Genomic DNA, 72,089 nt, shown 5'->3' with positions numbered 1-72,089 from the left:
GCCAATATTACAAGTATGCCCTTATTATCAAGAATGGGCCCACATGCATATTTAATACTCATAAACATGCATCTAAATATATTCATATATATATATATCATGCATGCCACATAGTCACACATTTAACCAATTAATCACACATATATCCAATTATGCCCTCCCGACATGCTAATCAAGGCACTAAATCCTATTAGCATTTTTGGGACGTTACAACTATCCCCTCCTTACTGAAATTTCATCCTCGAAATTTATTCAAACACTTTGGGATACAAATCCCGTGAATCCGGCTGTAATCACAGAGTCCAGTCATGTACCTTTTATCCTTTGTAATACTCCAATAAGAGTGATAATCTTATTCCATAAGACATTATCTTCTTATCATAATTCTATTAGCTTTTCCTTGCGCAACAACTCCCGCTGAAATCTTCGGTCTCCTCGCCTCATTAGCGGTAATGTCATACATTTCTTTCCTTGACATTGGCACCAGTAACATTCATAAGCCACCATCCATACTAGGGTAAGACTAATCTATAGGCTCCTGGCCTAGTCCTTGATAAGTTCTCAAAAGTCTTATTAAATCGGGAGTCAAAACTCTTTTTTTTTCTTCAAAATATCTTATCCTTTCTTGTCTACAATATTCGGAGAAATACAAAGTCTTCTGTCCTGGAACTTTGTGTTCCCATATTTGAAATTTGCGAACTCTTATGTACTTTCAGATAGGCAGACACTTCTCCCTTAATAATCCTAATGACTTCATTGGTTTCCCCGAACTAATACTGAACCACAATATTCTCTGTCTTTCATTTCATTACTTGGAACAAGTACTTTTTGCTCTCTTCCCTACTATATCTTATGCCAAGTCACCCTAGTCGTTGATCGACATCCACCACTGTGACGATTCAATCTAGGGACTGTACTTATCTCAATGCCCCAAACACTTGCACATTCGATGTATAATTCTCAAAATCAGAGTCACTCCTTCAAATTGTCAGTTTATCTGAAGGTAACCAATAATTATAATTCTCAATTTTATACTCTTTGTCTTCAACATCCTTTCCAAAACTTGGGAAATAAAGGATCTTAGTATGACACCATCGATCTTGGTGTCCCATGGAGACATACAGTCTCCCTTCACCCATACACATTATTATGATACCCGTTCACATGAACTGAGGTGTATTAACTCAATCTGTTGAGTCATAACCTTTCATGTCCAATTTTCTTACTTGCAGTCTAATGTGGTCCACTCTTACGGTCCATGTAATGCCCCAAATTTCCTAATAAGGTTTAGGACCTTGATTAGGAGGCCGGGAGGGCCATAATGGATTTATTATAATATTTAATGATTATATGCATGTTTACGTGAATTATATTATTATATGATGGTGAATGCATGCATATGGGTTTCTATGTTAATTATGAGGGTAATTTGGTAATTTGGCCACTGTGGGCGTAATTGTGTATTTTGGGTGCATGGTTGTGATTAATTAATATAGCCACATTATAAGGTGGATTGGTTCGAGCTAATCGACATGAGACGATCATGAGATGTAAGTGTTCGGTCTAGTCATAACGAGTTTAAGTTCGGGGCTCGGGGTGAGTCTCGGGGTGAATTTTATGATTAGAACATTACCGAGAATTAAAGGGTAATGGGATATGATTTATTGGTATTTGGGGATACTGAGTATAGCGGGAATTGGAGAGCGTTAATATAATTAACGAGATAGGCGGGAAAGGACGGTTTTACCCTCGGAAGCTTTTAGAGGGATTTATTTGGCTTAAGGGCATTATGGTCTTTTAACCCTAAGGATATATATGACATGAAGGCTGTAGAAAATACAGAACTAAAACAGAGCCATCCTCATCCTTTCTTCCTTTCTCTCCCGTACAAACTCTCCTCCATCTTTCTTCCAAATTTTGAGAGCCATCTTGGGGTTTTGAGCTAGGAAATCTAAAGTGGAAGCTAAGGAACTTGTTTCAGCCATCAAAGGGGATTCAAAACCGTGTTTGAGGTGAGTTCCAGTTATGAATTTAATGGTGTGCTCTGTTTTTAAGCTTTGGTTTTCAGCTTGTGAATCTCTTGTAGAAAGCTTGGATTAATAGAAGTTTGGGTGATGTTTTCTTTGGGTTTTGATGAGGGAGAGTGGTAGAGGATGTTTGGTGGTTGAATTGGGTGTTAGGTCATGATTTGAGACAGGTTTGAGGGGCTGGTTCTAAGGGAAAACACAAGGGAAAAATCTGGGGTGCGTGCTGGTTTTTGCCTGGTCTGGGCTGAGCGCCGCGGCGCAGCTGTGGTGCGCCGCGGCCCTTGGCGTTTGGCAGGGGGGGAGCCCTCTCTGTTTGAGGGCGCGCCACGGCGCAGTAGGGGAGGGCCGCGGCCCTTAAGGCCATTATGACCAAAAACATGTTTTTAGCTTGGGGATTCAAGCCATAGGCCTTGAGGTTGAACCTAGTACCCGGTTAAGTGGGGATTGATGTTCCGGAAGCTAGATATTGACTTGGGAACTTATGTTGACCATTTTTATTGATGATACCTTATATTTGGTTATGGCTAGGTGACTGCTAAATGACTAAAAGTTGATCGTTCTCAAGGATTGTTCTTTTAATCGTTCTAGCTCGACTTTGAGGTAAGAAAACTGCACCCTATGTATATGTGACATGCATGGCTATTATCGATGCATGTTGGTTGATTATTGAGTATGACATGCGTGGTTATTATTGATGCATGTCGGTTGATTATTATGTATGACATGCATGGCTACTCTTGATGCATGTCGGTTGACTATTAAACGTGACATGCATGGCTGTTATTGGTGCATGTTGGATTGCTGGATATATTGCATATGATGCATGAGAAACATGTGATTAGGACATGCTTTGTATACTGAGTATGATATCGTTCAGAGCTTGAGCCTCTGTGTTTATGCATGGTCCTAATTGTACTAATACCTGTTTAGTAAGCATGCTGAATACCTTGTTTATGGATATGGAACATGTGATACATGATTGGTGGCATGACTTACTTGTGTATGACACTGTCTAGTCAGGAACCGACTCTGAAGTCGAGAATCATGCATTGAGTGGCTCTATGACACTAATGCTAGACCGACCCTAAGGTCGATGATCATGCATTGCATGGCTCCATGGCATTAATGCTAGACCGACCCTAAGGTCGATGATCATGCATTGAATGGCTCCATGGCATTAATGCTAGACCGACCCTAAGGTCGATGATCATGCATTGAATAGCTCCATGGCATTAATGCGGGACCGACCCTAAGGTCGAAGAACTTATAAGCGCTTGCCTGGTCTATGACCAGATGTTTATAGCCAAGGTATATGACCCCGGTGACTGTTTGTCACATGGCTGGGGGACGCTGTCCTTAGTTACGACTCTAGAGTCGGGAGGATGGTTATGTTGGTGACCAATCACCATGCACCTATCCTGATCAAACTTATGAAGGAACAACTTATCAATTAAGCCCTGGTGACCCTATCGTCACATGGCTAGAGGGAGCTGTACCCACTTCTGTGACTTTTGGCAGTTGTCACCTATTTGTTTTGGACCGTTGGTCCTGAATGGCTATTATGATTACTGTTGATATTATATCATGTTATATTGTGTTTTCTTGCTGGGCTTCGGCTCATGGGTGCTATGTGGTGCAGGTAAAGGCAAAAGAAAGCTGGACCATCCTTGAGTTGGAGAGCTTAGGTGATGACGTGTACATATGCAGCTGCTTGTCCGCCACGGCCGAGGTTTAAAGTGGAACTAGGGTTAAACCCTGTTTTGCCGCATATAACGGCCTGTTGTAAATATTTTTCTGTAATAGACTCTGAAACTATATTTTTGGGATCCCAACGTATATATTAAACGTTTTAGTGAAACGTTACATCTTAACCAAAAATTTTAATCCCTAAACCGCTAATCATACTTAGTACACGGTTTTGGCCAAATAACTCGATTAGCGAGTTTAGCACTGTTTACAAGGCACATCGTAACGGTCCCTGGTGTTGGGGCGTTATACTTATGGTTTCATGTTTTGAGAAAAAACAATATCCATCATGTTGTCCTCCCGTATCCGTACACTGCATACATATTCTAATACCATAGGGTGCTAACCAATCCTTATTCTATCTTCTGAAGAAAAAAAATTGATACAAAACTATCCATTCAATCCATCTTTAGATTCTTGTGTCATCCCAATCTTGGGTGTAGCTATCTTCGAAGATGCTTCAATTAGTAACTGACGTGTCTTACTAGTCTCACTGTACTTCTCATCCTTCAGGCGTTCTTCAGTAATTTCTTTGTGGCTTCTGACTGAATTCCTTCATACATGATCCCATCACGTCTTATAACGTGATCTTAAGTACCCTTGGAGAAACCGAAGCTTTCACTTTTTGGAGCCTTACCTGAAACCCTGCTTCATCAGTCTTAGTATTATCAAAGTAGTAGTCATTCACATTCTGCTTCTACCTGGGAGTAGACTAATACATTCCTAACCAATATGGATGTGGCTCATCCATTCCGTTCTTATACTCTTTGCTTGTCAAACCTACCTGTGTCATTGAAGCATTGGTCGGTTAAAAAACTTCACTGATAATCCATCACGCCCTACTTGGTGCAAGGAATAATTCCTAGAATGTCTCTTTCCTTGATCCTCAGCTGGTAATAACCAGATCGAAGATCAATTCCTGAGAACATTGTCCTATCTTGCACTGGGCAATTGAATCATCCATCCTTAACAAGCGATGTTGATGTGTCCCATGACACAATGCTCCGCCTAATCCATCCTCAAATTAGATACTTCTTCAATTGAACCATTAATTCTTTCTGCTAAGCTAATATCATTCTTCATGATGTCCCTGATACCGAGTTTATCCATACCCAAAGCCCGTAGTGTACCCAACAATTCTATGTGCACCCATCTGAAACCTTACTAGCTAATCCAGTTTTCATTCAGTCTGACTGATATATTTCAAGTGGTACCTACCACAATATCTTGGCATCCCGTTGACGCAACTGGGTCCTCCCCTTTCAATTCCAGACATTACCACCATGTTTTATAATCCATGGTTGTCCCTTATTTAATAGATTAGCTCATATTCAGGCTCATTCAAAACTCTCATATGACAAGCTCAATCACTTTTACTGTAAACCTTTTACACTGGTATTCCAATTATTCTCTTGAAAGCTACCAACTCTTCCCTAACAAGCATTAATATCTCAAGCCCCATTGTTTAACAACCTTGAGGCATGCGCTTCATATCTAAATCTTTTTTTAGAGATATGCAGCACTGAATTCTTCCAGCTCATTATATAACAAAGAACGAGGACTAACTAGTCAATCTGTCGCCTCTGAGGTGTTAAGAAAAATAAATTTTGCATCAATGAAAATGGTAAGATAATACAACTTTATGCAGTAATATTACAAATATATAATGATTGATTAAATAAAATTACAACTCTATAGTTAAAAAAACAAATAAACAAAGAAAAGGAAGAAAGAAGAAGAAGAAGAGAATAGTGAAAATACAACTCTAAGCAAAAGATTACAAGTAAAGTAAAGGTGTTTGAAACAAAAGAAACAAAGATTACAACTTTAAACAAAAGTTACAAGTAAATAGAACAAGAGAATAAGAAGAAAAATAATAGTATAAAATGTAAGAACAGAAACAAAAGTAAACTCTCACTCACACAACCTAAGTGAAGAGTGTTGGGGATCACCAACTTGAACAAGGTTTAAAACCTTTGTCCAAAAGCTTATTTCCCTCTAACTCAAGCACTAAGGGATCTCTCTTAGATATTGGAAACGCTTTCTGGAATTATCAAGCCTTAAGGTGTTTCTAGCCAAGTGCTCTAATGGATAAAAATGTTGTGTCTTTCAAGTGAGCTATAGGCTCCTATTTATAGAGTTTAGAAACACCCTTTGAATTTCAAATTCCACCAACCCCATGGCTGTTACCAATGATTAATTGGATTATTATGGAATTAAAAATGAGATTTGGGAGTTATTTGAGTTTTTTGAGCCATTCAACAAAGATTGAAAAAACTGAAAAATTGGTCAGATTTACACCTGTGGCTGCGGCCAGGGACATCAGTGGCTGCGGCCACTGCTCTCTGTCCCACAGGCCGCGGGCACTGACCAATTTCAGCACTTGAAAATGTGCTATTTTTCAAAACAGTTCCAAACCCTCCCAAATAATTTTGTAACCTCAAAACACATTATTGAGGTTAAAATCATATCTCTAACAGCCATTTCACATATGGCTTTATGAAATTCATCTCAATATTGTGTAACACCAAATTTACACAATAAAGGGTAATATTTGGAAGTTACAAATTTGTAACACCAACTATGTTACATATTTGGATATATATCATATATCTAAATATTGTAACTCTCTATATTATGTTACAATATGTGGCACTCTTTGTCACATTTATTTAATCTAAAACATTATATTATAATATAATATAATATTACATTATATTATAAAATAATATAACATTCCCCCACTAGATTAAATAGTTATCTATTGTAACACTTATTTAATCAATCATTATATTTTAAAATATAACATATCCCCCACTTGATTAAATAAGAACTCTCTCTTATAGGAGTCATTTCATTAGTGCATAAAGTAAAATGTTTTTCAACTTGAACTTTACTATAGTGTAATTATCACAAAATTTGTCGAAAATTTGGTTGCACTAGGCATTGAACCATCTTTTCATGATAACACACACACATTTGCGATGTTCACTTGAGACCTCTATGTCTTGCTTTGCACCGTTAATGGCCATGTGCACTTTCCATTCATGTAAGTTCTTGAGAATACTCCCAATTCTCATGAGAGGCGGCACCAACCCTAGGTCCATATAGGTAGAATTCTTACGGTATTTTGTTACCAAAAATACTTGTCTTCACAAGACTGAATTCTATTAAAATACCTTTCGGTTTTAACCCTCAACTTCATAACTCACAAGTACTCAATATCTCAGATGGGACTTGCTTTGAGTACAACTAATATTCACTTGATTGACTTGTTGTTACCTATTGAACCTAACACTAGTTGAATAACTAGTGTTAAGTAGGTTACTATCAATCATGAATCTCTTTAGGGAGTTTAAGTATCATCCCTTGAGATGATGTAGCCACTAAATCCCTCGTTAGTGGCTTAGTGAAAGGATCCGCCAGATTTTAACTTGTTCTCACATAGGATATTAAGATGACTCTTCTTTGAATCAATTCTCTTACATATTCATGTCTTAGACTAATGTGTCTAGACTTCCCATTATACACTCCGATGTATGCTCTAGCCAATGTCGCTTGGCTATCACAATGTATCGATATAGTGGATACATTCTCTTTGATTAGAGGTATCTCTACCAACAGATCCCTTAACCATTTAGCCTCTTTGCCGGTAGCAGCTAGAGCTATAAACTCTGCTTCCATAGTGGAATGAGATATACAGGTTTGTTTCTTGGAACCCCAAGAAATTGCACCTCCACCAAGTGTAAATACCCAACCAGTTGTGTACAAGTTGTCCCCAATATTGGATATCCAATTTGCATATGTATATCCTTCTAAGTGTTTAACGCCCAAACATGACTTCCACTTAGCGGTGGTTGTAGTATAGATCGGGCGGTCGATTCCACAAGGAGGCAAAGAAATAAAGTTAATCAATAAATAAAGTTTAGAGATAAATAATGTGAGGAAAATAGAACAAGTGATATTTTTGTTGTTTTTGAAATTTAAAGATTAGAAATAAAGATAGAATAAAGTGTGATGTAACAATAGGTAACAAGTAGGAAGGATCAAGAGTCACCAATATGCATACTTATTTATTTGGACCTTTGATTCACAAAAGTTACACAAATGAGAAGTTCACATCCCAACTATTCATTTGGAAAATTTAACATTGAAGCACAAATATGTTTTACAAAAATGTATTCAAGTGATTATTATTCTTTACCATGGAAAGATGAGATAAATCTTTTGAGAAATCTAAAAATGACATTATACCATTGGCAATAATGCAATAAAAGATTGGACATAAAACCTAATATAAATATTAGTTTTACTATTTATAAAATACATAGAAAGAGCATGACTAATTCTATATAGATTTTAGCAAAAGTAAATATATATGAATGAGGTGGAGAAAATGATAAATATATTATCTATATTATTTTCACTAATTTGATAATACATAGAAAGTGCTTGATAAAATCTATATACTATTAGTAAATATAAATATAGATAACAAGATGAAGAAATAGAGATGAAGAAGTAGAGATGAAAGAAAATAAATCACTCAAATATATAAACTTTAAGCACATGGTGAATCAAAAATACCAAACAAAGTCATAGTGCATATAGGATCATCCTAACCTTCCCAAGAAGGTTAGCCTATTATGCTAGACATCCTCATGAAATTCTAGAGAGAAAATATGAGAGACGAGACTAAAATTTGGTAGAGTTTTGCTACTTAAAAATTTGTAACGCCCTGGATAGCCAAGACCGCTACACTGTGTGTTTATAAAAGTGAGAGACTTGCTAATCAAGCCGTTTACTCAAAATGTGTCATTAGCTAAAGTATTCTAGGGCTAAAAGAGATTTTGGCCACAAAAGAAACATTTTATAGATTATAAACCATTTACAGAAGAGATCCCCAAAAGTGCAACATTTAAAAGTCGGTTTACAAAACTCAACAGTTAAGAGTAATCATTAGCCATACTAAGGCAAAATACAAGGTTCTGGTCCTCTCGTCCCTGTAATCTCCTCAACCGTGGCGGCTGAGCGGCCTGACATGTACATCACCCTGCAGAGCTCTCCAATCATGGTTGGTCAATCTTGCCCTTGCCTTTACCTGCACCACGCAACACCCGTGAGCCAAGGCCTAGCAAGAAAACATCGTATACAATACAATCAATGATAACAGACAGTTAATTCATTAAGCATGTACTCTCATCCAATAATCCACATCAGTACCACTCAGCATATCTTTAGAGTCGTGGATGCAATCAAACACTTATAACATTCATATCACATAATAGTCATTACAATACTCAATTCACACAATAACTAGGGCCGACACCTCAGGCCGCACCCTCTGTTTAACCCACTGACTCCGGCCCGCTTAAACCGAGCTCAGTGCATAATAAGCTGTCCTCGGATACCAGTGTCCGAGCCGCGCCATTTGCGCAAGTTAACCGGGGCACGCTTAGGCCTTTGGTTCACAATTTACATGGCATAATACCATTCTTTCAGTCATATATATCAGGGAGCCCTTAGTCCCGTTCAAATATTTATCCGGGTGTAGTGTTCTTACCTTTGGCTTCTAGATGAACTAGTTACGGGCGATACTCCTTGAGCGCGATCCGATCCCCGAGCCCTAGCTTATCACCTAATCACACACATGATTGAAGATACCATTAACAATCTTAAATGAGTTCCTAAACCAAGTTCTAGTCCTCGGAACATTGAACTTCACCAAATATGGTAAAAGACTCAACCTCGAGCACCCTAGGTTAAATTCCCAAGCCTAAAATCTAAAAATCCCAAAATCCCTTAAGGGCCCCGGCATGGGCTATCCATGCCGCGACATGGCCCCAAACAGAACCCTCCATGGGCACAAAAACAGGTAAGGGCCGCAACATTCCTTAGGCCATGCCGCGGCCCGCCCTCCTTCCTCAGCACAACTCAACTTCCAAGGGTCGCGACTCACCAAGAACTATGTCGCGGCCCGACCCCTTCGAACCCAGAAAAACCACCATTTTTAACTCCCAAACCTCATGAAAACTCACTCAAAACCACCCCATATCCACAACTCAATTATCCAAAGACTTCCCACAAGATTCCAACAACTCAACCCAGCTGAATCCTAGGCTAGAAACCCATCAAAGACCCATTTCAATTACTGAAACTTCCTAACTTAAAAACACAGAACCCAGCCATGGAAACTCTAAAATTCAACCATCAAACTTTGAATTGAACCTTAACTCAGTTGTAGAATCGCTTCTCCAAGAGTTCCCTGACCTATCTTCAAAGTTTTAGCCTCAAATTCCACCTTAAATGCCAAAACCACAAATATTCAAAACCCAGCCATTTTCTCAAGATTCCTAACCACAGAAACGAAAATTCATTGCTTACCTTAGCTCTGTTTTAGTTCTTGATTGGTTCTTGAGCTAGACCTCTAATTCATCCCTTCAATTCCCCAAGCTTCAGCTGTTTTCCCTTGAAATTTCAGTAGTTTTTCTTCCTTAAGAGAGAGAAGAGAGAAAAGCTGAGAATGAGTCGGTTCTAACTTTGTGTCTACTGTTTTCTAAAATCCTCCCAAGTCTATCCTTAGGTTATTAGACTAATCCCAAAGGGGTGCCGGAAACGTCCCCGAGGGCAAAATGGTAAAATCCCCCAATAATCCCGCCTAGACATCCTAACCTCAAATATATCTCCAATTATTTATTTTCATCACCCGATAGACTAAATCACTACCCGATACCTAAAATACCCCTTGACTCGTCCAAAGTCAATTATAATGCCCCGTTGTGACTTTTCCCGCTATCTAGCCCTAGGATCACCTCGAGTCGCCGGTTGCTGATTTATCCACATAATAATGTGGTTCTCACACATATCTCATACATATATATCATATCATCATATAATTTCATCAATTATCATAAAATATCATTTAAGCACTATTAATCACATAATATCACATTCAAATAAATATGATTCACTTTAATCCCATTTATGCCCTCCCGGCACACTAATCAAGGCTCCTAAGCCTTATTAGCAATTTTGGGTCGTTACAAAATTACATACAAAATGTGAAATAAGAGTCCAATTTATAGAGGGAGAAAAGGACAAAAAAAAATTAAACAACAATTTGGGGTTTACAAAATAAATCTGAAATATTAATAATAAAATATGATTTTGAAAAATCAAATCTTATTATAAATATTAACCTAGTTATTTTGGTGTATGGTCAAAATGCTATTTTTCAAAAACACCAAAAAAGATAAGCTTTAAAGCTCAAAATGGCAATGTGCATGGCCCAAGGTGCATGAAAGGTTGGGCCAAAGGTGGTTGGTTGGGAGCTGGTCCATTGACCCAGCCGAGCCAATGAGGGCACGCCACATCAACAGGGGAGCTGAAGGAAGATGGCTGTTGGCGTTGGGCTTGCTACGGACTGGGCTTGTTGTGTTGGGTGAGGCATTGGCTGCTAGGGAGCATGGCTGAAGCTACGTTGGGCCTCAGCTTTGTTGGGCCATTGGAGGATGCAAGGAGGCTAACGTAGCTTTTTGTAGGGAGCTGCTGGAAGGCACAGATCAAAGGGCTGGGAAGGGAGCTGTTGGACAGGTGGCGCGTGGAGAGGTCGCCAGGTGGCGCGCCGGGGGAAAGGAGATTCAGTGGGCCTGAGTCTTTGGGCCGAATTCTAGGCCTATTTTTGGGCTTCAAGAATGCCACTTTTCTATTTATTTTCAGATTTATCTCTTATTTCTTCTTTCTTTTTCTCTATGCCAAAATGCACTTTAATTCCTACAAAATAACAATAAATTAAATTATAATCAAATATTTTCATTCATAAAATAAATTATATTAATTAAACTTAATTTAATTTGGCTATTAAAACTCAATAAATATGCACTTTTCACCACTAATCACTAAGATTGAAGGAAACGTGGAGTAGTGAAGGCTTAGTCCTTTGGTTTTCTTGCGATAACCTAGGACTCTTCCAATCGCCTTCCAATGATCCACACTTGGATTACTTGTAAACCTACTAAATTGTAACACCCTGGATAACCAAGACTGTTACACTGTGTGTTTAAAATAGTGCTTAACCTGCTAAGCAAGTCGTTTGAACTTAAATGTGTAATTAAAAACTAATTCAAGGTCAAGTAATAAAAGTTTTGGTCAACAAAATGATTATTTTTTATTAAAATATTAAGTTTGTACACGGAATCCCAAAAATTAGTTTACAGACTTGTAAAAGATAAACAAATACAATTTAGCCGTCTTAAGCGGCAAAAACAGGGTTTAACCCTAGTTCCTCCCAAGCTATCCCGACAGTGGCGATCGAGCAGACTGCATATGTACACACCACCTATGAAGCTCTCAAACTCATGGTTGGTTCAGCTATCAACTCTCTTATCTGCACCATGTAGCACTCGTAAGCCAATGCTCAGCAAGAAAACTTAAAACAACATGCACAACTAGGCAACGGTATAAAAGTAGTAAATATAAGTCACCAGATTCAACTGGCAATAGATTATATGCAACAATCTCAATAAAAGAACTCAACTTAATCAAACATATAAATCCACCTCATAAACCAATACAAATAGTTAAGCATGCACCACGCTTCTATTTATTGTATAATATCCAGGCCCGACACCCTTAGGCTAAGTCCATTGGCTTTATGGCCGACCCCGGCACTCTTAGGCCGGGCTGCATTCCGCACGCTTGCTATCGGCCCCCGGCACCCTTAGGCCGGCCTGTAAACAAATATAATAAGAGATGCACAATTCATAGCAAGTAATCAATGGCAGCGTATACAAGCATGCCCAATCAGTTATTCTCAACTACAGATATTTTCATGTTCATAACATATTCATACAAGGGTTTTAAGCCCTAACCACAACTTGGGTGCAGTTTTCTTACCTCAGGTCCCGAGCAACCAGCATACAGCAATCCCGAGCACGATCCCTAGTTCTAAGCCCTTGCAGCATAACCTAGTCACAATGCAATAATGGATAACCATAAGATCCTAATGTTGGGTTTTATGCCCTTATAAAACCATGTCGCACATGTAGCATAATTTCATATTATCAATAAAAGTAGTAGAAATAATTTAGTTTGACAACCGTGTTGTTTGCTTGTTTTATTACATGATTATTGAAATAATACAAACATTTATAAAATTTTGAACATATGGATAGTTACAATTATAGTGACTAAGTCATAGTTGATTATAGTTGTAATTATATGTTCAAAAGAACGAGTCATAAGATTAGATCAGTGCATTAGATTTTCATTGATTAGGCAATCTACGTTATGATCTACTTACACATTCGATGTGTGATATATTGTCCAAGGCATCGACCAAGTAGATAGGATCAGATGTATTTAGTTACATCAGACTAGGACCGATATTGATTATTAATTGATAAATAAGTATCGTTGTTATCGAATCTAATCAATGTCACAACGTTGACCATATGTTAAGTCGATCTTAATTCTGGGTGATAATATTCTACTAATTATATTATTTAAATCTTTTGACTTGTTCGTTACCAGCTTACCCTATGGTGTAGCCCATACTTACATCTTGGAGATTTAGTAGTGTAATTGAGTGGGAGTATTATTCATAGATATGAAATCTATAACTTCTATATGAGAAGTGAAAAGATGATTTACTTAATTGCTTTGTTCAAAAGGTTAAATGATTAAGATCTCATTTCTGTGATTAAGTTCACAGAAATATCATTTATAAGGAACTTAGTGGGAACTAAGGATAAAATACTGATGAGGGGTAAAATGGTAATTTGCACCCATCTCGTTAGTAAGTCATCGATAGAGGATTGATTGACTATAATGGTTATAACAATGGATAACGTATTTATGGTTTTGAAAATACGTTCTATGAATTAAAGAGTTCAATTCTGAGTCTATAGTGGAGTCACGAGGAATTATTCGTAAATAAATTCACAGTAACTTGTTGGAGCTTGATTTCATGGATTCATGGTCCCCGCATCACCTTTGAGAAAATCATCTAGAATGTCTCAATTAATTTATTTAATTATCAATTTGGATTTTTAAAGTTCTAGGTCAATTTTGGAAAATTTACAGAGATATGAGATTTAGAGAATAAAAGAGAATATTTGGGTAAATTTATTAATATTGATAAATTGGTGTCAATATAAATAAATAATATTAAATCAAGTTTCAAATTATAATTAGTTAATTTGAATAAGTATTTAATTAATTAATTAAAATAAATAAATAAAAGATTTTGAATTTAAGCCCAATTGAGATTTAAATTCAAAACAAAGAGATTGGGCCCAAGTCTATTTATGGCAGCCCAAGACTTTTATTTTTGTTTATTATTTTTAATTGATTTAAATTTAAATAAAGCCCATTAAGTTGCCTATATAAGGAATATGATATCTAGGGTTTTCATAAGGAAGTCAATCTCAATTGATTGGGTAAGTGAAAACCTAGACAATCTAATCATTTCTTAGCCACTATCTCTTCTTCTTCTCTTCTAGATCTCTATCTCATGTGTTGAGAACCAGCCCACACTAGTTCTAGGTTGATCAAAGGCTTGGTGAGGAAGGCTATGTTGATGATCTAGTTCAATCTCTTGATAATACTCTGCTTAAGAAAGGAATCAAGGGTTAGAGAGATTGAAGGATGGAGTTGTTCCAGTTCCGCTGCGTAATGTAAGTTTTTACTTTACTATGTATTTGTATCAATTTCATAGGAGCATGTTCTAGGAATTTGCATGTTTGTTTGATTATATGTAAATTGCATGAAAATAAATAAAGATCCTGCAATAAGTATTTCCAACACCTAAACCATTTAAAAACTTTGGATTCAAATACTAGCCTCAGGGACCTCGCTTTCTACTAAACCAGGTAGTAGAAATCATCCCGAGCGATTAAGTTTTAATCCCTGAGCCTCCCCAAGCCTTAAGACAAACCTAGGCCAAAACTCTCTAGGCGGGCCGCGACCTGGCCTTGAGGGTCGCTGATGGACCCAAAATGGGTATATTTTAAAAATTTATACTCGCAAGCGCACGAATCGTATATGGAATATAGTGTTCGTGTAAGCACGAGGTCGAACCCAAAGGAGTTGTCTAAAATCGAAAAGAAAATTATTTAAACCAAAATTAATAAATTCTAACCTAGTTCCAAAGATTGATGAGAATTTGTAACAATAAAAATAAAATTAAAGATAATAATAAAGAAATTAAAGACAATATATAAACATAAATTAATAATTGTAAACAAGATGGTAAAATAAGATTATTAAGGATTAGAATCCACAAAATATAAGTTTTATAATATTTATAAGTACATTGATTCCCAAGTTTTAGTGATAGTTAAAATAAATCAAACTATTATTTTCCAAATAGGTTTATAATTTTAAGCACAAATTATTTCTAAAAGGATAAGATTTCTTCACTTTTCAAAAAGTTATAATTTCAAAGCATTTAGTGCAAATCAATCTAATGAAATAACAAATAAATCAATGAACATTATTTATAAGGCAAAACATAATATTTTTGTTCTAAGCATGGATGTGTACAATTTAATGACACATCTTACACAAAGAATATTATGTTTTTGCACTAATGAAGAACAAAGTGTAAATATGTGCTAACAATCCAAAATAAATGATATTTAAGATGAAAGAAGGTATTTGAAGAAGAAAATTCCATAAACTTTGTTGCACAAAATGATAAATCAACATACAAAATAAATACTATCTAGTTACATATTGTTTCATCATCACCTTAATAATCTTAAAAAGATTAGAAACTCATAACTAGAATAGCATTTACAAACTAAAAATTACAAACATAAATAGGAAAATTTGGAGGAGAAACCCCCAAATTATTCCTCTAAAAATACATAGAAAAATAACCAAAAAGAAGATGAAGATGAAGAGAATAGAGAGATTTTGAAATGTATAGAATTTTTGGTATGGTAACCTTCCCTCTAAAATTGACCCCCCTAAATGGTTTTCAAAATTCCATATTTAGAGCCAAAATGAGGTATTAAAATAATCAATTTAAATTAATTAAATTGATTAAATTAATTTAATTAATTATAATATGGCAAATAGGGGTAAATTATAGAGTGTAATAATGATATTTTTGGGTAAAATGTGTAGAAAGTAGGGTAAAAAGTGACATTTTTGAACATAGGGAACAAGAGTACATTGTGGCATTTTTTGGGCTCAAGACAAATAAAGGGGTTGGTTTGGGTTGCTGGGTCAAGCTGGGCGTGGGCCTTGCTGCTGGGCAGAGGATAATTGGGCATGTCTCGGCTGTGAGGAGAGGCAGGCGTGAGGTGTCTGAAATGCTTTGGGCCAGGTGGCATAGAGGCATGGAGGAGCTGGCTTGGCTGTGAGGTGATGAGGATTGAGCCGTGGATGGGAGGAGTTGCTTTGGGTGCTTTGCTGAAGAAGCTCCACGCGGCTAGTTGGAAGGCTGAGAGAAATGGCTGTGCTAGTGGGTCTGGGAAACGGGCCAGGCTGTTGGGCCTGGGGAGCTGGCAGCTGGTGCGGCCCAAGAAGGAGGCCAAGCAGGTGGAGCTTCAGTTAGTGAGGAGAACGGCTGGGCAGGAGGCGTTGGTTGATGGAGCTTCAGTTATTGGGCCTGGTGGCTGGCGGCCCAGCTGGCAGCTGGGACTGGAGTGGGCCACGGCTGGAAGGCTTGGACCATGGAGAAAAATGCCAACTTCCTTGCTTTCTATCTTTATCTTTCAAGCACAAAAATACACCAAATTACCTAACGAAATAAACATAAAATAAATCATAATAAAATATTTTCACTATAAAATAAATCAAGTTAATTCTTTGAAAATATTAATTTTAACTTAGTTTATATTTAACATTTAAGTTCAACAATACAACATTTTTTTTTACCTCACACTAAACAATATTAATTCAAATAATTAACTACAACATTTTACAACAAAATAACTATAAAAACACACAAAAGTATCTAAAATCATAATAAGACTAATAAATTCAAAATTACTTTAAAACTTAATAAATTAATTAAAAACTCAAGAATTAAGCAACAATTATCACATAAAAAGTGGTAAAATAACTCTATTTTGTAGAGTTATCAGTCGCGGCGTGCCTCAAGTTAGAGGCGCAGCCTCTGCATCTGGGGGGAGGTGGGCCGCAACTTGCCCCTTAGGGTCGCATCACGCCTTAATGCCAGCAACCCTCCCAGGGCCTTCTGGGGCACGCGGGCTGCGACACGCATGAATTGGTTCGCGGCGCGCCCCCGTGAACCCAAAAATCCCTGGGTTTCTTCAATGTTTTTCCCAACCAAACTCAACAGAAATCATCCCAAATGTGAACCAAAGCTAGAATCAAACCGAAAACTCTCAACACCACATCATAAACAGCACAAACATCCTGGAATCTATAATAAAATCCTCAATCCACATAATCAAAGCTAGAGCTAAATTCAGCCAAAGCATTATCCAAACCCAGAAATTCACAAAGAAATTCAGATTGTATAGCTTACCTCAACAGAGATTCGACCTCTAAGTTGAACCTCAGTAGTCCTAGCCTCCACCCTCTTCAATTCCTAAGCTATATCTTCAGACTTTTTCCCAGCTCAAGCCCAGGCTTTCCTCAAGTTTTTCCTTCAGCCTCAAAGCATTCCAAAGGGAGATGTGCAAACCAACTAAGGAGAGAGAGAGAGAGACTCTGCCTTTTCCTTGTGTCCACAAGCTTCTAATGAGCCTATCCACTTACCAAAAGACCATATTGCCCCCCCTAAGTATACCCTTTACCTTAAATGGCCCTAAGGGCAAAATCGTCATTTGCCACATTTCCCGCTATTTCCTCGAGTAGTCCTATAGATTCCCAATTAATCCCGACAAGCCCATTTAATCGCCAAATACTTACTCATTACTCAATAAACCCCAAAACATATTCTAAGTTCCCAAAATACCCCTAAGTTCACCCCGAGCCGGGTATTATTCCTCGCTGTGACTATTCCGCCAATCTGCTCACTAGGATCGCATCGAGTCGTATACTGCAAATATATCCACATAATAATGTGGTCTCAATCATTTACTCACATATAATCACATTTATGCTCGCAACTGGCCAATATTACAAGTATTCCCTTATTATCAAGAATGAGCCCACATGCTTATTTAATACTCATAAACATGCATCTAAATATATTCATATATATCATGCATGCCATATAGTCATACATTTAACCAGTTAATCACACATATATCCAATTATGCTCTCCCAACACGCTAATCAAGGCACTAAACTCTATTAATATTTTTGGGCATTACATGCTAACATTCACATAGCAGCAGTACACTTCTGTAATGGCAACAACCCTTTTTTACCAGCTACATCAAACCTCATTTGGAAATAATTCGAATGGTTTTCTAGAGCTTGCGCTATGCATAGGAAAACGTGCTTATGCATCTAAATCTTCTTCAAAACTAATATTCTGTATACACCGGATGATCAGAAAAGTAGTCATCAAACAAAAGTTGGTGTCCTTCTACACGACTCCTATCAATGTGATTTCTCTTTCTTCCTCACCTTGATGAGCTACCTCCAACCAAGAATTCATTGTAATATTTCTCATCGGAATCATCAATCAATTCTGAAATTAAGATATCATCCAAGCTCATATTTTTTCGGATTCAGAGAATTTGGCGAATCCATTGTCAAACTTGGAGTGGATTATACTTGAGAATGTAAAAAAAAAAAGAGTGAAGTGAAGAATAGAATGGAGAGTTGAGCATAATGAAGATTAAAATTTGGTATTTATAGATGTTAAAATTGTCTAATTACTAGCCGTTATTACCTTCTTAATTAATTATATATACTTAATTTTTTTTTTGTTAGAGAATAAATATCATCTAGCCGTTATATATATCTATAATGTTACTATAATATAATTATATACTTACTTTTTTTTTTTACTTGGGGCATGTATAATAGTGCAATAGTAGGCTAAATATTACCATTTTAACATTACGGTTTATTGTTACTAGAATATAATTATATATATATTTATATATATATCTTTAAAAACAAAACAAAAAAGTGAAGTTTTGAAAATACAAACTCCAAATACTAGTAGAACGTAAAATTAGAAGAAGATATATAAAATTTTCAACAACAAAAAAAAACTAATGGTTCCAATAAGTGGTTAAAACATTAATACATAAATCATATTCAAAGAAATTATAATTAAATAAAACAATACATAATAATAAGAATAGAACAAATACATAAAACAATTACAATTTTAAAATATTATTCTTAATATGAGTACACAAATTTTCATGAACTTTTTTTTGGTCAAGAGTCATATACGATGTGTCCATGACAAGATAATCCATATATTTTGTCGTCATATTATGTTCTGTCTATTTCTCCTTTAACGCCACCAATTTCTCCAATGCAGTTATTTTTCGTTCATTGACATCTACGAATGTAGTATGTATCCCTTTTTTTTCCTTCCCCTTTCACCTAGCCGCCTTTTGGCAATTAGGGCACACTTCATGGTCACTGATGTCTGCATTGGACGATGAAGTATATGCTCCTGATTCTGACACCTTCATCCTCGTACCACTTTGTGGTTGGTAGATTATATTCCATTTCAACTCGTCCTTTAGCAATCTCCAACAATGTACCGGCATAAAATTAGAGTTGTTATTTTCAGATTTAAACATTTTATGCGCATTCTCAATTATTTGCTCATCAGACCAACCACTATAATGTGTTTGATGTACTCGTTTATAACACCCATTGAAACACACCACCTTTTGATTCGTCTTATTCCAATGTCTTTGCATTGTTTCCCATTTCTGTGTTCCTCACCTTTGTGATTGGTGTTAAAGTATTATGCGACTCCATTTGATTTTACTTTTCTGGCTTGGTACCTTTTCATTGGGTATAACCATATTTTCTAACCCTTCAACATAATCAATAGATTAGGTTTCAGATACCGATGTTGATGAAGTTTCTAGATTCAAATCAATAGTAGACTTTTCCATACTTGGCCTATGAATTTTTTAATCCATTTCGGGTTGGGGTGGGGAAGGTGTATGAAAGTCATATGGTGGTGAATTTCCTAGTGTGAATAATGGTGCATGTTGAGGTGTCTCAAAAGACCTAAAATTTTGGTAAGGGAATCGAGACATGGGATAATTTTGAGAATTAAGAAATTTTTTATTGAATTCAGAATATTGAAAATTTAGATTTTGGGGGTTAGTATGTGGAAAATTTGGGAAATTTTGGTCGAATTGATAATATAATAAATTTGGATTTTTGGGGTTAGGATATTGGGAATTTGGAGAACTTTGGGAATCCATTTGGTATGATAAAAATATTATATGAAATGTTGTAGTAGAAGAATAAATAGGATATTGCAGAAGAATATGTGAATGGTTGTAGAAAAAGATATAGTGTGAAAAATAACTAGTATGTGATGAATATTTATACAAGAAAAAATAGATTAAAAATAAATAAAAATTAATTATTTACATATGCAATGATATAAAAATTAGGTGATAAAATGTGAATGTTTTAAGTTCCAAAAATAAAATTTGAATTTTTTTATTCAATAGATAAAAATTAGGATAAATACCATTTTGGCCCTTGTGTTGTGCAAAAGTTACCGATCGGACCCTCTATTTTGTTAAATGACAATTTGGACCTTGTGTTTGGCAAAATGGAACAAAAAGGTACCCTGAGCCCAATTTTGGTCAAACATTTTTTAAATATGACCAAAATACCTGTAATGCCCTGGTTACTCCAAGACTGTTACTGTGAGCTTTGAACCGTGCTTAACTCGCTAATCGAGTTCTTTGGTTATAAACATGCGCAATGCATTATTAACAGGCTAAGGTGAAAAACCAATCAAAAGGAAATGATACATTTTATTCAAAACATAAAACTGTTTATGGGCCCATAAAAACATTTACAAGTTATTTACAATCCAAAATGGTCATTACAGTGTAAAATTTTCAACCCGCCGACCTAAGCGGCAAAAATAGGGTTAACCCCCTAGTTCTTCTGAAAAACTCATTGGCCGTGGTGGTCAAGCGGCCGCATATGTACACATCACCACCTAAGCTCTCCACTCAAGGCTGGGTGAGCTTTTCTTTACCTTTACCTGCACCACATAGCCACCCATGAGCCAAAACCCAACAAGAAAACTCATTACTGCATGTATATAATATCAAATGATGATCATGATAATCATACAGAGCTTATAGCCCTGAACAGATGAGTGAATATCACTTTGAGGTTCTGTTAACCATGATGGGGATTTTAGCCCTAATCAGATGAGTGATTTAACACTTGAGGTTCTGTTAACCATGATGAGGCTTATAGCCCTAATTAGATGAGTGATTGATGAGCAAGTCACTAATGTAAACCAGATGAGTGACTGATGAGTAGTCACTAGCTTAAACAGTTGAGTGACTGATGAGTAGTCACTACGGGGCTCAGCACCCATAGCCATGTGACGATGTAGTCACTTGGGCCTTTTGGCCCTGGCTCTAAGTGACTAGCCATAGGCTAGACAAGCGCTTTTAGTTTTCATCGAACTTGAGGTTGGTCCAGCATTAATGCTCGTGATGAGTCATTCAATGCAAATGTTGATTAATTCTAATCTTTGTCGGCTTGCGTTAAACATGCTAAGACCGTTCTTGACTTATTAGTCAATACCATATGACCAATGCTCAGTACTACTGCCGAACTTGACTACTGAGTCACAACTTCACAGTATTAACTGACACCATTGCTGATTCTGACTAATTAGTCAGTGCCATGCACAAGTGAGCAAGATTTGCTAAGCATTTGATATGCAATCAATGTACACATCTAAACATTCAACATGCCTCAATGATAGTCATGCATGTCACATATGGGGTGCAGTTTTCTTACCTCTGGTTCGAGCGAGAATTAGTAAAAGAACGACCCTTGAGAACGATCAACCTTTTAGTTCCTTGACGATCACCTGGTCATAACCAATTATGAGATTCCATCAATAAAATGAATCACAAAAGGATCCCGGACCAAAACCTAGCCTCCGAGACAACGAATCCTACTAAACCGGGTAGTAGGAACGATCCTGAGGCCTAAGGTTTGAATCCCCACGACAAAAACATCATTCTGGCCAGAATGCCACTAAGGGCTGCGACCCTACACCACCATGTCGTGGCCCGCCTCCTTAAACAGAACCGGCCACACTTCAACCGCCAACACTCACCGCGGCCTTCCTCCACCATGCCGCGACCCAATGGCCCATCCGAGGCACCCTTCATCTTCAACAAGCTTGGGCCGCAGCGCTCTAGAACAGAACTGCGACCCCACCTGAAACTCAGCCAAAAACTTCTGTTTTTCCCCTTCGAACTCATTTCAAAAACCCATTAAAACACTCCCAATATCACAAATCAAAGCTACCAACTATTACCACAACTTATCCACCATATAACCAACAAAACCTAAGCCTTAAACCAATCAAAACCTCATCAAATTCCCATTTCAATGATCAAAACTCCAACCTCAAAACTAACATAAAAATAGAGCAAGGAATCATAAACTTGAACTAAAACCTTACCTTAAACTTGAATTGAATCTTCTTCAATGGCTAAACACTAGCCTAAGACCTCAAGCTTCAATCTCCAAGTTTGAATCCCCAAACTTGCTTCAAAATTCAAAGGAAGGAGAAGAAAAAGAGATGATCGTGAAGGAGGTAGGAAAGAGCTCTATTTTGGTTCTGTTTCTTCTACAGCCATCCACCTAATATAACCTAGGTCAAATGACCAAAATACCCCCATGCTTAATTCATCTCTTAACAGCCCCCAGGGAAAAGTCGTACTTTCCTGCCTATGTAGTTAATCATAATTAACACTCTCCAATTCCCATCATGCTCAAATACCAATAAATCATATCTTGTTACCATTTAATTCTCGACAACGCTCTAATCACCTAATTACCCTGAGACTCACCCCAAGCTCCAAAGTTATGACCAAATCGCTAACTTGCACTCAAAGATTGTCTCATGCCGAATGGCTTGAAAAAATCCACATTATTATGTGGCCTCAACAATGATTCACCAACATGCATGAAAATACACAATTACGCCCTCAACGGGCCAAATTACTAAAATGCCCCTATAATGAAATGTGGACCTACATGCATGCATTTAACATCATATTATAATATAATTCACATAAACATGCACATAATCATTTAATGACATAATAAATCAATTATGGCCCTCCCGACCTACTTATCAAACCATTAAATCGCATTAGGGATTTTGGGGCATTACAACACCCCTAGTTTTATTAAGTTAAGAATTAGTTAAATATTTAAAATAGATATTAAAATAAATTAAATTGATTTTAAAATAAAAAACTAATTTAAATAATAAAATAGCAACATAAATAATTTAAAAATAAACAAATAGATTTTACTAAAAACAAAACTAAAGAAATCGATTTTTCATCCGATTTTTCCCTTCTTCTTCTTCTTCTTCTTCTTTTTCTTCTTCTTCTTCTTCTTCTTCTTCTTCTTCTTCTATTATATAGATCTAGGGTCGTCAATTTCCAAGGGAGATTTGGGGTTGTCAACTGGTGTGCTCGTTTCTTAAGGTCGATTGATGGTGATGAACTGCTGGCTTGCTTTCAAATATGGCCCACTATCCTCTTTGATTGAGCTATGAACTTGCAGATCTGAAGCATCGATCATGGGGCATCGACGGAGGTGGGGAGAGAACTCAGATTGAATGGACTGACGACAAAGTTGTAGAACTAGAGCATTGACCACAGAGATATACAAGGGTCTAACGACGGTGGGTATGTGTTTTCAAGGGCTGACGACCATGGAAGAGAAATGAGGCTATGTTTTTCATGGATTCTGGAAAGAAGTGGAAGGTGCCAACGAGATAGAGTGAGTAAATTTTTGAACTCAGGTTTCAATTTGTAAAATAAATGAAAAGCTAAACCTATATTTGATTAGATATTGCATTTTATTGTTAGATTATTTGAATGATTTGTTTGCTATGAATTTGAGTTTTGATTGCAATTTTTTTGGTTGGTATTCTTGTTGTTCTTGATTTAATTTTAGTTCGTGCGATTTGGGACAAATGAGATAGAGAAATCGAGGGACAAGGTATTGGGTTGGGGTTGGAGTTGAGGGGCGTGAAATCTGAAGTCGAAGATCAAAGCGAGACCTAAGGTGAGCTAGTGATGGGCTGAAGTTTGAGATTTGGGGCTTGCTGGGGTGAGATGAATCTGGGCAGCTTTGCGTGGTGCTCTTCACCATCGGAATTCGCAGATGTCAGTTGGTGGGGCGACGCACGAGAAGGACGGTCGAAGTTCAAGTGTTTTCTTGTTTACGAATTGATTTGGGGCTTGAATGGCTCTTCAATTTGTTGAGCTTAGGATTCATGGTTGAATCTGGTTGCTGATTGAATATAAGGATGCCAAATTTGAGAGACCTGCGATTTTTTTATTTTTGATTTGTGAATATGAAGATATGAAATCAAGAGGTTTTTTTGGATAGATTTTTTGTTTTCTATTATGAGTTCTAGGTTTTTGAATTTGATTTTGATTTTTTATTGTGAATCTGTGTTTGAATTTTGATTTAGTTTCAATATGATTTTTTTAAAATTTAGTTTAATGTCTTAATTAGTTTTTTATTTTAAAATCAATATAATTTATTTTAAATATTTAACTAATTCTTAACTTAATAAATATTTTGGTCATATTTAAAAAATGTTTGACCAAAATTGGGCTCAGGGTACCTTTTTGTTCCATTTTGCAAAACGCATGGTCCAAATTGTCATTTAACAAAACAGAGGGTCCGATCGGCAACTTTTGCACAACACATGGGCCAAAATGATATTTACCCTAAAAATTAATGGTAAAAACTTAATATAACATTTATAATAATTTTTTTTTATCTATTTATTTATATCTTTATTTTTATTAGCATTACCTTTATTGGTAAGTACATACTCATTTATGTTAATCTTACTCTATTGGTTGGTACACCAATGACACAATGTGTATTTAATGAAATCTTAATTTTTTTTATTTTATTAAAAAGATAGATTTGACAACCGTGCCAAAAAATAAGTTGACACCCTTAACTCTCCAATGGTTGGCATCCTTCAATGGTTGCAAAAAAAAAAAAAAAATGCCAAATATGCAAGCACTTATTTTGGCTCTCCCCATTGGAGATGCTCTAAAGGAACATTTTAGAACTAAAAGTCAAAAGTCATTGGAAACCCAACCAACTATAAAGTGATATTGGAACTCCAAAAGCCCAAAATGTGCTTCTAAATTAGAGATTTTTTCTTAAATATACATATTTTTTTTGTTTTTTTACTTATTTACGGTTCTTTTTTTTCTTAAAAAATACACACTCAAGTTTTCAAAAATACAATTTTTAACGTTTCATAATTACGAAAATACGGTTTTTAGAAAAAACAACTAAAATGCAACTTAAAAACAGCTCACTATACCAACAAAAAAAACCTTAAAACAACGTGAAAACAAAAAAAAAAACCTAAAAACTGTTAATAATATAAGTTTTATTATTATGTAAGGGTAGTTTAGTCTTTTAACCTCTCATTATTTTGGCTATATATTTTGTTGCTTTTGTACTCTTATTCTCATCTCTTTTGATATAATGAAAACCTAGCCTCCCTTTTGATTCTCTCTAAAATCTCCTTTATCTATCTTGCAAAATAATCATGGTATCAGAGCAATGTTCTTGAGTACTCTCGATTTGGTTGCGCTAGGATTATAATCTCGGTGATCGAACTCGTATTGGCATTATGTTATGAATTTTTTTTTGAAAGGGAAATGTATGTGGGGTTATGTTTCTGGAACTTCCACGAAACCGAAGAACGATAAGGATGAGAGCTTTGCAGAACAGTTGGATCTTTGGGATGCCAACAATTCGAAAATCATCACTTGGATCAACAACTCGATTCAACAATCAATCGATATCCAATTGGCGAAATATGAGACGGCGAAGGAAGTTTGGGAGCACTTGGAAAGGCTGTATACACAGTCTAATTTCGCAAAGCAGTATCAATTGGAGATTGGTATTCGGGCCCTTCAACAGAATAGCATGAACATTCAGGAATTTTATTCTGCTATGTCTAATCTGTGGGATCAACTTGCTTTGACTGAATCAGCGGAGTTACGGGCATTTGCCCCTTACATTGCTTGGAGAGACGCACAACGTCTGGTTCAGTTTTTGATGGCTCTTCGAGATGAGTTTGAAGGTCTTTGTGGAACAATCCTGCATCGCAGTCCTCTTCCGTCAGTTGATTCGGTGGTTAATGAGTTGTTAGCATAAGAGATTCGCTTGAAGTCTCGTGTTGATAAAGGGGGGGGGGGGGGGGGGGGGGGCGGAAAATGGGATTCTTCCTTCTCCGAATCCCTTTGTCTTTGCAGTTCCTCATCGGCCAGCCTCCAACAATCAACACAAGACTCAAGCCAAGGTTGGCTACGACGAATGTAGTTTTTGCAAGCAAAAGGGACACTGGAAGGCTCAATGTCCCAAACTGTTGAACAGGGCGCAATCACCGAATCAGTCTCCTCACTGGAAATTTGGAAACCAACCTTATCGACCTCTTCACCCTATGTCTTCGAACATGGCAGCTACTGTTCCACCTGCAGATTCTAGAAGCACCCCTAGTACCTCTATTGCTACACTCACAGAGCAGTTTCAGAAGTTCATTGCCTCGCAGCCACACGCCGTGTCAGCCTCCTCCCACATAGGTTTGCCTTCTAGTAGTACACCAGGTATATCTTCCTCTATATGGGTCCTTGATTCTGGAGCTTCACATCATATGTCACCTAATTCCAATTCCTTCTTGTCCATTAAATTAGCACCCTCTGTATCTGTCATGGCCGCTGATGGAAATCCCATGCCATTAGCAGGGATTGGCTCTATTTGCACTCCAAAAATGTCATTCTCTGATGTATATCATATTCCAAATCTTACTTTGAATCTTGTCTCTGTTGGTCAATTATGTGACTCTGGTTTCTCAGTTATTTTCTCTAATTCTTGTTGTTATGTGCAGGATCCTCATTCCAAGAAGCTGATTGGGACAAGCCGTAGGCAGGGGGGGCTTTACATTTTAGATGAGCTGAGAGTTCCTGATGTTGCAGCTTCTAGTGTCGATTTGTCTTCATTTCGTTTAAGTTCGTCTTCGTCTAGTTTTTATTTATGGCATTCTCGTTTTGGACATGTATCTGGTTCACGTTTAAAGTACTGAGCTTCCACAGGAGCATTAGGAAAGTTACAAACCCATGATATTTCAGATTGTTGTGGTTGCAAATTGGCAAAATTTTCTGCTTTACCTTTTTATAAGAGTGTTTCTGTTTCTCTTGCACCTTTTGATTTGATTCACTCTGATGTGTGGGGGCCATCACCCGTTCTAACAAAAGGTGGATCACGTTACTATGTCTCTTTTATTGATGATTATACTCGTTTTTGTTGGGTCTATCTTATGAAACATCGTTCTGATTTCCTCGCGATTTATCATATGTTTCGTGCTTTTGTTAAAACTCAACATAATGCTGTCATCAAATGTTTTCGATGTGATCTGGGTGGTGAATATACCTCCAATCGTTTCTCTGAATTGCTTGCTTTAGATGGTACCTTACATCAAACCTCTTGTACCGATACACCAGAGCAAAATGGGGTTGCCGAAAGAAAACAAAGACACATTGTTGAAACTGCTCGTTCTCTCTTATTGTCTGCTTATGTTCCTAGTGAGTTTTGGGGGGAAGCCATTCTGACTGCAGTTCATTCAATCAATAGAATTATGTCATCTGTCACTTCAGATCTGTCTCCCTTTGAAAAACTTTATGGTCACGCTCCTGATTATTCTTCATTGAGAGTCTTTGGTTCCACATGTTTTGTTCTCCATCCTCATGTTGAACGTAGTAAGCTTACTTCTCGTTCCGCTCTTTGTGTATTTCTTGGTTATGGTGAAGGTCAAAAAGGATATCGATGTTATGATCCTATTAGTCAAAAACTCTATGTTTCTCGTCATGTTGTGTTTCTTGGGCATATACCTTTCTACTCTATTCCATCAGACACCCCCAATCTACACAAATCTGATCTCACTCGTATTGATCCATTTGATTCTTCTACTATTGATACTCTTAACTCTGCAGATGTCGGTTCTCAGCCTGTCGAAGTCCCTTCTGTCCCTACTACTGCTCAAGATGCTTCTGAGATTGTGGATCCTGCTCCTCCTCCTCGCTACCCTCAAAGAATTCGTAAGTCCACACAGTTACCTGATTTTGTCTACTCCACTTATTCTGATTCTTTCTCTTCTTTTCTGACTTCTATTCACCAACTCTCTGAGCCCTCTTCCTATAAAGAGGCTATTCTTGACCCTCTTTGGCAGCAGGCAATGGCTAAAGAACTCTCTGCGTTGTACAAGATAGGTACTTGGGATATTGTTCCTCTTCCTATGGGGAAGCGTGCTATTGGTTCCCGTTGGGTTTACAAGATCAAGACTAAGTCTGATGGGTCAGTAGAGCGGTACAAAGCTCGTTTGGTTGCTAAAGGCTTTTCTCAGGAGTATGGGATGGATTATGAGGAAACTTTCGCTCCAGTTTCCAAATATACCACTATTCGTGCTCTCATTGCTGTTGTGTCTGCTCGACAGTGGTCCATTTCTCAAATGGATGTTAAAAACGCCTTCTTGAACGAGACTCTTCAAGAAGAAGTTTACATGGTTCCTCCACCAGGTGTTCCTCATAATTCAGGAGAAGTTTGCAGATTGAAGAAAGCTCTTTATGGGCTTAAACAAGCTCCCCGAGCCTGGTTTGAAAATTTTTCCATCGTGATTACTTCTCTCGGCTTCCCCAGTGCACATGATTCAACTCTCTTTGTTAGGTGTACTTCTTTTAGCCGCACTTTACTCTCTTTATATGTTGATGATATGATTATCACCAGTGATGATGCGAATGGGATAACGGAGTTGAAAACGCACTTGACTCGTGAATTTGAGATGAAAGATTTGGGTTCTCTACGGTACTTTTTAGGGATCGAAGTAGCTTACTCTCCTCGTGGCTATCTTCTTTCTCAATCTAAGTACATTGCTGATATTCTCGATTAGGCTCATCTCTCTGATGCTCACACTGTTGAGACCCCTCTTGAGCTTAATGCCAGGTATTCTTCATCTGATGGTGTTGCCTTGTCAGATCCCTCTCTATATCGCACTCTGGTTGGTAGCTTAGTGTACCATACTATCACCAGGCCAGACATCGCTTATGCAGTTCACATTGTCAATCAGTTTGTTGCATCTCCCACTACCGTTCATTGGGCAGCTGTGCTTCGTATTCTTCGATATCTTCGGGGAACTCAATTTCAGAGTCTGCTTTTTCCATCTACGTCAACTTTAGAGTTACGTGCCTACTCAGATGCAGATTGGGGTGGTGATTGTACTAATCGCAAATCTACCACTGGTTTTTGTATATTTTTGGGAGATTCTCTTATTTCTTGGAAGAGTAAAAAACAGACTGTTGTCTCTTGATCGTCTACAGAAGCAGAATATCGTGCCATGGCCTCCACTACCGCTAAAATTGTTTGGTTGCGTTGGTTACTTGCTGATATGGGTGTTATTCTCTCAGATCCCACTCCGATGCATTGTGACAATGTTAGTGCTATTCAGATTACTCGCAACTCCGTTTTTCATGAGCGCACGAAACATATTGAGATAGATTGTCATCTTACTCGTCACCACTATCAAAATGGGACCATCACTTTACCATTTGTCACTTCCGCTATGCAGATTGCCGACTTGTTTACGAAGGCTCATACTATTTCTCGTTTTTGTTTCTTAGTTAGCAAACTCTCGATGCTTCCTGCAAATGCATCATGAGTTTGATGGGAGATGTTAATAATATAAGTTTTATTATTATGTAAGGGCAGTTTAGTCTTTTAGCCTCTTATTATTTTGGCTATATATTTTGTTGCTTTTGTACTCTTATTCTCATCTCTTTTGATATAATGAAAACATAGCCTCCCTTTTGATTCTCTCTAAAATTCCCTTTGTCTATTTTGCAAAATTATCAAAAACAACACAAAAAAAAGAAAAAGACAAAACCGTAAAAATATAAAAATTCCCTTAAAAGCGTAAAATTGAAGAAAAAAAATGTTTGACCATAAAAACATAATTTTTTAGCGAAAATTAATATTTTATGTAAAAATCTCTCTAAATTAATCCCTTAGCATGACCATACGAAATAGGTCAAATCAATTACTAATTTAATTAATAAATATTTAGTAATAATATAAAAAAAAGTCAAATGTAAAACTAAGGGTCTGATTGGTTTCAAATTTGAAAACTATTTTATCATTTTGAAAACACAAAATACATGAGGCCCACAAAAACCACTGATTGGTTGCTTGTGTTTCAAAAAGTGTTTTTAAAAATAATTCAAATTTTACCCTAGCAAATTGAAAACGATTATTTATCGTTTTCTAAGCATTTTATCCAAAAACCTAAAAACATATTTTCACCCTAGTTTTTTTCTTCCCTTTATCTTTTTCTGTTCTACTTTCTTTCTTCTTCATCATCTTTACCTCCTTCTTCTTCTTCTTCTTCTTCATCATCCTTGTTCAATGTCACATTCAGACACTCACCATCACTTACAAGTCTTCAATTTCTGATTAATTACGGTAAATCTCCTTATTTTTTTCATTAATACCAGTAAATATATACAGAGAAATGTGTGTTTGTTGTTTTGATGAGATCTCTTTTGTACCCAGTATATGCTAGCTGTAAAAGTCTTTTGCCTTACATGTATAAAAGAAAGACAACAAAATATTGGGATGATTGTTGATAACTTCGGAGAACTTTTTTAGGATTTTTTGGTAATTTTATTTGTTTCCTATGCATCTAATTGAGCATATGCATTTGATATCCTTCACATCTTTTTCTTTCGTGTTCCACCATTAGCATTTTTTTAATATTAATTTTTAAAGGTTTTAAGTGTTAGATATTTTTGGGGTTTTCATTAGAAACTAGCAATTTAGGTCACTTTAGTTGAACCATTTTCCAATCCAAGTTGTCTGTATTTTGTAGTCACAGATATGGTATCATTTATTTTGATTTGCTCTCACATATTTATATATATATATATAATGTTCTACCCATTGATGTAGAGTGATGTGATCTCTATCAAGATATGCAGTATTATTAACTAAATAATGTTAGGTTCATTAACTTGATAACTTGTGTGGATATTGCAGCTAAAGGCAATTCTTTACTCTGTTATTATGTTCTTCTCGACAGAGTTTTCTTGTGCTTTAGAAAATGGTCATGATTTAATATACTCATATTTTTATATCTCTCATTTTATTGAACCATAAACTGGAAGTGTATATCGCAAAGTACATAGTGCATGTTACTTGGCCACTTATTGCATGGTTCATATATTTATTTGTATTTAGTGCTTGCATTGGTTTTTTTTTTTAAGTGTTTCAAATTCAGCTGCTGCATATTATTTTCCATCTTATGGTTTCTCCTAATGTTTACTTTCCTGTACTTGTGGAAAGTCAAGTATGATTATTTCATATTTGGATGAGAGATCTCAATTTTCTTTGAGTGTTGCAGTAGTCCTTATCTCTCTTAAGAGTTTTCAAACTGAACTGAATTGAATTTATTTTATGCAAATTTTATCTAATGAACTGATTATTTGACCCTTATATGCTTTAAATCACTATGGCTCAATATCAACTTGAGTAATTTTAATGTTACACTTTAATCCAAAAGCTCTAATGCTTTTTTGTTTCTTTTGATTCTATACTTTTCTCTAATTTTCTCATGCTGAAAGTCTTTCATTTCATTGTAGGCTTAATGTTTAATAATCAGTTGAATAAAGTTTTCTTCACCATTTTTGTATACATATGTGCGTATCTTAATTCTCAGTTAAAACATTCTTCTCTTCTTTTTTTTGAAGAAAAAAAATATTTATAATCATACACTTTGTGGTGATCAAACTATTACCAAACAAGAACAGTCACAAAACAAGAAAACTTCATAGATAAATTGCAGAAAACTGAACAACTACCTTTGGAGATTACAATGGCAGTAGAGACTTAATTTTACAACTGTGTGAACAGAGATCTTGATGACAGAAAATGAGAGAATTTACAACTGCTTATTGCAAATGTTGAGACATTTCAAGAAACTAAAAAATAATAAAGGAGTCATTATACACGCAAAAGAGAATCAGAAGCAATATATATAATATTGTTTGATTCTATTTTTATATTTCCATATCTTTATTCAATTCTCTTGCTTGCATATTTGGTTAATGGACTTGAATTATGGTTTGTGCTCTTATTTGGTCAAATTTGACAATCAGGTGAAATTTTTAAATGCAAGTCTAAAAGCTCTCTCTTGCCTTTAATTCTGATTTGGCAATCTTGGTTTTTATTGTGGGCTTTCACCAAATAAGCATCTTAGGAATAGGATTTTTATTCAGTTGCAATTCTAGAGTAAGAAGTTTTTCAGAAATTAATTTTGAGTCCTTCAATGGTTGCTTTCTTGTAAAATTGGAATGTCATTATCTTCAGTGTTCAGTTTTGATTTCTTAAAATTAAGGGTGTGAGTTCTCTTCTCTAATGGCTGCTCTAGCTTTTGTGAGATTATAATTTGTGAGTAACTTGGTGTGATTAGATAATCTTGTCTGGGTATTTAGGAATGCATTTATTGTGTTTTTTTTTGTTGCAGTGAACAAATTTATGGGTCTTGACCAAATTTGCTAGATGCAGCAAATAAAACTTGTAATTAACATACTGAATTACATTCATAATATTGGGTAATTCTCATAAGATCTTTTTTTTTAAGTAAACCATATCCAACAATTATGAGAAGAAGAAAAAATCTAAAATGAAGAGAAAGTAATGAAAAGTTGTTCCGAGTCCTGAGTCCCTGATTAAATACTCATCATCTTTTGTTTGAAGTAGCAGCCGACCACACCACCATCACACCATTACAGTCCATTTGCTCTCAATCTGCAACATCTGAGGTGAGCTCTTTTTCTCACTCTCTCTACTTTCTTTACATCTTGGAATTCTTTGATTTGAATGTTTGATTTTGAAAACGTGAGCTACTAAATTTAAAAGAAGCATTATTTATGAAGACATAGATTGTGATAGTTAAAATTATGATTAGATGGATGCGAAGAATGTAGACATTGACGATCACGCTTCTTGGCCTGAGGCTATTGAATCACATTATATTGGTCTTTTGTATGAAGAGGCTAAAAAAGGATTACAAACAACAACCTTGGACAAAAAAGGATGGCTAAAAATAGAAAATGACATATTTAATTCTTTTGGAAAGAGATATAAAACGCCTCAATTGAAATCCAAATTCAATCGGTTGAGAAAGGCACATCGAGAATTTTCTCATCTTTTGGAACAAACTGGTATGGGATGGGATACTCAAACAAAAACTGTTACAGCAAGTGATGAAGTATGGGACACTTATCTAAAGGTAATAGACTTATACTATAATTGTGTTGTTGATTACTTGATTATTCTAAATTCATGTTATGTAGTAATGTTGTGTGTTTTTGGATTTTTGTAGAAATATCCAAATGCCAAGAGATTTCAAAAAAAAGGATTGCAACATTATGAGATGCTTGGAGAAATATTCAATAATACAACAGCCACTGGTGGTATGAGTTATGCATCCACTCAACTTCCGCCTTCTTCAGTTGAGGAACGCCAACAAGAGCGTCATTTTGTTGGCACTGCAGCACATGTTGATATTGATCTTGAATTTGATGGTGATAATTATGGAGAGGAAGAAGAAGTTACTGGTGTACGTCGTCGAGCTACTTCTGCTCCACCAGATGCACCAAAACCAAAAGAGAAAAAGAACAAAGGGGCTAATTCTGCCTTCGACCAAGTGATGGGAGAACTTGCAAAAAGTATTTCTGCTAAGACTGAGGCATCATTAACACGGAGTGAGACTATGCGTAAGTATTATGAATCGAGAGAAAAAAGAATTAGTGAGGAAACCAGCAATGTCACTAATTCTTACAATGTGGAAGATTGTCAAAGCATTCTTGATGGTATTCCAGATATGGATAACAAAATATACCTCAAAGCGTTGCATGAGTTTGTAGCAACCCCAGAATGGCGCGGAATATTCATGAGAATGAATGAGGAGCGTCGACGTGCTTATCTTGATTCATTGTTGGAGTGATTTAATATTGTTTATTTATTATGACTTTGTCTGTTATGAACTACCAAACCATGAACTTTGTCTGTTATGACTTTATCTTAGATAATGTGTAATGAAGTTGACTTGGTGTTTATTGTCGTGATTGAACTTTTATTATTGTCATAATTAGGTACCTAAGATGGATGATTCGGATGAGGAGTTTGAAATATTATTTGGTGATACTTCGTCTTCATCAAGCGAGGAATTAATTGGTCAAGTTCTCATGGCTAATCGAATACATGAGATGCAAAAATCTCAACAGATTAGACGACCACTACGCACTTCAAATATGTCTGAACGTCAATATTTACTTGAGCTGCTAAATGGACATCCTGATAGATTGTTTTACACAATTAGAATGGACGTTAATACTTTTAGATCTTTATGTCGTCGATTAGTTGAAATGGAAGTCATAGAACATGACAAGGTAATTAGTGTTGAAGAAGCTGTTGTCATGTTTCTATGGATAGTAACACACAACCAACGAGTTAGGACTGTGGCCGAAAGATATCAACATTCGGTAGAAATTGTTTGTCGTCAGTTTGGCAGAGTGCTAGATGCATTGTGTTATTTAGGAAATGAAGTAATAAGGTCTCTTCACTTTAATACTGTGCAAGCAGAAATTCAAAATAATTCGAAGTATTTCCCATGGTTTAAGGTAAATTTTATTTATTAATTTTAATAAAAAATTTGTTATAATTCATATGAATTTAATTGAAGTTGGTAATGATATATCTGATTTATTATGTAGGATTGTGTTGGAGCAATTGATGGTACTCATGTAAGTGCAGTTGCACCAGCTCTAAAACAACTTGCATATAGAGGAAGAAAAGTAGATGTAACACAAAATGTAATGGCTGCATGCTCCTTTAATATGATGTTTACTTATGTCTACGCTGGATGGGAAGGAACAGCCAATGACTCTCGAGTGCTTCTTGATGCAATTAGAAAAGACGATAACTTTCCCATGCCACCACCAGGTCTTAAATTACACTTGTCTTGATGCATTATAATTTTCTTTCACATTCCCTTGTTCATAATAAGTGATTTTAATATAGGTAAATACTATGTTGTTGATTCTGGTTATCCAAATATGCCTGGGTTTCTAGCACCATATCGTGGTGAACGTTATCACTTGCGTCGCTTTAGAGGAAGAGGGAACCATCCTAGAGGTGCGATGGAGTTATTCAATTATAGGCACTCATCATTGCGCAATGTGATTGAACGTTGTTTTGGACTTCTTAAAGCCAGGTTTCCCATTTTGAAGCCAATGCCTCCATACTTGCTTGGAAAGCAACGTCGAATACCAATAGCATGTTGCACTATCCACAACTGGATCAAAATGCATTCTATTAATGATAGAATGTTTGAACAATATTCAGTTGATGCTATACCTGTTGAAGATATTGAAGGAACTGAAAGCCAATCTAATACAACAATAGAAAACCAACAAGAAGGAGATGAAGCAGGAATTTCTGAGGCACCACAGATTAATTTCAGTCAAGCTTATATGGCTCAGATGGGAAATGTTAGATATGACATTACTGGACAAATGTGGCTTAGTTATAACAATAATGTTTAGTTAATTAAAAATATGTAACTTTAATTTAGAAAAAAAATTAAAATTAACGATAATGCAATATTGTTATAAATTTAATCAATGCACTATTATTAAATTTTAATTTATCAATATAATTAAATTTGTAGATAAATCAAAATTTAATATTATACAACTTATGTAAATAAAATATAAAAATAAAAATAATATTCAGATTCAGCTGAACCAATCACGTTTTCAGTTTCTGTTATATTTTCAAATTTAATACCAATCACAGATTCAGTTTTTTAAAACTTAAAAACAGTTTCCTGACATTGAACCAATCACATTTTCAGAAACATGTTTTTAGTCACTAAATTCAGATTTTCATTTCAGAATCTCACTTTTCAAAAATACAGTTTTCTAATCACGAACCAATCAGACCCTAAACTAATTCTAAAATATTATTATTGACACTCATAATTGTCAATGATAGTTTTACTTAGAAAATGATTGGAATTTTGTGTTTGTGTTTTCAAGTACTTGAGAATATCAAAAGTTTACGCGATTTTGTCCAAAACAATTAACCTACGTTCTCATGAGTATTTGGGCATACAAAAAGTGTCATGTCCCGTTTCATTGTTACAACCTCCATTTATAAAACCATGGAGTTGGACCGAATTTCCCACAATTACTGGAATATTTACCTATTTTGTTACAACCATAATGAATCCAGAATACAAAATGGGAAACTAAACATATAGGATAATATTATAGGTTTCCCAAACTTATATATGTTTAACTAATCATGTTGATTTTATAAAAACATCCTCTAAAAGTAACTAACAAATTAGTTATGTTCTAATTTCCTCTTTTTAAATATATTTGAGGAATTTACCTCTATTATAATTTTATACAAAGCAATATATTTTTAGGGGAATTCTCCTATTGATGCTTCACTTTAAGCCCTACCGGTAGGGCTTTCAGTGTTTCTCGACCCGTGAACATTTTTTGGCGTGACTTTTTTTTATGAGTGTGTATATTGTAGCTATTTAGAGCATCCTGCAAATTTTCAGAAAATTCCGAATAATTTACAGTACCGAAAACTAGGTTCAAACATGTTGTTGCACGCGTAACTATTTTTTTTTTATGCTCGTGGAAAACATGTTTGAACCTATTTTTCGGTACTGTAAATTATTCGGAATTTTCTGAAAATTTGCAGGATGCTTTAAATAGCCACAATATACACGGTCATAAAAAAAGTCGTACCGAAAACTGTACACAAGTCGAGAAACACTGAAAGTCCTACCGGGGCTTAAAGTGAAGCCCCTATAGAAGAATTGTCCTATATTTTTATGGATTTTATTTATTTTTATAAGTTTTGGTATATGCTTTTGTGTGTGTATATATATATATATATGAGAATTTTTCTATAGGGGCTTCACATTAAGCCTTACCAGTGGGGCTCTCAGTGTTTCTCGACTCGTGAACAGTTTTCAACGCGATTTTTTTATGACTGTGTATATTGTAGCTATTTAGAGCATCCTGCAAATTTTCAGAAAATTCTGAATAGTTTACAGTACCGAAAACTAGGTTCAAACATGTTGATTTTCACGCGCATAAAAAAAATTAGTCACGCGTGCAACAACATGTTTAAACTTAGTTTTCGGTACTGTAAATTATTCGAAATTTTCTGAAAATTTATAGGAAGCTCTAAATAGCTACAATATACACGGTCATAAAAAAATCGCGTCAAAAACTGTTCACGGATCGAGAACACTGAGAGTCCCACCGGTAGGACTTAAAGTGAAGCTCCTGTAGGAGAACTCCCTTATATATATGTCAAATATAATTTAGTTTTAGATTAAAATAATATTTTTTTAAAAAAAATAAATTCATATTTTTAAAATCTCAAGACCAAGTTCTTGAAAGAAACAGAAAATCTTAAGACTAAAAAAATGATTTTTTTTAAAAAAAAAAACTAAAAAATATATATTTTAAAAAATCCCTATATATTGTGTGGCCTAATATGTATAATGGACTGAATTTAAGGCCCAACCAAAAAAAGTTACTATTTGATCCTTATATAAAGGTTATGAAACAAGCAAGCTGCAATGCATTGCGTATCATTCATTTCCCTTCATTTAATTATATGGGAATTTTTATTTTTAGGACTTTTATATCAAAACTTTGTAAAATATGAGGAAATACCTTTTTCCAAACTATATGGGAAATTCTCATTAAAAGTTCAAAATTTATGGGAATTATTTTTTGTCTGCAATATTCTTTGAAATCTTCCACTTCAAGTTGAAACCACTAAGATCTTTATTTACAACTCTGATGACATTTTCAACCATCGTCATTTTCTGTGATCTTGTTCTTCAATAATTCTTTTCGTTTCAGAACTGAATTATTTTTTATTTTTTCTAGATCTGATTTTTTTTCTTCAGATCTGGGTTAGACAATAGTTATCATCACGTTCTGATATATATATATATATATATATATATATTATTGGATTTTTTGGATAACCAATTAGCCATGTTACTATAAAATAGTTTATTCTTCGATTTTTTAAGCAATTATTTTTCTTCTTTTTCTTTAATTGTTTTTTTTTTTAGTTTTTGATATTACTTCTCAGATAAGCTTATATCTATTTTTTTAATTTGATTTTTATTTTTAGATCTGAGATATGTAGCATGTTGCCTTTCAAAGTTACCGTCAAGTTTTGATATTGTTATATCTAAAATTTGAGATGAAATATCGAATTGTCATGGGGTACTTGCTGGTTGGAGACTTGTGCAATAGGCGAAGGTATCGACCATTCAACTTGACATGTATCAAGTCGAAGTATCAGCTCGACATGTATCAGGTTGATACGTATCAAGTCAAAGTTAATCATCAGATTGAGAAGGTAATCATTATTATGATGTGAAGACTTCAAGCTTCAATGTAAAATAAGCTCGAGTGAGTGGTTGATGTTTATTCGGGGAAAACTTGTCATGCAATAGGTCAGCATGTCGAAGCATCCACTCAAGACCCTGGCGAGTTGGCATAATGCAGCCGATGATCATCAGGTCGAGTATGAGCTACAACAGCTACAAGTCCATTAGATCAACATCAGCTCGAGCTACATCACCCACAGGTCGAATGGTCAGCACCAGCTCAAGCTACATGAGCAACAAGTCGAGTACCTTAGCTAGTAGGTCGGCATGTAAAGATGTCATTCTAAGGAGCTATAGATCTGGTTTGTCGATATTTCAATAAAAAATTATAATCATTCGTAGTTTGAATTCAAATATTGGCGTGACTGATACTGAAACCGATATTTTTGTAAAAATATATTGTAACTATATTTTAAATTAAAAAAAGACAAGGCTCCTTCCCAATTTCATGGAGAAGATATTTGTGAGAGTTCTTACTATAAATATGAGACTCAATATTGTATTTTGGAAGCTTTTTCATTACTTTGTACACCAAAACTCTAAAAAAATAACTAGAGAATTCATAGTGGAATAATCATTTGTAATTCTAACACTTAGTTCTCTGCAATCAATAATATTGACTTGTGGACTAGGTAAATTTTAATCACTAAACTACGTAAAATCTTTGTGTTCATCTTTGAATTTTCTACATTCACTGCTTAAATTGTATATTTTTGAGTTTTATAGGTAATTGGTTACCGATATTACTGTATACATGAGGAACTGGTTATTCCTCTTATTGTAATAGATTTACCCCTCTTAGGGTAACTAATTACCCTCTCATGATAACCTATTTAGCCTAGATCTAGAAGAAAAAAATTAGATTTGAAAACATAAAAGGTATTCTATGAAGTAATTAGTTACCTATTCTAGATATAAAAAAAGAAATGTATAGTAAAAAGTGATACTTTAAAAAAATTACATAAGATAAATTAAATTAAATAATAAAAAACGATTCATATTACATTATAAAATAATAAAAAAATGTTACATAATATCAAATTAATATTAAAAATTAGATTAGAAATTACAAAACTAAACTCTCAATTAAAAAAAATTGATTATGAACAAAACTATGACTTAAATGCAAATTTATACAAAAATATGGAAAAACAAAACTATAAACATAAGATTTTTGTATAAAAAAAGGCCATGTGTATATCTGCCTTCAAAAGCAACATTTTAATTATTTTTCTAGTTGGTTACTTGTCATTGCTAGAGAAGATAGTTTGAAGGGGGTTGGTTTTGTACTATGAGTTAAAAGTAACTTTTTAGTTACTTTTCTATTTGATTAACCAAAAACTAACTATAATTAACGTAGATTCCATTAGTTATCAAAAAGTATATTTTATTTTACATTTAAAAGTTACAATATAGTATCCTAAATAACATTAAAAGCTATTTAGAAACCGATTGAAGTATCTTTTTTAAAGGAGGTTCTTAAAAATTGTGTAAGAACTTAAAAATTAAAACATGTTTTTAGTAGGTAACAATTGGCATCTTAATTTGTTTCAAAGGCAACCAAAATATAGCTTTTAAAAATAGTTCATATATTTTTTGACCATGTATTTTGTCTCATTACATGTTTGGACTTTGTGTTTTGGCAAATTATTTTTTGGACACTATGTTTTATAAAATGATTCAAATAGACATCTAAATATGATTTTGATCAAAGTTTTTTTGAATTAAAATCACTAATAATTCACCAAACTAATAGCTCAGAAAAAAAAAAAACACAACTATTCTGCATAACAAATGTGTTGTTATATTCATTTTTTATCATTAAAATCGAGTTTAAATGTCTATTTGAACCATTTTATAAAACACATGGTCTAAATTATAATTTGTCAAAACACATGATTTAAACAGATAATTAGACAAAACACATGGTCTAAAAATGTATAAACTCTTTTAAAAACCTAGAATAACGAAAAAAAATTCCATCCTCCTCTCTTTTTGTGTGTTGAGTTAACAAATGCCCACATTTTCCTTAATGTGTTATGAAAATAGAAACTTAACTTGAAAGGTTGCCTGTTTGGCATTGTTTTCAGTTTTTTGTTTTCAAAGTTGTGTTCTCAGAATTGAGAACAAAAAACTGTTTTTGTAGTTTTCAAAAAACAAGAGGTGTTTGGTTAATGTTTTCTAAAAATAATTTTTTAGTTTTATTTTTTTAAAATTTTAAATAAAAAATTAATAAATATATTTACAAAGAGAAAAATATTTTAAAAGTTTGTAATAAATAATGAGATAAAATAATTTGAAAAAAAATGATGAAAAATAATAAGTGAGAAAGTAAGGAGAGAAAATTTTAAAAAATAGAAATTGAGAAGAGATAAATTGATCCAAGAAAAAATGAGAGAGAATGTGATGAGAAAGAAAGTGGAGAGAGAGAAGTAAGTAGAGAGAAAGTGATGAGAGAGGAAATGAGGAGAGAGAGTGATGTGAGAGAAAGTGAAAAGAGAGAAACTAATGACAGAGAAAATGATGTGACAATAAATAATGTTAGATAATAATAATTAAAAAAGTAATGTGATAAAAAAAAAGATAGACAAAAAAAATTTGAGAACAACAGAAAACAACTTTTTGATGTTCTCAAAATTTTTTGTTTTTTATAACTTTATTTTTAAAAATTATTTTTTGAAAACAACGCCAAACACTTCAACTTATTTTCAAAAAACTGTTTTTAGCTTTTAAAAACAAAATACAGTTTGTTAGTTAAGGTGCCAAACACCCTCTAAGTTTTTTTTCCTTAAAAAGTTGATATAAAGAATGGGAATTTTATATAAGTATAAGTAACCTTTTTTTATTATTAGGTATACTGTAAATAATTTTTTTTTAGGTAAAGTAACAAAAAATTCTCTTTTTTTTTCATATAAATATAAAAATATGTTATATAGAAAGTGAAAAATACAAGAAAATTAATCAATTTTAAAAAATATGGGATTTTTTTTTCTCCCATATATTTCTCTCTCTCTCTCTCTCTCTCTCTCTCTCTAAGTGAGAAAGCCATAACTTTGTAATATTTTCTTGAATTTCCATATTCTCAATACAAAATTTCAAAAACCATATTTAATATCGATTCTCTTTATTATATATATAAAAAAAGATATATAACTTTTGAGTTACAAAAAAAAATAGTTTATACTTTTTTGCATCCTGTGTTTCGATAAATTATTTTTTAGATCCTATATTTTGTAAAATGGTTCAAATAGAATTCGATTTTTGTCAAAATTTTCTCAACTAAAATCACAAATAATTCACCAAACTAGCAATTCAGAACAAAAATAAAATTATTATCCTTAAAAACTGTGTTGTTATATTAAAATTTTTCTTCATCAAAATTGAATTTAAATGTCTATTTAAGTTATTTTACAAAATATAAAATCCAAAAATAATTTTTTTAAAATACAGAATCTAAATAAATAATAAGAAAAAATACATATTAAAAAAATATAAACCCTAAAAAAAACATTGCATGTTGAGAAGATCGAAAAAGCATGAAGATGCATCAGCATCGGTGATCTACTTCAGGATTTATATGACTGACTCCCCTTTTACTTTTATTTTTATTTTTATTTTTATATAAATGATCAGTGAAGGGCCAAAAGACAGTTGGGGGAAAAATGAAAGTTGTATAATTTCAATATTTTCTTTCAAAACGACAAATTCACTATTAGTGCACATGTAATAATACCATACATGGAGAAGCATAGGGTCCACTCTCCACATTCCCTTGTCTATCTAACATAACATTTTGTGTAAAATCCCACAAAATTACAAATTTATTCTCCTACCAAATTATTCATTTCATTGTTTAGAAACAGTTTGTTTGATACATAACTTTGAGTTTTGGTGATGTATAATAATATATTATGTTTTAATTATTCTACTGTGACCATGCCTAAAGACTATACATAACTTCTTTTTCTGACAAAATACTATGCATAGCTTTGATCTATATATTATGTCAAAATAGAATAACAACAATGATAGTGCTAGTAGCTAGCTAATGTCCAATGTGATATGATATATAGGGTTAGAAGAAGAAAAAAGCATCGTCTGTTTCAGACACCCAAAACGAGACAGAACAGAAGAACTAAAACAAGAAAACGAAAAAAAAAAAGTAAAAAGATAATTAACATTAGAGAAAAGAAAATGCTGAATACATATACATTTATAACATTTATTTATTTGACTATATATATATATATATCTTCTACGTAATAAATGTGTTGATAATGAAATTTTTTAATTTTAACAGTTTTATTTTTTTTAATATTAATTTTAACAGAATATTTTTATATTTAACAGTAGTTTGTAAACTCTTAAACTTTAATAAAATAAAATAAATAATTAAAAAATTAAAATATGATATTTTTGAGATATTTTACAATGATAATTACTTTAAAATAATAAATAATTAAACAACTTAAAATAAGATATTTTTTAGATATTTTATAATGATAATTATTTTAAAATAATAAATAATTAAACAAATTAAAATATGATATATTTATAATATTTTACAATATTAATTATTTAAAAATAATAAAATCATACGATTTATAACTTAAATAAAATTTAATTAAACTTAAACTCACTTATTAGAATAATATCATATTAAATATATAATATAATCTATTGTGAATTAACAACAAATGATTTTTTTTTTTTTTAAAAATAGCAAGATACTTAAATTTAAAATATATACGGATAATATATAATATTACATTAAATATATAATAATATAATCTATTGTTGTCACTCCCAAATTCAAAAATTAGAACAAACATAAACTTAAACAAAAATAAATAAATTATTTAATTAAAATAGGATATTTATTTCAAAATTTATATTACATTAATATAAATTTAATAAAAATAATTAATAAATTTTATAAATGAAACTAAGCAAACGTGCATATTGCACGTTACTTATATCTAGTATATATATATATGACAATTCTCATATAGGAGCTTCACTTTAAGCCTTACCGGTGAGACTCTTCATTGTTCTCGACCCGTGAATAGTTTTCGGCACGATTTTTTTTATGACCATGTATATTGTAGTTGTTTAGAGCATCCTGCAAATTTTCAGAAAATTCCGAATAGTTTACAATACCGAAAATTAGGTTCACACATGTTGCTTTCCATAAAAAAAATTAGTCACACGTGCAATATGTTTGAACTTAGTTTTCGGTCCTGTAAACTATTCATAATTTTCTAAAAATTTACATGAAGCTCTAAATAGCTACAATATGCACGGTCAGAAAAAAAAAAAACCGCGCCGAAAATTGTTCATGGGTCGTGTTATCCCCAAAATTTGAAAAAGATGACGTGGCAATAGAAATGACAAATGGCAAGGAAAGGTTGGGTGATCTGGCTTAGGAGTGACCCAGTAGACCAGTGAAGAATTTTGACTGGCCAGTCAAGTGTCATGACCGATCAGGCATGACCTTGTCCGACCAGTCACATGTTTGTCTGCCCAGGCATGACTTTGTCCGACCAGTCACATGTTTATCTGCCCAGGCATGACCTTGGCCGACCAAGTGCGTGTCTGCCCAGTCAGGTGCGTGTCCGCCCAGTGAAGGTTTGGCCGACCAACCTGAGTGTGATATGGATCGACTAGACAGAGAAGGGATACGTAAAAAATCCCAGAAACGGCTTCAACAAGAATCGGTCTTGGCTTGCGTGGGAATCTCTCAGTTTATCCCATGAATATAGTGTATTGTTATATTTTGAATATTATTGTAAATTAAATATAATGAGAATAACAAAATATCCCGATTATGAGGGACATCATCTGTACGATCCTGAGCCTATAAATACAAGGCTTATGACATCATAAAAAAGACTTTTTTTTTATTCGAATTCTGATTTTCTAGAGAGAGAGAGAGAGAGAGAGTAATTGTATTTTGAGAACTCTTGTATTCTTGTAATCTGCACTGAAGAAACTCAGTTGACTCAGGTTCATCTGATCTTGAGTGTAGATTTATAATCACAACTCTAAGTGGATTAGGCTATTACCAACACATTGGGGCTGAACCACTATAAAAATCGTCTGTGTCGTTTATTTTTCTTGAAGGTTTTTGTCGTTTTGACGCTACACGTCGTTGGCCAAAAACGCGGTCAACATTTTGGTGCTTTCATTGAGAGCCTGAAGAGAAAGACAGACGATCCCTGAAGTATTATGGCGCCTAAGAACACCAATGCGGACTCCAAGAAGATAGGCTCCTCTAAAGAGCCTGCTAGATCAGAAGGTCCTGGCCCACAAGACCATGAGACTGAGCCTAGAGTCATGCTCAAGGACATGACTCCAGAGGTTGAACAACTCCAGGAGCCCATGGGGGCTTTCCAGGAGGAAATGGCACAATTCAACTCCAGGCAGGAGGCATTCGCTGAAGAAATGGCTAGGCAGAAGGCTGCATTTGAGCAGCAAAGATGGGAGATGGATGCTAGGAGTGAGGAGATCTGGCAACAGCAGGAGGAGGCCGATAGGCGACATTGCGAGGCTGCACTCGCTCTGGAGGCAGCTACGCAGTTGACCTAGGCCAATGCCCAAGCTGCAGCACGAGGAGCAGCCATCCCAGGAGCAAGGACCACAGAAGCTGGTCGCAAGAATACTGATAGACCAAACCCTCGGGGGCCAAACAGGAGTGGTAGTAACCCACCTGGTAGGGAAGAGGATGGGGTCCGATCGGGCACTGCCTTAACCCAAAGGGGGAACTCCAGAACCCCCTCGAGGAGCCACCAATCAGAGACTTCTAGATCCAGAAGTCATAAATCAGGTAGCAAGAAAACTCCACCTGAGCAGGAGGAAAATAGAGCTCCTCGAGGTAAAGAAACTTCACACTTCAAAGATGGGCATGGTCGTGATGAAGCTGATAGTCATCACACTGACTAGTCGAAAGAGAAGAATGATAACAACCATCGAGGAGGAAAAGATCGCCCAGTGCAGACAGGAAGACCACCACTGCATCCCAACCAGCAGCCCAGTGGCAAGGAGCATGTCACACATGGCAAGCCTTCCGAAAAAACTTGGAGTACGGTGTTCATTCGGTTATGGAGGCATACCGCTCAGAAGGATTTAAGAGACGTCATTGCTGATAAGAGAAGGACCGTCCCGGTCGAAGGGCGAGATCCAATCCGACCTACCAGTCAAGTAGAAATACTTGATGATGGTCTGCCGGATAGGCGCGCCCGACCAGGCGGTCCCGAGAATGAGTTCCAAGCAGTGGCCCCAGGCATCCAAGCCCAGCTTGATGCTCTGACAGCAGCAGTTCAGGGTCTGTCGAAACAACCCTCTGCGATCGATCCAATAGACCACAGGAGTGGCAGCCCGTTCTGTGCTCGAATTAGAGCAGCCCAGCCACCAGCGAAGTACAAAGCACTAGTACTGCCAGTTTATACAGAAAAGGCAGCTCCGATAAGGCACGTGGGGAAATTCGAAGACCAGATGGAGTTGCTTGGAGTGAGTGATGACTATCGGTGCAGAGTCTTCCCCACCACATTGTCCGACACTACCCAGGAGTGGTATTGGAAGTTTAAGCCAAACTCCATCACTTCTTGGGAAAGTTTCAAGAAGGAATTTCGCAGGCAGTTCAGTGCTGCCCGGACCCCTCCAGTTTACGCCAATCACTTGGCGGATATTAAACAAGGGAAGGACGAATCTCTCAAGAACTACATACAAAGATTCATGAGAGAAGCTAACCAAGCTACTGCAGTTGGAGATGAGGGGAAGATGGTGGCAATTTCTTCCGGCATAATCTATCGGAGTCCTTTGTGGGACAGCATTCATCGCAACCCAATTTCAACGTTACAACAATTTCTTGACTGGGCGGACAAGTATATGAAATTGGATGATGCGATTGAGAAGGGAGAGAAGGGCTTGAACAATCCGAGTGGATTGAATGATCCTCCCAAGAATGGTGGAAATGATCAAAGTGGTGGTAAGAAACGTGGGAATAACGGGTCTGTGCGCCACAATGAAAAGAAGGCTAAGTCGGGATCAAACGACAAGCCAACTAAATATGAACCTCGGTTCACCAATTACACCACTCTTTCGGCGAGCCGAGCGGAGATATGTCTCGCAAGTCATCAAGAGGTCCCCTACCGGAAACCCCCACCAATCAAGAAGGAGATGAGTAAGAGAGATATGAACAAGTTTTGTCGTTTCCATGGGGACTATGGTCACAACACGAATGAATGCAATCATCTCAAGGATGAGATAGAGTTTCTCCTCCGGTCGGGGAAGCTGAAAAAGTATCGAGCAGAGAAGACCCAAGGAGAGGGAAGTTACAACAATCCTGGGTTCAAGCGGCAATGATCCCCACCTTTGCAACCTGAGCCTATGGACTTCACTCTAGACACCATATGTGGAAGTCCACATCTAGCTGGAGATAGCAACAAGGCAAGGGAGAGGTATGCTCGCACCCTCCATCATGAGGTTGATGGAACGTCAACCTCCGAAGTTATGGCTGTGGAGGAACTGCCTCCGAAGAACCCACGATACGAAAGTGAGTCCCTCACTTTCACTGAAGAGGATGCTCGACACGTGAGATATCCTCATAATGACCCTCTCGTCATGACAGTCCAAATTGCGAATATGAAGGTGAAGAGGTGTTTGATTGACACAGGGAGTTCTGTGAACATCATCTATAAATCATCATTTGAGAGGATGAAGCTATCTATCAATGACTTGAAGCCATGCTCTCAAGTCATTTATGGGTTCACTGGAGAAGGATTGTCACCATTTGGAACGATCAAGTTGCCAGTCACAACGGAGGATGCTCCCAAGCATGAGACAATGATGACATAATTTTTTATAGTTGACTGCCCGTCCGCCTATAATGTGGTTATTGGTCGACCACTGCTCACAACTTTGCATGCGGTAGTCTCTATGTGGCACCTGTCTATGAAGTTCCCGACCAGTGCAGGCATAGGCTGCATCCGAGGAGACCAGAGAGAGGCTAGGGAATGTTATAATGCCTTGGTAGCTAAAGCAAGGAAGGGGGCCAAGGAAAGCAACATGATTGTATGTGCTGAGAGAGAGGAGGTAGACGAGATGGATGTCGACCAAAGTTTCACAGTCGTAGCCGGTCAGGAAGAAATGTTAGAAGAGTTTTGCCAAGGAAGCACTCTTGGTTTGAGAGAACAAAAAGCCCCATCCGGTGATGAAGTCACCAAATAGGGTGTTGCCCAAAGCGAGGGAAGGGACTTTGATCCTCGCTTTGGGGATTATGAAAGTGAGGTGGGACCATTCGAGGAGTTAGAGGAGGTCCTAATAGATGAGAATGATCCGACCAGAGGGGTCAAAGTTGGAAAAAAGTTGAAGGCAGAAGTGCGAGCACAGCTGATAGAATTTTTGCGAAGGAATCAAGATGTCTTCGCCTGGTCTCACAAGGATATGGTGGGTATCTCACCAACTGTGATCAGCCATGTGCTCAATGTGGATGAAAGCTATCCAGCAGTGCAGCAGAACAGGAGATTGCTTGACAAAGATCGAGCAAAGGCTCTCAAGGAGGAGGTGGAGCGGCTAAAGGAGAACGGGTTCATAAGGGAAGCATATTACCCTGCCTGGGTTTCAAACCCAGTGTTAGTGCCCAAGCTTAATGGAAAATGGAGGACTTGTGTGGACTTTACTGACCTGAACAAAGCATGCCCAAAGGACTGTTTTCCTTTGCCGAGAATAGACCAGTTGGTGGACGCGACCTCTGGTCATGAAACATTGTCCTTCATGGATGCGTATTCGGGGTATAACCAGATTAGCATGCATCCTTCTGATGAAGAGCATACCAGTTTCCGAACGGACATAGGGTTGTACTGTTATAAGGTCATGCCATTTGGATTGAAGAACGCTGGAGCTACCTACCGGCGTTTGGTGAATGGTATGTTTCGTGACTTAATCGGCAAGAGCATGGAGGTGTACGTAGACGATATGCTGGTGAAGTCAAAGGAAGCTGAAGGACATGTAAGAGACTTGGAGGAGTGTTTTGCAATACTGGAAAGTACAACATGAAGTTAAACCCCCTCAAGTGCTCGTTTGGAGTAAGTTCTGGAAAATTTCTTGGGTTTATTGTGAACTCCCGAGGAATAGAGGCAAACCAGACAAGATAAGGGCACTCCCAGAAATGAAGTCTCCGGCCAGAAAAGATAAGGGCGCTCGCAAAAAAGATGTGCAAAGCTTGACTGGGCGGATTGCAGCTCTAAGCAAGTTCGTCTCTAAATCGACGGACAAGTGTGTCCCGTTTTTTAACTTGCTTAGAGGGAGCAAGAAGTTTGAATGGACGGTAGAATGTGAGCAAGCTTTCCAAGCCATAAAAGAACACTTGGCCCAACCTCCTATTCTTTCGAAGCCACTTGATGGAGAAGACCTCTTTATTTACCTAGAAGTCACGGAGCACGCTGTTAGTGCTGCCCTAGTACAAGAAGAAGATAGAGTACAGCGTCCGGTGTACTACGTTAGCAAGCGACTGGTAGAAGCAGAGTCCAGGTACCCCGTGATCGAGAAGTTGGCCTATTGCTTGGTACTTGCATCTCGCAAGTTGCGACCGTACTTCCAGGCACACCCCATTAAAATCCTTACCGACCAGCCCCTACCTACACCAAGTCTTGCAGAAGCCGAAGTTGCCTGGTCGGCTACTTAAATGGGCAATTGAATTGGGCCAATTCGAAATCAAGTACCAACCAAGATCTGCTATTAAGGGTCAGGCTTTGGCGGATTTCATTGCTGAATGTACTGGGATCGCTGATGTTCCCGACCAGCAAGAGCGTGTCACCGGGCAGAAAAAGGAACTTCCTACTTGGCAACTTTTTGTTGATGGGTCGTTGAACGAGCATCATTCGGGAGCTGGAATTATATTGGTCACGCCAGAGAAGCACCGAGTTCATTGCTCATTAAGGTTCGGATTCAATGCTTCTAATAATGAGGCGGAGTATGAAGCCCTCCTAGCAGTCTTGCGCTTGGCTAGAGATGTACGTGCCCGGTCGGTTGAAGTGAACAGTGATTCCCAATTGGTGATCTACCAAGTCTTAGGGGAATATCAGGAAAGGGGTCTATGCATGATGGCATACTTAAATAAGACCAAGGATCTGCTAGCACAATTCGAGGAGTATACCATTAAGTTGGTACCACGGGAGAAAAACTCTAACGCGGACGCTCTAGCAAAACTAGCTAGTGCAAAAGATGCTGAAACTCTAAATATAGTACCGGTGGAATACTTGGTGGAGCCGAGCATTAATGAACAAGAAGCCATGCCCATCACAATAGTTGACACTTGGATGGCACCCATCATTGCTTACCTTGAGCAAGGAACCCTCCCAGATGATCGTAATGAAGCAAAAAAGATTATGAGGCAAGCTGCTAGGTACATTATGATGGATGGGGTGCTGTATAGAAGAGGGTACTATTTGCCTCTACTCAGGTGCATAGCACCTGACCAGTCAAAAAACTTATTAGCTGAAGTGCACGAGGGGTTCTGTGGAGATCATGCTAGGGGGCAGAGCCTATCTAAAAAGATTTTGCGGCAAGGATTTTTCTGGCCTACAATGAATGAGGATTATATGGAGTACATAAAGAAGTGTGATAAATGCCAGAGATTTTCTAAAGTGCCCAGGGCGCCTCCGAATGTCTTGAAGCAAATGCAGAGCCCATGGCCTTTTGCAGTATGGGGCATTGATCTGATCGGGAAATTACCCAAAGGGAAAAGAGGAGTACAGTTTGCAGTGGTTGTTGTGGATTATTTCACCAAGTGGACCGAAGCCGAACCACTAGCCACGATCACCTCGAAGAAAGTGTTAGATTTTGTGGTTAAGAATATAATATGTCGTTATGGTCTGCCCAAGAAGATAGTGTCTGACAACGGCACTCAGTTCGACAGTGACATATTTACCGATTTCTGCACTCGGCATGGCATCACAAAAAGTTTCTCCTCGGTAGCCCACCACAAGCCAATGGGCAAGTTGAAGCCGTAAATAAAACTCTGAAGGATACTTTAAAAAAGCGTCTAGAGCGAGCTAAGGGTGCTTGGGCGGAAGAATTTCCAGAAGTCCTTTGGTCATACAGGACTACTGCCTAGACAGCAACTGGTCATACCCCATTTTCCTTGGCATGTGGGTATGAGGCCATGTTACCTGTGGAAATAGACCCACCATCTCATCGAAGAGCCATGTACGACCAGGAGGAGAATCACCAATTGCTAGCTGAATCTTTAGATTCCCTCGAGGAGAGACGAGAAAAAGCAAGCTTAAGAGTTGCTGCTCATCAGCAAAAAGTGGCGCGCTATTTTAATTCCAAAGTCAGAGATCGAAAGTTCCAGGTCGGAGATTTGGTCCTCAGAAAGGTGTTCATCAGAGACCCGGCGGCTGGAGTACTAGGACCAAACTGGGAGGGACCGTATCAAATTGAGCAAGTCTTGCCACCTGGCACTTACAAGCTTGCTCGGTTAAATGAAGAGCTGATCAGGAACTATTGGAATGGCGAGCACTTGAGGAAATATTATCAATGAATACTGCTTACAGAGTAGTAGCTGGTCGGTATCCCTCAGAAGAATACCAATGTTTAAATAGTTGCATGTTTTTACAGTGGTTAACTGCTGAAATATCTTTTGTATATTCTATGTGTTTCACGAGTAATAACTGCTCGGACAAATTCGGTCAAGTAGCAAGTGATCAAGGATTTTTTAACCCTCAATCACTTGGGGGGCACATAGGGTATATTGGCGTACACTTCAACACAGGCAATAAGAGCACGAGCAAAGATATTTGTTTTTAGGCTGACTTGTAAATTTTTGAAGTCCAAAAAGGCCATTAAGCTAACTTGTTTGACAAAGCTTAAATAACTTGGAATTTAAAAAAAAAATTAAGTTAGAAGCATATATTCTTGTGACAATAAACATTATACTCATAAAATATTAAGAGCAATAAGAGTGTGAGAAAGTATACTTAGTATGGACTTATGAAATGTCTAGAATTTCTAAGTTAGAAAACTAAGTACTCATGCAAAAATATAAGGCATACATCAGAGTGACTTTGCTATCACAATAAACTTATAATGTTTTAAGTCTAAAAAGGCTTAGAATGTTTCAAGTTTGCCAAAAAAAAAGAAAGTAAAGTATAAATGCCAACAGCTCGGCCATACGAGCAAAAGTGCAGTAGCAAAGTACAAAATAAAAGTCTACTAGAGAGCTGGTCGGATGACAACTTGTCTGGTCGGATGGAGGCCTCTCTAGTCGGATGACAGATCACTGGTTGGCTCTGGCAGGTTGATCAACCCCTTCCCCAACATTAGCTGCTCCTTCCGGTCGAAATGACAGCGTGGGGGAAACATATGTAGTGCCGGCAGGATTAGCTGCTTCCTCGGCAGCCTTTGCCTCACATTTCGCAAGCTCCTCCGCCTTGACCTCCTCTGTGAGAAAGTCGAGGTTGAGAGGCTTGTTCAGCTTCCACACTTGGTAAAAGCAGTTGAAGTATATTTTCTCGTAGCGAACAAGATCGGCTTCTTTCTCCCCCCTTAGCTCCTCATTCTCGTGAGTCAATTCCTTGTTCTCACGAGTCAGTTTCTCCAGCTGATCGGTCAATGACTTGGTGGTTTGAACTTGCTGTTGATTCTCATCAGAAAATCTTCTACGAGACTCATCCCGCTCAGCCACGGTCCTCTCTGCCTGCTCTAGCTTGGATTTGAAGTCTTTCTCCGAGGCAGTTAGAGTCTCCACTCTAGCTTGGGCATCCACTAGTTAATCATTTAGGACCTTGATCAACTCCTTATAATCAACTGCTCGAAGCTGAGCGTGACTGATGGTGACAAGCGACTGCATGGAAAACAGGAGGTTATTACAAGTGAAAATATTAATAACAAACTATCTTAAGATAAAACACTTACATTCATCAGCTGAGCGAGCCGTCTTCTTAAGATGACTTCAACGCTAAGCCGAGGAAAGGATTCAAAGCTTTGAAGCATTGAAGTATCATGGATAGTCTCATCAAGTAGTTCCTTTCCGAGGCCACTAGCGGGTAGGAGTTAGGCTCGCAGAAGGAGGGAGTGAGGAAGGAGTCAACTGCGGGATTGCGGTCGACTCATTAGGTTGCCTCTCTTGGCTGGGCAGAGTGGTCCATGGGACTTTTCTCGGAGGGGTGGAGCCACTTCCTTCCCCGGATTTCCTCTTTGGGGCAGGAGGGACGTTGAAATGCCTAAACATCTCTGAATCTGCAAAAGAGAAAGCACAAGATTTGTTAGTAAAAAAAAATAAAGCAATATGCGGATAAATACATTACTACTACTGGACAGTTCTATAAATCCCATATAACCAAGTTATCAAACATCTCATTATGACTACTAGACCTGAGTTGAGGATTTGATCGAGGAAGTCGTCCTCGTCGTCGGATGATGAGCTTAAGTCCCTCTTAAGCTGGATGGCCTTATGTAACGACCCAAATTCACTAATAAGGCTTAAGGGCCTTGATTAGTGTGCCGGGAGGGCATGATGGGAATTATGTGTGATTATTATGATTAAGATGCATGATTATGATTTTAAGCATGTTATATGACTATGTGAATTATATTATGTGATAATTATGATGTGTGAATTGTACCACGTGGGTGTTGTGATACCAGTGTGATGCACGTGCCGAGACGGTCCTAGAAAACTAGATAATGGTAACTGGTGATTTGGTAATCCGCGTAACTATTAGTAACCATAGAGAGTAACAGGTTTTATGGGGAAAGTGGTAGAATTGCAAAGTTGATGAAAGGACTAGTATGCCCTTGAGGTTTAGTTAGGAAGGAGTATTAGTGGAAGGGTAGAATAGTCATTTGGTAGGATAAATGACCATTAGCTGAAGGGAAAGGATCATATACATATAACACTTGGAGAAATGGGTTTATGCTGAAAATTGGAGACCTAGAGGAAGAGCAAAACTAAGAAGAAGAAGGGAGAAGCTGAATTTAGCTTTTGGAAGAAGAATTAAGGGTGATTGAAGTTGTCAAGCAAGCTTAGATCAAGAATACTCAGAGGTAAGATTTTGATTATGATATATCTAAGTTTTAAGTCTGAAATTTTAGATAATGAATGTGAATTGAGGCAAGTTGGTGGCTGGTTTTGTGTGAATTCAGAATTGGGAAATCAAGGGGGAAGAAGGTTTAGAGTTGGAGGTTGGACTCACCACTCAAGGTAAGGTTTCTGTGTAATTATTAGACTTATTTCTGTTAAGGTTTAGGGAGTTTGGAGTGTGGTTTGTGTTTGAGTTCAAGTTGTTCTTAATTTTCTGGTTTGAGTTACTAAGTATGAAATTCAAGAGTGAATCTTGGGAATAATTGTGTGAATGGGCTTGGGCATGATGTTTCTAGGTTGTTGTGAGGTTTATGATGGATTTAGAGTTGGTTTTGGGACTTATGATGGAGTTTGGGGTGATTTGGAGTGAGCTAAACTCGGGAAAAACGCGAAGGAAAACCCAGAATTCTGGGCCTGCGAAGGCGTGCCGCGGCACAGTTTTTGCGTGCCGCGGCGCGGAGCCCCTGACTTACTGGGTGCCGCGGCACAAGAAAGTTGTGCCGCGGCACAAGGCCAATTTCAGGATATCATTTTTGGCAATTTTAGGCTATTGCTCCGGGGGTTCGGGGGATGTCTCCGGGGTATAGTTTTAAGGTTTTGGGGGTTCCGGGAGTGTGGGTTAGGTTCCGGGAAGGTAGTTTTGGATTGGTTAGTGACAAAGAATGTTTTATTTGTGTTGTGATTAGGACTTTGGAGAGGCTCGGGGTAGAGGACCGTGCTTGCGGCTACGTGGCATCGAAAACCAGTGAATTGAAAGGTAAGAAAACTGCACCCGAATGTATGATTGTAATGGGACTAAGTGCTCCCGAGGGTTGCATTGTGTCAATGTTGGTATTATGCCAAGGGACACGTACAAACGGTCTAAGAGTACCGTACATGATTTTAGCGCACGGGGTGCAAATTGGCCACTGGGAGCCAGAAACAATAGGATAACAGAGGGAGCAGCCTGTGAGCGCTAGCCCTGGTTATCGTTTGTGCATTATGTATTATGAGATGAGATGCTTTGTATATGGAATATTTGATTGATGATATACTTGAGTTTATGAGATGCTATATGTGTAATTGATCTGTCTACTAGTTGTTCATGCTCTGTTGTTGCTATGTTTTCTTGCTGGGCCTTGGCTCACGGATGCTTCGTGGTGCAGGTAAAGGCAAGAGCAAGCTGGACCAAGCCTGAGGTGGAGAGCTCCGAGGTGTAATGTACATAGCCAGCTGTTCGATCACCATGGTCGAGGAGTGTGTCAGGACAGGGAATTACCTAACTGCTCGTTTTTGCCTTAGTATGGCCAGTCAATGTATTTAAACTTTGTAACTTTTGTAAATGGCTTTTAAACTGTCAATTTTGGGATCCCATGTACATAAACAATGTTTAGTAATGAGAACATAACTTTTGAGACCAAAACACTTTTAACCTTAGTACCTCTACTGTTTCAGAACACGATTTTACTTTAATGACTTGATTAGCAAGTCTGGCACTTAATAAACACACAGTGTAGCGGTCTTGGCTATCCAGGGCGTTACACCTTACCCTTCCCAGGCTGTGTGGGAATAGTAGGTCTGCGCTGGTCCTCTGGCTGGGGCTCCCTAATGATGAGATCGCTTGGTCTGCGGGAGTGATGAGATGGTCCAGGAGAGAACTGATCGGTCACTACCTCAGTGCCGGCGTTGGACTGATCAGTTGCATTATTTTCCTCAGTAGTGCTCTCCACTGTGATGTTCTGGTTACTTGGTAGCAGGCTCACCATCTGAAGATTGTCTACAGTAACCAAAATTTTCACATCCTTCTCCTTGATGCACATGTTGGCCAACTCCTCTGCTCGGTCAAACATTTCTTTTGTGGGAAGGGTTGGAGAAATGGACCCACATGCGTAAAAGCCAGGTTGTTGGCTTTAATGTCCGAAGTGAGAAAATACTCTGTGTAGTATTTCCCAGGATTCGACTTGTGAGCAATGCCATAAAGGTATTTAACCCCTTTATGCCTATGAAAGAGGTGGAAAAAACATGTGTTCTTATGGCTTGGGTTGGTTCTAAAGTCGAATAAGTAGTGTATTTCGTGAGGAGTAGGCTGATCCTAGCCTTGCAGGAAGTAAAGGATGAATAGGGCGGACAGCGCCTGAATCCCATTAGGAGCAATCTGAAAGGGAGAGACGTTGAAATAATCCGCTACTGACCGGAAGAAGGGGTGTAGCGGGATAGTCGCTCCTGCATATATATGGTGCCTAGACCAGGCACAGTAAGGTCTGCCAGGCCTGTTAGCTCTCTGATGAGGGCGCGGACATATCACATTCACCCCTCTCAAGCCCAAGGCTTGGATGTGTTTGTCAAACATCCCAGGGTTAAGTTTTGTAGGTTTGGCGGTAAACCAAGAAGGTGTTTCCTCTCCTTCCTTCCTTGGTTTTTGGACAGCCAGATGCTGGATCTCAGTAGCGAATTTCTGGGTAATTTTTCTCTGAGGCTTATTTGGTTTTGGCGTCTGGCGGGGTGGTCTCGAAGAGGCCGCAGTTCGGACCTCACTGCGTTCCACCACTTTCTGTACTGCTCTGCGGGCTACTTGAGGATCCTGGTCCTGTGAGAGTCTGTTGGACTTCTTTACCCTCATTGTCGACTGTTCAACTTGTTGATGGAGGAACTACTCTTCGTGAAGAAAATATAAAGCTGAACGGGGGAGGATCTTCTTAAAACGGCGGAGGTGATCCTCAGGAGTGCGACTGTCAGGAGACTTCGACGAAGAGTTACTGCATTGGGGAGTAACGCTCGACTACGGGACGGACGTGTCAGATTTTGTGTGGTTGTCACCTCCCCTATAGTCAAAGCGATTCATCTACAAAAAGTAAAAATGGGGAGGTGAGTAACCATACAAATATAATTCAACAGAGCAATATTTATTTTTATACTTAGAAAAAATTTATCTAAGTAGTAAAAATATAGCATGCATGAGGAAAAAATAATTTTAGTGCTTAAGAGTGCCTAAAAAGTGCTTAAAGTGTCCGAGCGGACACCTTAGGATGGCCGATCAGGTGCCATGCCAGTCCGAGCGAGTGGCCAAGCTTCCCTGTGCGCGCCTAAGCTGCTATCTGAGAGGCCAAGCTTACGTCCGAGCTGATGGCCCAACGTCCGAGAAGCCCGGCGTGTCCGAGGAGTAGCGTGGTGTCCGAGGAGCAGCGTGGTGTCTGAGCAAATGCCTGGGTCCGACAAGCCAGCCTTCATTCGAGCGGATAGCCCAGCATCCGACCAGCGAGCGCGCGTCCGAGGCCCAACGCCGAGGCATCCGAGCAGATGTGTGCTTGTCCGAGAGGCATCATCAGGCGTCCGAGGGGCCAGCGCATAGGCACCCGATCGGATGGGTTTTGGGTCCGAGTGGCTGTTGTAGGGTCCGATCGGACTAACGTTTTCAAAGTGTAAAGAGTAGTGGCCAATCGGCCATACCCCAACATACCATAAACCCTAAGCCTATGCCGAAAAATAAAGCCCCTAAATCCCTAGGACATAAACACTATTTCTCATCCAAAACACACAACCACAATATCAAAATGGGGAATTTGTAAAGTTTCAAATGTTCTAGAGACCACATTCATATCATCCATTGCCCATAAAACCATATATGTGATTTAGGTTGAAAAAACTCATTTTTCTTTAAATTTCTATGAAATTGAAGGTAAAATTGAGTTACCCATAACCTAAATAACATCAAAACAGCCACAAAATACATCGCATTTCTAAAGATTCACACATAGATTCAAGGGGAAAATTTTCCCAGAGGGTTTCGGCCAACTTTCCTATTTTCATGAAGTTTTGAAAAAAAACAACAATACAAGTGAAGATGAAGGAGAAGGACTTACCCAATCTTGAAGAGCCCTTAGATTTTCTTGGAGAAGGCTTGAAGAAATAAGAGCTCCTCCTTGAAGACCCTTGAACTTTCAGCCAAGAGAAGAGAAGTTGTGGTTTCAGCCAAAGAAAGGGAAAAGAGAAGAGAAGAAATTTTCTTTTGATTTTTTTTGCTCTCTTGTGTTTGTGGAAGTGTGGGAATGTAAGGGTCTATTTAAAGAAAAGAAAAAAATGGGAATTTCCACTTATTTTTGGACCTTTGGAATTCCTTAGATATTATTTCTCCCCACGACTATGAGCAGTTAATTGCAGTGATCGTGGTCTGCTGTGGAGTCGTGGTCTGTTGCATGGGCGGGAAGATGAACAATTAGATTTTTTTTTAATTATGCCGTTAGTTGTGGAGAAAATTTTTTATTATGTGAGAGCAATATATAATAAACTTGGGGGGCAAATGTTATCCCCAATATTTGAAAGAGATGACGTGGCAATAGAAATGACAAATGGCAAGGAATTGGTTGGGTGATCTGGCTTAGGAGTGACCCGGTAGACCAGTGAAGAATTTTGACTGGCCAGTCAAGTGTCATGACCGACCAGGCATGACCTTGTCTGACCAGTCACATGTTTGTCTGCCCAGGCATGACCTTGGCCGACCAGTCATGACCATGTCCGACCAGTCAGGTGCGTGTCTTCCCAGTCAGGTGCGTGTTTGCCCAGTCAGGTGCGTGTCCGCCCAGTGAAGGTTTGGCCGACCAGCCTGAGTGTGATATGGATCGACTAGACAGAGCAGGGCTACGTAAAAAATCCCAGAAACAGCTTCAACAAGAATCGGTCTTGGCTTGCGCGGGAATCTCCTCAGTTTATCCCATGAATATAGTGTATTGTTATATTTTGAATATTATTGTAAATTAAATATAATGAGAATAACAAAATATCCCGATTATGAGGGACATTGTTGACGCGGTTCTTCGCCAACAGGTAATTAAGGGAAGAAGAGAAAGTGATTAGTGCTAAAAGTAGAACCGTCACAGATATGAAATCTTAGAGAGTGAACTAGGTGACTCAAGACACGTTTTTAAGTGGTTCAAAGGTTAAAATCCTTCTACTCCACTAGTCAATACTATTGATCTCTTCTGGGCATTTGGTTACAAAGTATATATCTCTCCAGAGACTATTTTTTCCAACCCCTATCAACTCCCAGAGTCCCCATATTTATAGGAGAAGGCACCTGGAAGTTGGTAGGGAGGTCATCCCGTGACCTTACCATTTGTCGTATCAACTCTGTAACATTTATGATTAATTCCTAAACCTGACACATAAGTGTGGTCTAATCAGTATGTAAGGAGATAATGGGCCGCACGGCCCAACCCAGCCGTGGGTGTCTGAATGCGCACGTTCCTGTTGCGTGTCCGAGAAGTCAGGGGGATATCGGACATGTGATGTCAGATATATGCACGTTTATCTTGCGTGTGTTGACTTTACAAAGGGTCAGCGATCCATGGCCAGCTCGTACCACGAGTTTCTTCCCTGAACCGGCCTTCGGCCTCAAGGATTCCTTCCCCCAGCCTTGGCGAGTTCTTGAGGATACCTCGAGCTGAGTGGGTACGACCCGGAAAACAAGATCTCCGACTTGGGGAAGTTTACGGACTAACCTTGATTAGTCTGAGGCTCGACCTGCTAATCCGCCCGTGGGAAAACCAGGGCGTACATTTGTCCCCCAAGCTCCTGCTCGTGGTATATGACGTCATACATAGAAGACCACAGTAGGGGCTTTTAGACTTCCCCACAACCCTTCACACTCCACTTTTTGTGCAGGCGTCTGATACGTGGAATGTCGTGGGTGGTGACGGTACGTTTTACGAGAACCGCATTTAATGGCCTAGCCTATTGCCCAGCCGTCGTTTCATATTTCGAGTGGAAGGCCTCGGATCCCTCACTAGTGCCATCCAAGAGCCTTCTTCACGTGATCCTTCCCTTATATAAAAAGGGGGTGGCCATCCTACGCACAGACCACCCCTTCATTCAGAAATTTCCCAAATCTCTTTCCTTCTTCCTTCTCTGACTTTCAGAAGAACGAAACCCTCGACTCTACTGCCACCATTTTCCTTGTTCAAGAAGCTTAGGCGCACGAGTTTCTCCAAAGCTTTGGAAGCTACTGCATCGACGAGGCTCCTACCAATGCAACACTCACGTTTTCCATCCAGCCATATACTGTAAGTTTTCTGACCCTGTTCATTTTGAAAACATGCCACTGTAGCCGCATGCAAGGGTTCTCGGGGTTGCGTGGGTAGGAGGGAGACAGCCCCTTTTAGGCTAGGGCACACTTGTTATAGGAAATCGCCTTAGAGTATGGGTTTCAAGATGCTTCTTCAGGAACAATTTCTGGTTAGGATTTTTAGGAATTTTGGGTGCAAAACCGGGTAGCTTAGGGGATACGCTTCAAAAGCGGTTTTGCAACGTTCTGCCTGTTGGAACTTTCCCCCCAAGGAAAATTTTTACTCTGAGCCCCCTGACACACGAATTCTGAGTAACCTGGGATCTGTTGGGAGCATATGCGCGTGTTCATTGAACCGCGTGGTTCCACTCTCCACAGGCTGGGCTTACCTCAGCTCGTGTAAATAATAATTGCTTCGTCCTTCTGCTTGGGTTGCCTTTTCTAAAGTGTTTTCTTTTGTTCGATAGGCGACCAGATGGCTCCAAAAAGGAACCTACCTCAGAAGAACGTGGGAAGCTCGATCTCCCAGCAAGAGAAAGGAAAGGCGGTGATGCCAGGCTCGCCGATCCCCCACTTCGGGCCGGCCGTGGAGAAGCAGGTCGAGGTGGCCCCCGACGCATTCTTTGAGGCGGAGAGAATCGTCTCAAAGATAACCGATCAGGCGAAGATCAACAAACTCTTCCTCACCCACAACATCCCACTGGGGAAAGCCTCAGTGATTGCCCGGCTTGCTGCGGAGGGCGAGCGGAGCTGCACGCCACTCGACGAATCGTTCGCGGCCTGGAGCGGTGAGCACTTCAAGGCAGGGGCCTTCCTTCCCCTGGATCAGTACTTCGCTGACTTCCTGAACTACGTGGGGTTGGCCCCTTTTCAGCTCCCCTCCAACTCCTACCGTCTGCTGGCGGGGTTGAGGTACTTGTTCAAGAAGCAGGAGTGGGAGGTCCCTACTCCTGCTGATATTTTATATTTCTTTTGCCTCAAAGCCAGCCCGGATCAGCGGGGACGAGGTGACAGGTTTTACTATTTAACCCGCTTTCCTAATACGGCGGCGGTCATCGAGCTGCCAAGCCATCCAAATGACTTCAAGGACCAGTTCTTCATGTCAACTGGGTTCCGGAACTGTGAGCACCACTACTTCAATCGTCCTCGTAAGTGAACCCTGACCCTAGCTCGCCTTTTAAGTGTTGTTTAATTTTAGCTCCTCCCGTATTCCATTCTGATTCCAACCCAACCTTGCAGCCATCTACGCGAGGACTGAGAAGTCTGCGACCCTCGGGGGTCAATATGAAACACTGGCGGGCTTGCCCCCCAGTGAAAAGGACTACCGCGCGCTCGTGACGGACGAGACGATGGTGTTCTGCAAATTGATCTTCCCAAACCAGACTCTAAACCTGAAGAGGCCTCGGGGGCCGCCCCCAGCCCGCGACACCAGGCCTATCACAGTGGAGGAGGACGAGGCGGCTGAAGTTCCGCTCGTGAGGAATAGAAAGAGGACCTTGGAGGTCGCTCAGGGGATGGACGAGGAGAGGATCCAAACCGGAGCAGCCGCGGGTCCTTCCGGCCAAGGTAACCCTTATTTGTTTAAGAATGTAGATAGGGCCACTGCAGACCCCCGGCTGGTTAGGTTCAATCCTAGGCAGATCGTCCATCATCACGGGAGAGACCCGGACCTGAATACACTCCTGCTCCATTGTGTTGACCGGCTCGTGCTGGATCACTAAGAGAGCCGGCCTAGGGGTACCGTAGTAGTAGATAACACCCTAGCTTTTAGGTCGATCCTTTTTGAGGAGTATGGGACCAACTTACGCACATGGCCATCACTTCAGAGGGGTGTCTATGCTCCGGGGTTTAGACAGTATGTAGAAGAGTCCAGCCCCGAGTCAGAGCCGGGCCTAGAACCCGCGCCAGTTCGTGAGATAATTGTCCTAGGCTCTTCCAGCTCGGGGGGTAGGGCTCCCTTAATATTCGTATACTTTTTTGCTTTTAACCTCTGCATGATTGCTAACTTGTAAAAACCATGTTTTTGTTTTTGGCAGAAGAGATGTCTCAGCCAGGGGGTAATCTGTGGGGTGTAGTCTTCGGCGGGAATCCCCCAGCAGGGCCAAGGTTGAAAAGGCTCCGAGAGTCCAAGAGTGCGGCCGGGACCTCCACCAAATCGCTGGCTAAGGAGAAGGAAAAAACCCCGCTGTCCCAGGCCGGGGGGGCAATCCTCCCTGCTGCCCGAGCATGACACATGCCCCCGCCGCCCCAGCGGTCTCCACCAGCCACCCAGGACATGGTACTGGAGGTCGGGACTCCGGACGTACGCATCCCGATCGACCCCCAGGATCTGGGAAAGATCCCAGAGGCATTCCGGGGGACGGTGTATGAGTCGGCGAGCTATGCCGTCGGCCGCTTCTACAAGCTCAAAGAGAAGGATCTCCGGGCTATCGAAGCAACGAGCCCGGTCCGAGTCATAGAGTCTTCGTTGGACATGACCCTAACGGTAATCTGCCCCACTCTTTTAAAGCTGTAACACTTACACAATGCCTTGTTTTTCCACTTAGCCAACTTATCCTTCCTTTCTTGCAGGGCATTGCTGCCGCTCATCGAGGTATCGCCAGGACCAAGGCTCAGCTCGAGGAGAGTGAGGCTGAGCGCCAGGCCGCCCATCAGGAAGCTCAGGCGGCGAAAGATGCGCTGGCGACTTCGAAGGCCGAGCTAGAGAGGAGCCGCTCTGAGAACCGAGAACTTAAAACCTCCCTTGCCACTTCGCGAACAGATCTCGAGGCAGCGAAGACCGAGGCCCAGACCACCCTGGAGGCCGCCTTGGAAGCCGAGCGGGCCATCTCGGAGCAGTCCATGTAGGACCTGTTCTATCATTGCTGGGCCCATAACCCGGATGTTGACTTCTCTTTTATGCCGCCGGACCTCTGGGCTTTTTTGCTGCCGAAGCTCCAAGCCCGCCTAAATAAAGAGGCACCGCCCTCGGAGACTGGGGAGGCCTCTGGCGCGGCGGAGCAGGACGAGACCGCGACCTCCAAAGGACCAGCTGATGGGGCTTAGGGCACTTCTCTTTGTGCATTTTTAATTATTTTTATTTTCTTTGTAACCTTTTCATGGGTATTTTCACCTCGAGACGATTTACTTGGCAATCTTAACTTATATATATATATTTTTATATAAGCTTAGTTCATGCTAACCGTTATTTATATCCCGAGCTCTTTAAGAAAGAGCCACGACCAATAAACTTAAGTTAACTTCCAAGTCTTATGACCCGGTTAAAACCAGGAACTTATTTTGAAAACTTAGTCCGTGTTAACTTTTATCCATATCCCGAGCTCTTTAAGAAGAACCACGATCAATAAATTTAAGTTAACTTCTAAGTTTTATGACCCGGTTAAAACCAGGAACTTATTTTGAAAACTTAGTTCGTGTTAACTTTTATCCATATCTTGAGCTCTTTTAAGAAGAACCACGATCAATAAATTTAAGTTAACTTCTAAGTTTTATGACCCGGTTAAAACCAGAAACTTATTTTGAAAACTTAGTTCGTGTTAACTTTTATCCATATCCCGAGCTCTTTAAGAAGAACCACGATCAATAAATTTAAGTTAACTTCCAAGTTTTATGACCCGGTTAAAACCAGGAACTTATTTTGAAAACTTAGTTCGTGTTAACTTTTATCCATATCCCGAGCTCTTTAAGAAGAACCACGATCAATAAATTTAAGTTAACTTCTAAGTTTTATGACCCGGTTAAAACCAGGAACTTATTTTGAAAACTTAGTTCGTGTTAACTTTTATCCATATCCCGAGCTCTTTAAGAAGAACCACGATCAATAAATTTAAGTTAACTTCTAAGTTTTATGACCCGGTTAAAACCAGGAACTTATTTTGAAAACTTAGTTCGTGTTAACTTTTATCCATATCCCGAGCTCTTTAAGAAGAACCACGATCAATAAATTTAAGTTAACTTCTAAGTTTTATGACCCGGTTAAAACCAGGATAGGACTTAGTTCGCGTTAACAATTACCCATAGATAAGAGTCAACACCTAAGTCGTTAAGGAGACCTGGTTATATCCAGGTACCATATGCCCCCCACGTAATTGGGAAAGGGTCTTTCGTGGTTACTTTTAAAATCACACTTGCAAATAAAAAGAAACATTCGATTCTTATTTATACATAGAAAGTGGCCCTCCAGGCCTTACAAGTGGATCATTGATAGTATTTCTTTAAGTGGATGGCATTCCAAGTCCGCGGGATCGCCCCTCCATCAAGTCGAGCTAACTTATAAGTTCCCTCCTTGATGACTTCGATGACCTGGTATGGTCCTTCCCAGTTTGGTCCCAAAACCCCATCTTTGGGATCTTTTCCAGGCAGGAAAACTCTCCTTAGGACCAAATCGCCAACGCTAAAGACGCGTTTTTTTTTTACCTTAGTGTTGAAGTAGCGAGTGATCTTTTGCTGATAATGGGCGAGTTGGAGTTGCGAATCCTCCTGCCTTTCATCAACTAGGTCTAGGGAATGGCATAGGAGTTCGTGGTTCCGATCTTGGTCGTAGGACTGGACTCTATGCGACAGAACTTTAATCTCCACGGGGAGGACTGCTTCACTCCCAAAGGTTAGGGAGAAAGGAGTGTGACCCGTGGGAGTCCGATGTGAGGTCCAGTATGCCCACAGGACCTGGGGGAGCTGTTCTGGCCAGACCCCCTTTGCCTCATCCAGCCTCTTCTTGAGGCTTGCCTTTAGAGTTTTGTTCACAGCCTCGACCTGGCCGTTCGCCTGGGGATAGGCCACGGACGAGAATTTTTTCACAATTCCGTGCCTTTCACAAAATTCGGTGAACAGGTCGCTGTCAAATTGGGTGCCGTTGTCAGAGACGATCTTCTTAGGTAGGCCAAATCGACAGATGATGCTTTTCACCACAAAGTCGAGTACTTTCTTCGACGTTATTGTCGCCAATGGCTCTGCCTCGGCCCACTTGGTGAAGTAGTCAATGGCTATCATGGTGTAACGGACCCCGCCCTTTCCGGTGGGCAGGGCGCCCACTAGATCTATTCCCTAAACGGCAAATGGCCAAGGAGATGAGATCATTTTTAGCTCGACCAGAGGAGCTCGGGCAACCACAGCGAATCGCTGACACTTGTCGCACCTTTTCACATATGAGATCGAGTCTTTGGACAGAGTTGGCCAATAATAACCTTGCATGAGAACCTTTAAGGCCAGGCTTTGCCCCCCAGTGTGGTCTCCGCAGAATCCTTCGTGAATCTCCTGCAGGATGGCCTTCGCTTCACTTGGAAGAACGCACCGGAGGAGAGGTAGGGAGTGCCCACGTCGGTACAACACTCCTTCGACTAGCGTATATCTAGGAGCTTGATAAAGGACTCGTCGCGCGTCGTTACGTTTTTCGGGTAACCTGCCCTCGACGAGATACTCAAGAATGGGAGTCATCCAGGTCGGCCTAATATCAATCATCTCGATCTCTGCCCGATCTCCTTCTATACTTGGTTTTTCCAAGAATTCTATTGGCACCAACCCCAGGGTTTCTGCCTCTCCCGAGGTGGCGAGTTTGGCGAGAGCATCTGCGTTGGCGTTCTGCTCCCGAGGTATTTGTTCGATCGACCCTCGCCCAAATGCGGACAACTCGACCTTTACTTTTGCCAAGTAGGCAGCCATCTTGGGTCCCCGCGCCTGATACTCTCCCAGAACCTGGTTCACCACGAGCTGGGAGTCACTGAAGCACTGGACGGAGTTCGCCTTTAGCTCGCTAGCTACCCTCAGCCCAGCCAACAAAGCCTCGTACTCTGCCTCGGTGTTAGACGCCTTGAACCCGAACCTTAGCGCCGAGTGGAATCTATGTCCCTCGGGGGATATCAGGATGATTCCGGCCCCGGAGCCGTTCTCGTTAGATGAACCATCGACGAAGATCTTCCACGACGAATGTGGGGAGGCGACCTGAGGCAAGCCTTCTGATGGATTCTCCTGGAATCCCGTGCACTCCGCCACGAAGTCGGCCAAGGCCTGACTTTTTATGGCAGTCCGTGGAGTATAGAAAATCTCAAACTGACTGAGTTCGACCGCCCATTTTAACAAACGTCCCGATGCTTCAGGCTTTTGCAAAACCTGCCTTAAAGGTTGATCGGTCATGACGTGTACAGAGTGGGACTGGAAGTACGGCCTGAGCTTTCGCGAGGCCGTGATTAGGCAGAACGCCAGTTTTTCCATCATGGGGTATCTTGATTCTGCTCCGAGGAGTCTCTTGCTGATGTAGTAGACTGGCTTTTGAACTTGGTCCTCTTCTCGTACTAGCACGGGGCTAGCTGCATCCTCAGTGACGGCCATGTAGAGGAAAAGAGGTTCTCCTGCCCTGGGCTTGGACAGCACGGGCGGTTCAGCCAGATGCGCCTTCAAGTCGAGGAATGCGCTTTTGCATTCTACTGTCCACTCAAACTTCTTGTTTCCCCGGAGCAGGTTGTAGAAGGGCAAACACTTGTCGGTTGATTTGGAAATGAACCGGTTTAGTGCCGCCACCCTTCCTGTGAGGCCTTGGACGTCTTTCCGCGACCTGGGGGAAGGAAGTTCGAGCAGTGACCTGATTTTGTCGGGGTTTGCCTCGATTCCTCGGGTATTGACTATGAACCCCAGGAATTTCCCTGATGCGACACCGAAAGTGCATTTATGAGGATTGAGCCTCATGCCGTATTCCCGTAGTATTTTAAAACATTCTTCCAGGTCGGAAACATGGTTGTCGGCAGTCTTCGATTTGACAAGCATGTCATCAACATACACCTCCATGTTCTTTCCGATCTGGTCCGCAAACATTCTGTTTACTAGCCTCTGATAGGTAGCTCCGGCGTTCTTCAGACCAAATGGCATGACCTTATAGCAATAGACATTCGTTGGGGTCATGAAGCTGGTATGCTCCTAGTCCGCCGGGTTCATCGCGATCTGATTGTAGCCTGAGTACGCGTCCATGAAGGACATGAGCTCGTGCCCCGCCGTGGCATCCACCAGCTGATCGATCCTTGGCAATGGAAAACAATCCTTGGGGCAGGCTTTATTCAGGTCGGAGAAGTCAATACAGGTCCGCCACTTCCCGTTGGGCTTGGGAACCAGCACGGGATTAGCGACCCAAATTGGAAATTTGGCTTCGCGGATAAAGCCACACTTTTTGAGCCGGGCCACTTCTTCTTCAAGGGCTTCGGCTCGGGTCGTTCCTAAACGCCTCTGCTTTTGGGATTTTTCAGGAACACTTTTATCCAGGTGGAGTGTGTGCATGATGACACTCGGACTAATCCCCACCATGTCCTCGTGCGACCATGCGAACACGTCCAGGTTTTTCTGTAGAAAAGTAGTCAGCTCCGCTTTTCTTTGGTCACAGAGGTTCTTCCCAAGCTTAATCGTCCGTGATGGGTTTTGTTTATCAATGTTCACCTCCTCGAGCTCTTCAATAGCCTGGAGCTCGGATCTGTCCTCGCCTACACGGGGGTCAATGTCCTCATTTAGGGCGATCTTTTCCTCTTCGGAAATCTGAGGTTTTTCAATCTCGGGAGCCGCCTTGGGTCCCTGAGATTCCTCTTCGCCCTGAATGGCCATTGCCAGCTGCCCGGGTTTAGACTTTCCCTTCATGGAAATGCTGTAGCATTCCCTGGCAGCGAGCTGATCGCCCTTGATGGTACAGACTCCTGTTGAAGTAGGGAACTTCATGGCGAGGTGTCGAACGGAAGTGATGGCCTCGAAAGCTATGAGCGCAGGTCGTCCCAAAATGGCGTTGTAGGTAGCGGAGCAGTCAATGACCACGAACTCAAGTAGCTTGGAGACTGTCCGAGACTCTTCTCCTAGGGTGATCACCAGCTCGATCGTCCCTATCGCTGCCGATCCTTCTCCAGAAAAGCCATATAGCATCATCGAGGTTGCCTTTAGCTCGGCGACAGTCAGACCCATCTTTTCTAAGGTGGATCGGAATAGGAGGTTCACCGAGCTCCCATTGTCCACCAACACTCTCCTTACTTTCCGGTTGGCGAGTTGGACTGCTACGACCAAGGGATCGTTATGAGGGAATTGGACATGGCCTGCGTCTTCCTCCGTGAAAGTTATCGGTTGTTTCTCCAGCCGTTGCTGTTTTGACTGACGTTGCTCCGGGACGAACTCCGCTCCGTTGTGGGCTTTTAACTCATTCACATACCTCTTCTGGGCGCCTCTGCTCGTGCCAGCCATATGGGCCCTCCAGAGATGGTGGATATCTCTCCCTCGATCACGGGAGGAGGGACGTCCTGACCTACCCGAGGCCCGGGCTGATTGGCTGGGACTTCTGGAGTTGGTCGACCCGCTGGGACCCTGTTTCGCGAATATTGCGCCAAGGGGCCTGTTTGGATGAGAGTCTCGATTTCATCTTTTAGATGCCTGCAATCGTCGGTATTGTGGTCGACGTCATTATGGAAACGGCAGAACTTTGAAGTATCTCTCTTTAACTTGTGGTGTTTTAGTGGCTCCGGCCTCTTCCAGGGGACCCGAGCAGCGTTGGCCAGGAAAATATTCTCCTTGGACTGGGTGAGCTCGGTATATGTTGTGAACACGGGCTTGAATTTATCCACAGACTTATTCTTCTTTTGGCCGTGATGGCTGTTTTCACCATTCCCCTTTCTTTTGCCACCACCGGGCTGGTTGTTCTGCGCGTCGCCGGGGATTGCCACCGCGATCTCCGTCCCTGCTCCAGCGGGCTTCTCGGGAACCTGGCTGGTCCCCGCGGCTGAAGCTTCAGCTTCTTCTAAGTTTATCCATTCTTGGGCTCTGTTAAGGAATTCGTTAACCGAGCCGACTCCCTTCCTCTGAATATCTTTCCACAGGTCTCCTCCGACCAGGATGCCGGTTCTCATGGCCATGAGCTTAGAGCTATCGTCAGCGTCCCGGGCTCGAGCAACGACATTCTCGAATCTGCTTAAGTAGGCTTTTAGCGTTTCACCGGGCTGCTGTCTCACGTTAGCTAGGGAGTCTGCTTGGATTCGGGCGGCCTGGGAGGCGCGGAATGCCCTTTTGAAGTCATCTGAAAAAGTCTTCCAGGAGCTGATTGACTGCCTTTTACTTTGCTTGAACCACTGCCTGGCAGGTCCGATCAGTGTGGAAGGGAAGATCAAGCAACGCAGCTCCGGGCCAATGTTATGAGCCATCATTAGGGTGTTGAACATCCCCAAATGATCTGACGGGTCCCCGTCCCCGTTGAACTTTGACAAATGGGGCATACAGAAACCAGACGGGTAGGTCTTCGCTGCTATATTGGGGGCGAAGAGTTCCATTTCGTCGCCCGAATCATACTCGTCTTTTTCTTTTTCTGTTAGGAGCTTTCTCATCAGCTCCTCCATCTGAGTTAGGCGCTCGAGGGTTTTGTCCTGAGATCCTGGGTCATTCCGGGGCTGTTCCACAGCTCCGGACCCATTGTACATATTAGGTGGGTTGTTGCCCCTCCTATCTTGAGATAGGTTATTTGGGACATTCCCTCCGTTACGTACTTCGGATCGAACTCCCGCCGAGCGGGCCTGCCTACCATCTCTGGCTCGATCGTCTCTGTGAGAGTTAAGGTGATCTCGGAGGTCGCCTCCCTGTGTAGTCTGGTGACTTTGTGCCGAACTCAGTCGCTGACGCAGGTCTCCTCCCGAGAGATCACTCCGGCGACTATCGGTCCAGTGGCTCCTGCTAGGCTTGGAGTGCGTCTTTGGCGGTTACGATCTGATCCTTCCCCTGGCACCCTGCTGCGCCAGGAAGGCCCAGCCGACGGCGGGTCTCTCCTACTACTCCCGTAGGCTGGGATGTCACGAATGGGCTGAGGAGATGGGTATCTGATTGGAGAAGGAGGATGCCTGACTGGGGAGGCGATCCTAGTTCCGTCCGGACGGATCAAATTTGGCGGGGGCCTTTCGGCCCTGCCAGCTTGCTGGTCCTGCGCAGGGCGAGCTGGACGAGGCGCATGACGGTCTTCTGGGATGGGGTGGCGCTGCTGGCCCACCCCGGATCTCCTTCGGGAGTTTCCTCGAGCTTGCCTGGGCGCCCTCGAGGAAGGTTGAGAGCTAGGGGTTGACATCCTAACCGAACGGCTGTATTGCTGTTGTCCGACCCCAGGCATTTCCCTGAAGTTTGCCTCTTGATGGTGTGATGAGGGGGTGGAGTTGGCTGCATGAGGCCTATCTGAACTGCTATGTCTGGACCGATTACTCAGGCGAGACTTAGGAGCCTCACCTTGCCTCTCTCCAACGTTAACGTTGGTTGTGAGAGGGGGTAGTCGGGCCAGAATATCCTGGATTTGCCGACCGGCTGTTGCTAACTGGCTCCTCAGTTGAGCATTCTCCATCTCCACCGCAGTATAATAACACGGGTTCGGATTAGGTGGCCGGGGTGCTGAGCTGCCAGTGTCGTCCTGGCCCGCCGGCTGCTTTCCTGGCCTCTGCTGGACTTCAGGAATTTTCTCATCAGGGATGGCAACATGGTGGGCCTCCTGCCCATCATGCTGTTCTGTTTCGTTGCCATGCCTGGATCGAGTGGTCACCATAGTTGGATGTTTGTGGTAGCACTAATCGAACTTGCTCTCAATGAAAGCACCAAACTGTTGACGCGGTTCTTCGCCAACAGGTAATTAAGGGAAGAAGAGAAAGTGATTAGTGCTAAAAGTAGAACCGTCACAGATATGAAATCTTAGAGAGTGAACTAGGTGACTCAAGACACGTTTTTAAGTGGTTCAAAGGTTAAAATCCTTCTACTCCACTAGTCAATACTATTGATCTCTTCTGGGCATTTGGTTACAAAGTATATATCTCTCCAGAGACTATTTTTTCCAACCCCTATCAACTCCCAGAGTCCCCATATTTATAGGAGAAGGCACCTGGAAGTTGGTAGGGAGGTCATCCCGTGACCTTACCATTTGTCGTATCAACTCTGTAACATTTATGATTAATTCCTAAACCTGACACATAAGTGTGGTCTAATCAGTATGTAAGGAGATAATGGGCCGCACGGCCCAACCCAGCCGTGGGTGTCTGAATGCGCACGTTCCTGTTGCGTGTCCGAGAAGTCAGGGGGATATCGGACATGTGATGTCAGATATATGCACGTTTATCTTGCGTGTGTTGACTTTACAAAGGGTCAGCGATCCATGGCCAGCTCGTACCACGAGCTTCTTCCCTGAACCGGCCTTCGGCCTCAAGGATTCCTTCCCCCAGCCTTGGCGAGTTCTTGAGGATACCTCGAGCTGAGTGGGTACGACCCGGAAAACAAGATCTCCGACTTGGGGAAGTTTACGGACTAACCTTGATTAGTCTGAGGCTCGACCTGCTAATCCGCCCGTGGGAAAACCAGGGCGTACAGACATCATTTGTACGATCCTGAGCCTATAAATACAAGGCTTATGGCATCATAAAAATGACTTCTTTTTTTTATTCGAATTCTGATTTTCTAGAGAGAGAGAGTAATTGTATTTTGAGAACTCTTGTATTCTTGTAATCTGCACTGAAGACACTCAGTTGACTTAGTTTCATCTGATCTTGAGTGTAGATTTATAATCACAACTTTAAGTGGATTAGGCTATTACCAACACATTGGGGCTGAACCACTATAAAAACTGTCTGTGTCGTTTATTCTCTTGAAGGTTTTTGTCGTTTTGACGTCTACACGTCGTTGGCCAAAAACGCGGTCAACAGGTCGAGAACACTGAAAGCCTCACCGGTAAAGCTTAAAGTGAAGCTCCTATAGGATAATTGTCCTATATATATATATATGCAGTATCGGAGTCTGGGTCCTTGAGCTTCCTTAAATTTTATTTTCTGTAGTAACCAAGCCATGTTGTAGCTTAGGGGACTTGAGCCCCCTCAATTCATTTTTTTTAATTTAATCATTATTTAAGGTTAAAAAAATAATGAATGTAGTGTAATTTTTAGAAAAATTATAATATTGCCCTTTGTTGTCTGTATTTTCACAAAGTGACACGTGACATAATTTAAAGAAAATTAAGATTCCATATAAGCTGATTAAGACTCCCGGAATATATTATGGGTTTCACGGGAGGTATGCCCATCATTCAACCACATTTCACCATCACTAGAGGAGCATTTCCTCCTAGAGGTGTCACTTCCCGAGGACCATATTCCAAGATGGTGCTCCAAGTCTAACTCTCCTCCATTCACTTCCTCCGAGTCTACGAGGATCTTCCTTTGCCCCAGGGAAGGGTAGTCAGGTGTCAAACACAGTGACCCTGGACCACAGATAGTTTTCTGACATCCACTACCACATGGATCGTGTTGTGACTCCATACAAGCGACAAAATGACTATCCCACAATACCGCCTAACATGGAAAAACATGCAACTACCACTCTGATAGTGTGAGAGATGTTTCCCCCAACAAAGTAATGGGCTAACATTCCTCACAATGGGCACACTAAGATAGGCTGGAGTCTACCAACTCATTTACTACAAGCATG

At 39.6% G+C, this 72,089-nt stretch overlaps 2 protein-coding genes and 1 long non-coding RNA gene across 3 annotated transcripts; all 3 read left to right on the top strand.

Moving 5' to 3' along the window:
- The first annotated feature begins 23,101 nt into the window (after positions 1-23,101).
- On the top strand, positions 23,102-24,398 carry LOC133810253 (uncharacterized). Its single transcript, XR_009881972.1, has 2 exons — positions 23,102-23,705; positions 23,883-24,398. It is a non-coding gene; the product is annotated as an uncharacterized LOC133810253 (long non-coding RNA).
- Positions 24,399-30,352: 5,954 nt separating this feature from the next.
- On the top strand, positions 30,353-34,124 carry LOC133810238 (uncharacterized protein At2g29880-like). The gene is made up of 4 exons (XM_062246019.1): positions 30,353-30,479; positions 32,775-32,836; positions 32,983-33,306; positions 33,400-34,124. Exons 3-4 carry the CDS (start codon positions 32,983-32,985, stop codon positions 34,021-34,023), a joined length of 948 nt encoding a protein of 315 aa, XP_062102003.1. The 5' UTR covers positions 30,353-30,479; positions 32,775-32,836; the 3' UTR covers positions 34,024-34,124.
- Positions 34,125-34,180: 56 nt separating this feature from the next.
- Positions 34,181-35,623, top strand: LOC133779172 (protein ALP1-like). Its single transcript, XM_062219166.1, has 3 exons — positions 34,181-34,699; positions 34,793-35,021; positions 35,100-35,623. Exons 1-3 carry the CDS (start codon positions 34,181-34,183, stop codon positions 35,621-35,623), a joined length of 1,272 nt encoding a protein of 423 aa, XP_062075150.1.
- The last annotated feature ends 36,466 nt before the right edge of the window (positions 35,624-72,089 follow it).

This window comes from Humulus lupulus, chromosome 1 (genome assembly GCF_963169125.1).
Source record: "Humulus lupulus chromosome 1, drHumLupu1.1, whole genome shotgun sequence".
Taxonomy (NCBI): Eukaryota; Viridiplantae; Streptophyta; class Magnoliopsida; order Rosales; family Cannabaceae; genus Humulus; species Humulus lupulus.
This window is presented reverse-complemented; position numbering and strand designations above follow the sequence as displayed.

What these genes read in the sequence shown, in the direction of transcription:
- LOC133810238 (XM_062246019.1), top strand. Translation starts at nt 32,983, where the DNA reads ATGGATGCGAAGAATGTAGACATTGACGATCACGCTTCTTGGCCTGAG. An exon ending in TATGGGACACTTATCTAAAG is followed by an intron (nt 33,307 to 33,399) that starts GTAATAGACTTA and finishes GGATTTTTGTAG; the next exon opens with AAATATCCAAATGCCAAGAG.
- LOC133779172 (XM_062219166.1), top strand. Translation starts at nt 34,181, where the DNA reads ATGGATGATTCGGATGAGGAGTTTGAAATATTATTTGGTGATACTTCG. An exon ending in AGTATTTCCCATGGTTTAAG is followed by an intron (nt 34,700 to 34,792) that starts GTAAATTTTATT and finishes TTTATTATGTAG; the next exon opens with GATTGTGTTGGAGCAATTGA. An exon ending in CTTTCCCATGCCACCACCAG is followed by an intron (nt 35,022 to 35,099) that starts GTCTTAAATTAC and finishes ATTTTAATATAG; the next exon opens with GTAAATACTATGTTGTTGAT.